The sequence below is a fragment of the Microtus oregoni genome, unplaced genomic scaffold, assembly GCF_018167655.1.
Source record: "Microtus oregoni isolate MIOR12 unplaced genomic scaffold, Mior012 000013F_ref0000133, whole genome shotgun sequence".
Taxonomy (NCBI): domain Eukaryota; kingdom Metazoa; phylum Chordata; class Mammalia; order Rodentia; family Cricetidae; genus Microtus; species Microtus oregoni.
This window is the reverse complement of record NW_024543072.1, coordinates 37,618,441-37,674,676: the sequence shown is the minus strand read 5'-3', so window position 1 is coordinate 37,674,676 and position 56,236 is coordinate 37,618,441. Positions and strand designations below refer to the sequence as shown.

Here is a 56,236-nt window from a genome sequence, read left to right as displayed (position 1 = left end):
ATAAAGGCTATTTTAATCTTTGTCTTGCAATTCAGCTATGTTGCACTTCTCAGGGCCAACCATGGTAGGGTTGCTCACCTGTACTGGAGACATTGTCCTGTTAGTAATATTCTGTTAAACTCATATATCAGTGTCTAACTCATCCAGCATTGGAGAAGCTTCTTTCTGCAGCAGATAGGGATAACAGAGACCTACAACCAGATATTACACAGAGAATGAGCGACCTTAGAACACTCAGGCCTAAATTGAATGTTTCCCTTAAGGTTCCCCTTGACCCTCATTCTTAGGGCTCCGGGAACCCTGTGGAAGAGGAGGATGGAAGAGTATAAGAGTCAGAGGATAGAGAACACCAAAAAAATCAAGATTCTCTAAAATTTAGAGTCTAAATCAACATGACCAAAGCTCATATGAACTTGCAGAGACTGAAGCAGGCACACTGGGTCTGTACCAGGTCCTTTGCAAATATATTATGGTTCCAAGTTTAGTGTTTTGTTTTGTTTTTGTTTTCCAAGACAGGGTTTTTCTATGTAACCCTGGCTGTCCTGGAACTCCTCTGTAGATCAGGCTGGCCTCGAACTCAGAGACCCATTTGCCTGTGCCTCCTTGAGTCCTGGAACTAAAAGCATGTGACACCACCACCTGGGTAGTTTAGAATTTATTGGATTCTGAGTGTGTGAATGAGTCTGTTTCTGTGCCTTCTCTTGGTACTGCTCTCCTTGAGTTTGCTCCTTTTGTCTGATTCCAATGTGTTTGTTTTTGTTTTATTATTATCATTAGAAGCCTGTTTGCTTCATGTGTTTGTGTGTGTGTGTGTGTTTTCCCCAGATGGTTGTGAGCCATGATATGGTTGCTGGGAGCTGAACCTGGGTCTACAAGAGCAACAAGAACTCTTAAACCACTGAGCCATCTCTACAGCTCCCTTGTGTGTTTTCTAATGAGAGAGGTACATAAAGAAAGTGGATTGGGACAAGAGGGGAGGTAGGGAGAAACTGGGAGGAATAGAGGGTAGGGAAACCATAATCAGAATTGATTATATAAAGGAAAAAGATGTTTTTAATAAAAAAATTTAAAAATTTTAATCTCTTTAAAAGCATCTTAGATTTGTGTTAACATTCTTCGTTCCTTCCTCCTCATCCTCCTCTTTTCTTCTTTTGGAGACAGGGTCTCATGGACTAATCTGGCTATGTAGTTTTAGGGAGGAGCCCAGCCCTGGAGTGCAAAGATTATAGGAGGTGTGAGCCAATGTACTTGGTTTATATGGAACTGGGCATCGAATTCTGGGTCTGGTACACACTAGACCAACACTGTCATGTGAGCTACATCCCCAGCCAGTTTTATCTTCTAGACATATTTCTTACATCATTTTGCTGTAGAGAATTTGCCATCAAAACCTTCTGAAAAATGAGGATAATAAATGGTCTTGAGCCACCAATATATTTTTGTTTTTAATTCAATTGTAGTACTGAATTAAATATATACTTGAAAAATCATCCAGTGTATATTAATGGCATCTTTCAATTAGTGCCTTTGCTTCAGCTCACAAGGCACAAACTTTCAGAATCATATCTAGGACCACAGCGGGAACATCACCCCTGAGCTCCATTACCAGGAAGAAATAATCATGCTTAACCTCATTTTTAGACCAGTTCTCAGTAAAAACTCATAGATCAAATACATTTTAATTAAGTCTTCTATTGTATAGGTTATAAGTGAGGTGAAGCCACCTAAGAAACTTGCCTGTGTTATGTCTCAATGTCATTTTACTTTATGAGCGTAAGATTTTGTGTCACATTTGAAGCTTTTTAAAAAATATTTTTTATGTATTTTATGTATGAATGTTCTGTCTGTATATATGCCTGCATTCCAGAAGAGGGTATCGGATCTCATTATAGATGGTTGTGAGCTAACATGAGGTTGTTGGGAATTGAACTCAGGACCTCTGGAAGAGTAGCCAATGCTCTTATTAAACAATGAACTTTTTTACTTTTATTGATATTTATTTATTTTAGATGGTCTCCTATGAATTTGAGATCCTGCCTTCACCTCCCAAGTGTTAGGGCTATAGAATACATCACCATGCCCTGTTTCTGTGGTGCTGGGGCTTGAACCCAGGGTTTTGTGCATGCTGGACAAGTACTCTACCAACTGAGCTAACTCACAGTCCTAGGAGCAGTGTTTGTTCAACATTTGTTTTGGATTTTTTGAGGAGTCACTATAGAACCTAGGCTGGCCTTGAATGCCAGGCATTTCCTCCTGTTTCAGCCTTCTCAGAACTGGGATTACAGGTGTAACTTGAGGACCTAGGTTCAAATCTCTACTACCCTTATTCAAAGCTGAATGTGACCCACAAATTTCGGACCTGGATTATATATCAAGGCCTGTCTCAAAAAATAACAAACAAAACCCCCCAAATAAACAAGACTCGTGTCTGTTGATGGTAGGGGATACTTGGTCACAGTTTGGTGCTCCCCCCAAATAGACAAGACTCGTGTCTGTTGATGGTAGGGGATACTTGGTCACAGTTTGCTGCCGCCTTCATTAGTGTTAAGGCACCAGCACTTTGCCGGTGAACAGCCAAACATGTAGTTTTACTAAGAAAATTGCTTTGGTTCATGGATACTTAGAAAGAATACTGGGGCCTGAAGCTGATACTCTGAGAGCCTGATGAACTGAGTTTGATTTCTGGAATCCATAGGAAGGAAAGAGAGGAATGATTCCTACAAATTGTCCTTTGGTGCTGGGGCATGCTCCACCTCACCCCTTACACACACACACACACACACACACACACACACACACACACAATGTAAAAAAGTTAAAAAAAAATTTCAAACACTTTATGGTAAATACCTTTATTTTAAAAAGTTATACATGCTAGAAAAAAGCATAAATGATACATGTAAACAATTGTTTACCAAATACTTATTTTTTCCTTGAAAAAGGTGCAAATGATGTTTAAATGTAAACACAAAAGTTGCCAAACATTTTGTTGTAGGGGAGAGGAAGAAGGTCAAGGTTATTCCTTTTGGTTGTGGATAAGTCTCATTCAAAGGTTTTCCTGCAAAATACACTGAAAAAAAAAAAGCAGTCTCTGACTACAATGGGGGAGGACTGTAGGCACTAAAATTTTCATTTATTTCCTTAAAAATGTTAACCTTTCATCAGAAAGTGCGACTTAAGAGACACAGTAACGGTGGCCTTATAGGATGAAAGACTGTGAGATATGATTAGCATGAAGACTCCTGATCGGATTGGATGCTTTGGCTGGCCTGACATCCCTTCACTTGTACTGCTCACATGAACTGGAGACAGCTTCCATTTAGAGCGTGTTACTGAAGGTCAGCTCAGATTCACCAGCCGGAACAGCCAGCGTAAACTGAAAAATAGAATTCACTGCTGAAGAGAGGTCACCTCTCCTTGGTGGCCCCTACTGACAATAAGAAGATAGGAAAGAAAGTTGCAGGGGGTAACATCTGTGAACAAAAACTCTTACAGAGTTGCACTTGATTTTACCGGAGTTCTCAAGACAACGGAGGAGACTCACACTGTTTTTAGAAGAGGCACTGAGCAGAGACCTAGGTACAAGTGGCAGAAACTATGAAAATGTTAAGGAAGGAAATGGAAATGGAGTAGAAAGCAAGTTCAGTTAGAGATGTAAATGTTACCTGGTGAATGAAAACGGTAGCTTGTCCTGCCTTTACGGATTCAATATTCCTTCTGAAGTGTCCTATCTAACGAGATGTTTTCTTGTTTTTTCTTTTATACTTAAATTTTATTTTGAATTACTCATGCTTGTGGGGTACTTGTGTGTTTGTGTGTGTACTGAATGCACAGGAGTGCAGATACCTGCAGAGGCAAGAAGAGAGTTCTGGAGCCCCTAGCTTAGTGGTTCTCAACCTGTGGGTCATGACTCCTGTATGTGTGTGTGTGTAGGGGGGGAGGTGGAATGACCTCCTGCATATCAGATATTTACATTATAATTTATAACAGTAGCAAAAATTACAATTATGAAGTAGCAAATGAAAATAATTTTATGCTTGGGGGTCAGCACAACATGAGGAACTAATTGTATTAAAGTATTGCAGCATTAGGGAGGTTGAGAACCACTGACCTAGCTGCCAGATGTGGGTGCTGCGAACTGAACTTGGGTCCTCTGCAAAAGCAAGCAGCACACAACTCTCGCCGGACCGTTTCCAGTCCCCTTTACATTTCAGAGTGCTCTAATATTTAGTGCAAGAATAGTAACTAGTGAGTATACTTTGCATATCTGTTTTTATCACTGGCAATCTTTGTAGATGGATAGTATCTAATTGGAGTAACCATAGCCCTTCTGCCCTTATCAGTATTTTCAAAAACGAAACCAAACCTAGAAAGCAAAGTAAATTTTGCAGCTTGGAATTTTTTTCTCCTTTTTGCCCCCTCTGGTACAAAAGATAAGTTAAAAAACAAAACAAAAAAAAAAACCCAAAACCCAAAACAACCCAACCAACAAAACAAAAACAAATCACCATCAAAACTCCATGATAAATTAAAGCCCAAAATAAACGCTCTCTGCGGAGAGCAGAAAGGTGTGCAAAGGTGGCGTCTGCAGGTGAGTTCTGTCATTAGATTTGTAGTTCTGTATGTTGAGGCACCGGCAAAGTGAACATTTGTTCTAATGTTTTCTCGAGCTGTACAAAGCTTCAAAGTCAAGGCTCTTCCAAATATAAAGGAGCGTATGCAAGACTTTTTCCTGTGTTCACCATATATGGGATTCACAGTGTGTCATTTTAATAACTCCTACGCCACCTCCTAGCCGACGATAATTCATCCCTCCATATAACCTGCAAAGATAGAAACAAAAGCATAGTTTCTAACCGGAAAAAGCACTGCGCCTTCTCAACGAAGACGTCACTCACAACATTTTCAGCTTTATGTAACTCTCCAAAGATCAGAAGCAAACTGATCACAGTCACGTAGCAGAATTAATGCAGACCAGAGCTGGAAAGCTCTCCGTGGAATGAGGCCGTCTGCTCACCTTTTGTACTAGAGCTTACACACAGACCGGCTTCTAACACACATAACCTTATGTTCCACGCTTTTGTGTCGAATTTTATGCCTGATATTTATTTTCCCAGACACATTTTCTCTTTGCCTAAAACTTTCTCAATTATTAATTAATGTTTTATTTTCTGAGATAGGCTCTTGCTAGGATCTCCTTAGACCTATGGCTGTGGAGGTGCTGGTATTATAGGTATGTATCACTGTACCAGCCTCAATTACTTTTATTTTTTATTTCATTTTATTTTTTAGCTGTTTTTACTCCAGTCTGGTTGCTTCAAACCCATGGCAATCCTCCTACCTCAGCTTCCAGAGGGTTGGGATTATAGGTATGAGCCACCTAGACAAGCTGCTCAGTTTCTCCCTTCCTTTTCCCTCCCTCCCTCCTTCCACTTCTTTTTGTGTATCTTTATATACTGTGCAAAGGTACACACATGTCTGGAGACCAGAGGTCACCTAAGATGTCATTCTTCAGAAGACGTCAGTCTGGTTTGTTTTTTGAGACCGGGTCTTTCAGTGGCCTGGCACCTAAATAGCAGGCATGGCTGACTGGTCAGGGAGCCCAGGGGTCCGCCTTGTCTCTGCCTCCCCTGATCTGCTATGTGTCTGGCTTTTTATGTGGGAACTGTGGATGAAATCGGGGCCGCATGCTTGCACAGTAAGCATTTTGCCAACGGTCCTTTCTTTCCACCCACCAGTTCTCTGTGTTTATTTCTTGTCTATGTAGCATCATAGCAGCATTTAGTTTATGTGATTTGTGAACAAGATCATCTTCAAAGCTGAAGACTTTCAGGGTAAAAAAAAACCTACCTCCTCATTCAGCAATGAGATAAAATTGATTTAGGATGTGTACTAGGTATGATAACACATATCTGTAATCACTGACCATGGAAGCATGAGGCAGGATGATTATCTGAGCTTAAGGCTAACCTTGGCCTACATAGTTCTAGGCCAACCTGGGCTATAGAGGGATATTTTCCATACCTCTAATCCTAGCTAGCACTCGGGAGGTTAAGGTAGGAGGACTGCTGTGAGTTTGAGGGCAGCCTGGGCTGCAGAGTGTACTTCAGGTTAGCTTGGGCTATAGTGAGACCCTGCTTCAAAAAGCCCAAAACAAAAACAAAATTAAAAAGTTTGGGCTGGGCATGGTAACATACACCTTTAAGCTCAGATCTCGGGAGGTAGAGGCAGGTGGATCTCTGAGTTTGAGGTCAGCCTGATCTATATAGGAAATTCCAGAACAGTAAGGCTACAGTAGAGACCCTGTCTCAAAATATGAAACAAAACAAACAAACAAAAAACTCAAACCAACAAACAAGTTTGACATACTTTTTGAAACTACGGAGATTTAGGTATCAACTTCTCTGTAGATTTTTTTTTATATTTATTTATTTATTATGTATACAATGTTCTGTCTGTGTGTATGCCTGCAGGCCAGGAGAGGGCACCAGACCTCATTGCAGATGGTTGTGAGCTACCATGTGGTTGCTGGGAATTGAACTCAGGACCTTTGGAAGAGCAGGTAATGCTCTTATCCGCCGAGCCATCTCTCCAGCCCCTCTGTAGATTATTTTTAAGAAGTTTATGAATATTATTCACCATACACCACTAACTCGAGTGATGGCTGCTGATAAAAGTCTATACATAAATCACAGCAGCTATGAGACAGGAATAAATGTAGCTATTTCTTAAACTGTGCCCTACTCTGAATTCCCACAGAGAACTGTATAAAGGAAAGAACATTCTGCAAACGGCAGGCTTTTCTTTGTGTAAACCTGCTCTTCTCTGTCCTCACCATTTCAGTGGGGCTTCCCAGGCTGCCCTTTACAGAAACATTCCTCCCTGCCATCTCAGCCCCCTTCTGAGCTTGCTAAATCACACAGCACCTCCACCTAGCAGGACACTACAATGCCAGAGCTAGGACTGCAAGGAAGCTGTCTCCTTCACTTTTGTTTCCTCTGGGATCAGAATATTCAGTAAATCTAATGAACTGGTCATGAAAAATGTAATGTCTGAGCAAAAAGTACCATGTTGTTATTAATCTGACCTCAGTAATGCGACTACTCAACAGAGAATCTCAAGGAAGTGCTCTCAGTCTCTGTACAGGAACTGGAGGGAGTGCTTGCTCAGCATCTGCCTCTGGATTTTGACAGGGAGAGCGCTAGAAGTTGAGGTCAGGCTCTCCTCCAGCTAGGCATGTACTCTACCCCTGTGCCCACCCCTGGGCCTGAGGAGTTAAAAGAAACGTAAAATCTATAAAATGAAGTTCAATATAGCTAAACTCTCAGAAATAAGGTATAGCTTCCTACCTAAAAGTGAAAATTAAAACAGGCTGGATTTCACAACAGAAGACTCTATAGCAATACACTTTTAAAAGCTAAAGAAAGAATAGGCTTTAAAATATTTTTTTTGAAAGTAACTACACTTTTCCCCCAGAAATAAGGCTTCTCAAAGACAAGAACCTGTACAGACAAACTGAGAACTGAAGGCTCAGGCTGAGTCTACTTATGTCACTAGCTTATTTAAGCACCATCTTTTATTTTCATGGTGTTCTGGTTTCGCCATTAGGATGTGATGAGAATAGAAATGATAGTGTTTTCCTCACCTCTACTTATATAAAATGAGATGATTATTAGAAGAATTTTGGAGTTTTTTATCAGACACTTCAGAACAGCAAGTTAAAATGCATCATTGTATCTGAGTTAACTCAGCTCCCTTCAGGAAACCACACGAGGACTTCAGGGCCCTGGCCATCCTGGTTTTGGTGGTCATGATCCTTCTCAAGCTCATGATTTGAAGTCAGTAATGAAAAGACTTGCAACATGAAAAGGTTACCTCCAAGTATTGGCATCTGGGTCGAAAACTTCAATGGTCTTCAAGTATGTAGTGCCATCAAAACCTCCCACTGCCATGAGCTGTCCGTTGACCACTGCCAGACCAACCTGTAAGGGCAGAGCACAGTGGCATTGGGACAACCACTGGGGAATTCTAACTCTCTCAAACCTCTTATGGTTTCATTTTATAGTTTACATGAATTCAGAAAGAAAAAGTAGCAGTAATCTATGACATTATGGGAACCGTTAAATTCTGTATCAAATTACTATATGTACACAAGAATCAGAGCATATATTTGTAAAATTTAGAAAGCCATTCACTACATGTGAGCGAGAACCTCCAAACTATGACTGAGCCTGCTTTGCTCACTCGAATCCACTTTCTAACAACATGTCACCCCTGCCCAGTGACAGGTTTAAGTCCATAGTGTTACTGCCAGAAATCTGTTAGAGGCACCATGTTTGGCCTCAGCCCCCACATTTCCCTGTCCTAATGGACTCTATGCTCTGGTCATTCTACTGTTAGGCTCTGAGCTAGCGTACAGGTGTTCACGCATGTGAATTAAGCCCATGTCCTTCTGTCACATACACTACGACCACAGCACATCTTTACTGCAGGTACTGCAAACACCTCAGCTTCCTTCACCAGACTAAGAGCTCTATAAGGAGAATTTTGTAGACATTTCTGCCTTCCAAATGAATGGAAATACAATCAACATGAAGCAGTGAGAATAACAGGAATATAACTAAAAGTCTGTTAAAGTTCCAGTAATAAATAGAGGGGTAGACAATATAGAGAAGATACCTTCTGGAGAAGTAGCTGATAGAAGATAAATAATAAAAAATAACTACATAATTAAATATATGAATGGATAGAAAATATCTAGCTACTGGAGTTAGAAGCAATCAAAAGAAATATAAACTGTTTTGGTTTGGGGTTCCCCACCTCACTTTGTCTAAAAGCATCTTGACAGCTGAGACAATTGAAAATAAAGCACGTGGAGACCAGCACTTCACCTCCAGGGTGCCCTAGTGTAGCTCACAGAGCATTCCATCTGAACACCCCTTCTGTGCTTGTTTACAAAGCTCTCGGCAGCTGGCACTTACTCCACTCCTGCGGGACGTCATGGCCACCACGGGAGACCACTGGTTAGTTCTGGGGTTGTATCTCTCAGCACTGCTAAGCTCTGTAGTGTCGTCTCTCCCTCCTACAGCATAGATCATGTCCTGGTACACTGCACAACCTAGGTGTTTCCTTCGGGTCCCCATAGGGGCTATGGTGTGCCATCTGTTTTCCTGAGGATTGTAGCGCTCCACTGCAGGGAAAGAAAAGACCAGTAAGTGACCACTCATCTGCTCTCTTCATAGCCACCAAACAAGATGGCATCTCTTTTCAGTATAGAATCTGATGGGAACCAGTTTCTTGCAGTCAACTTCCGAGGAAAGGATATTTGTTACGTTCTAGTTTTGGCTACATAACTAATTGTGTGTGCTTGTTCTCTTTCAGTGGGGAACTAGATTATGATTTCTAAGGTCAGTTTAGCATTAGGATCTTACTGTAATAACTGACAGCTTCTGCACTTGTACTCCTCACATTACTCGTCTAATTACTCATGGAGTCTCGCTCTGCGGTGCAGGCCTAGAACTCACTACATAGCTCAAGCTGGCCTCGAACTCATGATCCCCCTGTTCCTGCCTCCCAAGTGCTCTCCCATGCCAGTGTCTTTTAAGCCTCTGAAGAGGCATAACAATGAATCTCATGGGTGTGCCACTGACACATCCTTAGATGAAAATACCCACTATGTCTAGACAGAAAAGGCAAAGAAGCTTGTAGTTCTAAGGTTTTATTTATTCTTATATTAAAAGAATTATTTTTTATTAAGGGTAGGTTGTGATTATGGGAAGAAGGGAAGTCATTATTTAGAAAGTAGATTTTTTTCAGTTGTAGCCTACATCTTATTTATTTATCCACTTATTTAATGTGAGTGTTTTGCCTTCATGTATGTATGCACACCCTGTGCATACCTGGTGTCCTCAACAGATCCCCTGGAACTGGTGTTACTGGTCATCAGCCACCATGTGGGAACTGGGAACTGAACCCAGGTCCTCTGCAAGAACAAGTGCTATTAACCATTAACCCCTGATCTATCTCTGCAGCCTCAGATTTTTTTAAAAAAATTCAGTATAAGTTTTTAGCAGCTTATAAAATATATAGAGAAAGAAAACTTTGGGAAACATACTAGAAGCCATGAATTGCATTTCTCTAGAGAGAAAAACATAACATTTTCTTAAATATCAAATACATTTATGAATATATGAGCAGAACAAATTAGACTTAGTGGGTTATTAAAAAAAGAAAAGAGATAAAAGGGAGGGAATGGGGAGGAGGGAGTAGATCTGGGAGAAGTAGGAAGGTGAACATAATAAAAATATGCTGTATGAAATTCTCAAAGAATTAATAAAGATGTTATAGTGAAAATTACAAAGTAACTTGAGCTTTTTATATTTTGTATAAAGGATGTCTTAGGGTTTCTATTGTTGCAAGGAAACACCATGACCAAAGAACAAGCTGGGGAGGAAAGGATTTATTGGTTTACACTTCCAGATCATAGTCCATCACTGGAGGAAGTCAGAATAGGAACTCAAGCAGGACTGAATTCTGGAGGCAGAAGCTGATGCAGAGGCCATGGAGGAGAGATGCTTACAGGCTTGTTTCCCCTGGCTTATTTATTCAGCCTACTTTCGTATAGAACCTAGGATCACTAGCCCAGGGATGGCACCCCCACCATGGGCTGGACCCTTCCCCAATGATCACTAATTGAGAAAATGCCTTACAGCTGGATCTCATGGAGGCATTTCCTTATCTGAGACTCCTTCCTCTCTGATGGCTCTAGGTCATGTCAAGTTTGCACAGAAAGCCTGCCAGTGCAGAGGGATTCTCCCCAGAAAAACATGCTGCTTTGGGGACTTAGGCTGCCTTACGGGGAACTAACCTGTGTTGAGTGGAGACGTTCCATCAGAGCCACCTACAGCATATAAGAACCCTCCCAACACAGCCACAGCAACCCCTAGTCTTCTAGTACTCATAGAAGCCACCCGAGTCCACTTGTTCTCCTTTGGATCATACCTGCAGGGAGGAAAAACATTCCTGTTGGCCCAAGTAGTTTCCACAGGCCTGAAATCACAAGAGATATAACGGATACAGAGATTTATCTTAGATTTAAAAAAATGTATGGGCGCACACACCTCCTATTCAGTTTTTTTAAAAGCCGTATTTTGTTATTTGTGACAATAGGAAGAACATGGGGGACATTTTGTTAAGTAAAATAAATCAGACACATGAAGAAAAAATACCATATCTCGAAGATAGAATCTAAATTAGTCTCATTTGTAGAAGCAAAGAGTAGAACGGACTTCTCTCGCAACGAGGGGTTGGCAGGATCAGAGAGATGCTGGTCAAAGAGTAAGTTCAAGAAATCTAAAGTACAATAGGTGAGTAGTTACTGTTGAAACTGTTGAGTGTAGATTTTAACTGTTTTCGCCAAAACCCCCAAAGTATGTAAGGAAATAAATCAGTTAATTAGTTTGACTTAGCCATTCTACATGGTTTAAATATTTGAACATATCATGTTTACCACAAATATATTTTTAATCAATTAAAGAACAGATGGTGGGGGGGGGGCACAAAATGGTAGAAGGAGAGAACCAATCTCTCAAAGTCATCTGATCTACACACACACACACAAACACACACACACACACACACACACACACACACACACACACACGTTGTCTCTCTCTTTCATAGTAGGCCATTTAGGGATATATAAAAAAGCAAAAGAACTTTGTATATTCATTAAAAAATGAAAATTATTTTGATTAAAAATAAATCACCTCTCAACAATATTGAGGCAAGAGACACCATCCTGTCCGCCCACGGCATACAGAAAACCTCCAAGTACTGCCACACCAACGCTTGTCCTGCAGGTGCTTGTAGGGGCCACATCACTGCTCCACTGGTTTGTTTTGGGGTCATATCTGCAAAGAACACATTGAGAGCTTGTATTACACGTTAGAGTTTGGCTGTGTTTATGGTATTTTGTGTGGAATAATCTTTTTGTATACTGTGAAGATGTGTCCAAGGTGCTTTCTGATTGGTTTAATAAAGAGTTGAATGGCCAGGAGCTAAGCAGTAAGAGGTTAGGTGTGACTGCTGGACACACACAGAGAGAAGAAGAGACAAATCTAGGCATGAGAGAGACACCAAAGGACACAGAAAAGAAACAGGAGGTGTAAGACAGAAGAGGTAAAAAGCTACAAGGGAAAACACAGATGAATAAAAATGGGTTAATTTAAGTTATAAGAGCTAATGGAACAAGCCTAAGCCATAGGCCAAGCTTTCATAATTAATAATAAGTCTCCATGTCAGTTTTTGTGAGCTGATGGCCCAAATAAAAATTCATTTCAGTATTTGGAGCATATAAGCATATACTTCTATTTAAGGGCTGTTCTTTCCTTCAAACAGGCTGACTAATAATCAAGCATATGAAAACCGAACTGAGCAGTACTGGGGATTGAACTGGGGGCTCACATGCTAGCAACTGTGCTGCTATAGACCTATACCCCAACCTAATTAACTTTTTAAATTTTATTTTAACATTTATTTTGAATATATTTTTCTTTAAAATATCAGGATGCTACAGAATTCCTTTTCAATTCTCTTTCCATTTGGATTTGGCATACATCCCTTAAGCCTCTGTAATAAAATATATTATCTACTTGTGCATTTATTTAAATGCAGGAATGTTTATTTACATAATATCACACACTATGAAATTTTCTCCTTTGATGTATTTTTGAAATCTTTTTGTTAATATAAGTATAGATTTTCCTTTGAACTATTTTGTTATATTGTAATGTGAGATGCACTGTTTAACCCAATTTTTTTTAAAAATGACTTATTTTTATTATATGTGTGTATGTGTATCTGTGTGTATGTGCCCATGAGTGTAGTACCCACAGAAGTCCAAAGAGGGTGGTGGAGCTCCTGAAGCTGGAGCAAGAGATGGTTGTGAACTGCCCAACTGGGTGCATGAAACTGGATTCAGTTCCTCTGTAAAGGTAACAGTGTTCTTAACCACTGAGCCATCTTTCAAGTCCCTTACTCCTATTCTCATTGCTATATTCTTAGGTTGTTTCTGACACTCTGATAATTAAAATCAGGAACTACAAGGCTGAGCACATAGCTCAATAGTAGAGTGCTTATCTAGCACGTACAAGACTCTTAACCACTAAAAAAACCCAAAAACCAAAAACAAAAGAATACCAAGCTGCTCCTTGTGTAGCTATATCCATTTTTACTTTTTAAGTTTTCATTACTTTTTCTTTCTTTCTCGATTTTTTTTTTTCCTATTTTGCCGGATTTTTTTGCTCTTTAAAAGCATGGTTTGCTTTCTCTCTCTTTTTCTCTCTTTGACACAGGGTATCACTACGTATCTCAGACTGGCCTTGAACTTGTGATTTCTCCTGCTTTGGCTCCCAAGCACTGGGATTACATGTGTGTGCCACCTGTTGCTTTCATTTTTCTTACTTTCAAAAGCATGTAGCACCGGGCGGTGGTTGGTACACGCCTTTAATCCCAGCACTGGGGAGGCAGGGGCAGGAGGATCTCTTTGAGTTCGAGGGCAGACTCCAGGACAGCAGGCTCCAAAGCTACAGATAAACTCTCTTGAGAAGCCAAAAAAAAAACCCACCACCACCAACAACAAAAATCCCATGTAGCATATCATTCATATGTTTGTCTCTGTGTACTACCTTAGTTACATTTTATACATTTGGGATATATTAATTTAATTGTTAAGCTATAAATATTTAGTCATTTGCACTTTGATTTATTTAGCCCACTGATTCATGTCTAAGTGTCATTCTACCTGTCATACCCCCCCCCCAATTTGTAGAGCCAACCCTCTGGTTTTGTTTTTATTTTATTTTATTTTTTTTGGATTTTTCAAGACAGGGTTTCTCCGTAGCTTTTGGTTCCTGTCCTGGAACTAGCTCTTGTAGTCCAGGCTGGCCTCGAACTCACAGACATCCGCCTGCCTCTGCCTTCCGAGTGCTGGGATTAAAGGCGTGCGCCACCACCGCCTGGCTATCTGGTTTTGTTTTTTAGCTATGTCATATCTAGAACCAATATCCAGAACTGGTTACACTAGGTTTTATGGATATGCTATGGAACTATGATAAAATCATTGTAGGTCAACACTGCTTATTGAAAGAGAGTGTGTGGCAATAAGAAACTTAAAAAACTATCACTCACTGTAGAGTTCCAATATGCCAGGTACCTCAACAATTGACTAGTACAACATGTACAAGCATACTTAAAATATTCATGAAAGAGCAGAGAAATGAGTAGCTCATCTGTAGTCAAAGAAGGTTTTATGCAGGAAGAAATATTTCAAATCTTATAAGCCTTAAAGTGCCAAAGATATTTCAGAGCAGAAGAACAATATGCATATATGCAGGTATTGAAGAAGGCAAGACAATGGCATGTCCAAAGAGTTGTAGCAATTTGTTGTATCTGCAGTTGCAAGCTTAGAAAATGGTGTACATGGGGAAGAGACCAGAAAGATTGGTAGAGATCAGATCACAAAGGTCTTGTGTGTCATTCTAAGGAGTCTACACTGTTAATTGGTCTCACAGATGTAAGACTAAAATAGTAAGTCACATCTGTTTCTTAATTAACATCTCAAACTAAATCATAGGGACTTTTTTCAAATTATCCTTACCTTTCAACACTATTGAGATAGGAGGATCCATCATGGCCGCCTACCGCATACAACAGGTCATCAAGAACACTGACTCCAACTCCACATCGCCTTTTACTCATGGAAGCTACCATTCGCCACTCATTGGTCTGTGGGTCGTACCGTTCAACACTGGAAATGGCGTCTCCACTACACCAACCACCAACTAGGGAGGGATAGAAATTGTTAAGAGAATACCTGTTCTAAGGTAGACTGCTAGCCTCTCTGTGATCTAAAGCTCTGACTCTCCAAGCACATGGCAGAAGCAGGTCAAGTTATAGTCACCAAAAGTCACCAACAGTTACTGGGCTGTAACCTTGATCTTGGATTTCAGTCTCCAGAACTGCAAGAAAATCCATTTCTTTGATCTGAATTACTATTTTGTTATGGCAGCCTGGGTAGACTAGTAGAGTGAGTATGATTTAAAATAACTGCCAAGCCAAGTTGCATTATTGTTTTCTAAATGACCATGGGGGTGGGGCTGTGGTAATGGCAGATATACTAAATTTTGCTTTCAAATCATCCCCATTTCAACATAAAATAAGAGTGATTCTGAAACATAAAAAAATAAGATTATTTTATGCTCAAAACACTTTGGGAACTACTAGTTTTAAAGGATGTCAAATAAATTCCTGAGCTACATTAAGAGCAGAATAATATTAACTACCTTCTAGATAAACCAAAAGTTCACTTTCTTTATTCCAAATCTCACCGTGATATAATTTTACTTTACTGTTGTTTCACTCAAATTAGAAGAGTCATAGTACTAAACCACAGCAAGTCTTGTATAGAGTAATTTGCTTAAATGTGAACTGTGTAATGGGGCATATATAAGGAATTTCAGTATCAGAGAAAACATCCTAAACTCTAAAATGGCCCTAGGCTGGAAATGTGAGGGCTCATAATCTTTGAGATCAACCAATCATTAAATATCTGGCACAACTAAATAGTGGAAAGCTTAAAACCAGCTTTATATTGGACTGATGATTTCATATCAAATTAATGATACCTGGTAAGTGGTATTCTTCAATATCAAAAGGGAAAAAAGGAACCGTTCAGGAACAAAACTTCAATCTTGCCGATTGACTTAGAGAAGTTCGAGATCATGGTGGTTTTGTGTGTACTGTGATCCCCATGTCAACCATGGATGACATAATTAGATATTAGAGACTTAACTGTGGATCTCCAAAAGTCATATGTTGAAGTCAAAGTTCCACTGTGACTGGAGACTGCCTTTAAGGAGGTAATTAAAGTGAAATGGAGCCATAAAGGTGGACCTTTATAGTAGGACCAATGAGAGGAAAAGACCTCAGAGACTGTCTCATCCGTCACTCACACAGAGAAAAGGCCCGTGTGAGGCCAAGGGCACAGAGGAAGGTACTCTGCATGTGGAGGAGGGAGGTCTCAGCAACACTGCTGGTAACTTGGCTTTGGGCTTCAACCTACAAAACTATGAAAAGACAGATTTCTTTCTTTTTTTTTTCCTTTCAAGTTTTTTTTTATTTTATTTTTTTTAAATTTATTTATTTATTAAAGATTTCTGTCTCTTCCCAGCCACCGCCTCCCATTTCCCTCCCACTCCCCTAATTAAGTCCCCCCCCCTCAGCCCGAAAAGCAATCAGGGTTCCCTGTCCTGTGGGAAGTCCAAGGAACCCCCCACCTCCATCCAGGTCTAGTAAGGTGAGCATCCAAACTGCCTAGGCTCCCACAAAGCCAGTACGTGCAGTAGGATCAGAAACCCAGTGCCATTGTTCTTGAGTTCTCAGTAGTCCTCATTGTCCGTTATGTTCAGAGAGTCCGGTTTTATCCCAGGCTTTTCCAGACCCAGGCCAGCTGGTCTTGGTGAGTTCCCAGTAGAACATCCCCATTGTCTCAGTGTGTGGGTGCACCCCTCATGGTCCTGAGTTCCTTGCTCGTGCTCTCTCTCCTTCTGCTCCTGATTTGGACCTTGAGAATTCAGTCCTGTGCTCCAATGTGGGTCTCTGTCTCTGTCTCCTTTCATCGCTTGCTGAAGGTTAATATTCAGGAGGATGCCTATATGTTTTTCTTTGGGTTCTCCTTATTTAGCTTCTCTAGGATCACTAATTATAGGCTCAATGTCCTTGGTTTATGGCTAGAAACCAAATATGAGTGAGTACATCCCATGTTCCTCTTTTTGTGTCTGGCTTACCTCACTCAGGATAGTGTTTTCTATTTCCATCCATTTGTATGCAAAATTCAAGAAGTCCTTGTTTCTTACTGCTGAGTAATACTCTAATATGTATATATTCCATACTTTCTTCATCCATTCTTCCATTGAAGGGCATCTAGGTTGTTTCCAGGTTCTGGCTATGACAAACAATGCTGCTATGAACATAGTAGAGCATATACTTTTGTTGTATGATAAGGCCTCTCTTGGGTATATTCCCAAGAGTGGTATTGCGGGGTCCAGGGGTAAGTTGATCCCGAATTTCCTGAGAAACCACCACACTGCTTTCCAAAGTGGTTGCACAAGTTTGCATTCCCACCAGCAATGGATGAGTGTACCCCTTTCTCCACAACCTCTCCAACAAAGGCTATCATTGGTGTTTTTGATTTTTGCCATTCTGACAGGTGTAAGGTGGTATCTTAAAGTTGTCTTGATTTGCATTTCCCTGATCGCTAAGGAAGTTGAGCATGACCTTAAGTGTCTTTTGGCCATTTGAAGTTCTTCTGTTGAGAATTCTCTGTTCAGCTCAATGCCCCATTTTATAATTGGGTTGGTTAGCCTTTTACAGTCTAGTTTCTTGAGTTCTTTATATATTTTGGAGATCAGACCTTTGTCAGTTGCGGGGTTGGTGAAGATCTTCTCCCAGTCAGTGGGTTGCCTTTGTGTCTTAGCGACAGTGTCCTTTGCTTTATAGAAGCTTCTCAGTCTCAGGAGGTCCCATTTATTCAATGAGGTCCTTAATGTCTGTGCTGCTGGGGTTGTATGTAAGAAGTGGTCTCCTGTACCCATGTGTTGTAGAGTACTTCCCACTTTCTCTTCTATCAGGTTTAGTGTGTTCAGACTGATATTGAGGTCTTTAATCCATTTGGACTTGAGTTTTGTGCATGGTGATTGATATGGATCTATTTTCATTCTTCTACAGGTTGACATCCAGTTTTGCCAGCACAATTTGTTGAAGATGCTCTCTTTTGTCCATTGTATACTTTTAGCTCCTTTATCAAAAATCAGGTGTTCATAGGTTTGTGGGTTAATGTCAGAGTCTTCTATTCGATTCCATTGGTCGACTTCTCTGTTTTTATGCCAATACCAAGCTGTTTTCAATACTGTAGCTCTGTAGTAGAGTTTGAAGTCAGGGATGGTAATGCCTCCAGACGCTCCTTTGTTGTATAAGATTGTTTTGGCTATCCTGGGTTTTTTGTTTTTCCATATAAAGTTGATTATTGTCTTCTCCAGATCTGTGAAGAATTTTGATGGGATTTTGATGGGGATTGCATTGAATCTATAGATTGCTTTTGGTAGAATTGCCATTTTTACTATGTTGATCCTCCCAATCCAGGAGCAAGGAAGATCTTTCCATTTTCTGGTGTCCTCTTCAATGAGAAAGGGTTTCTTTATGTAGCCCTGCCTATCCTGGAACTCACTCTGTAGAACAGATTGGTCTCTAACTCAGAGATTCATCTGCCTCTGTATCCCAAGTGCTGGGATTAAAGACATGTACCACCAAACCCTGTTGAAAAGACAGATTTTGAAGAATAGCCTTGTTGACTTACTTTGTGTATCTTATGATCGCAGGTATCACAACTATGTAAATGATTATTCAAACATACCTGAGAATATTTGTTTAATCACGGTATATTGAAAGTTAAGCCTGAGCAGGGCGGTGGTGGCGCACGCCTTTAATCCCAGCACTCGGGAGGCAGAGGCAGGCGGATCTCTGTGAGCTTGAGACCAGCCTGGTCTACAAGAGCTAGTTCCAGGACAGGCTCCAAAACCACAGAGAAACCCTGTCTCGAAAAACCAAAAAAAAAAAAAAAAAAAAAAAGTTAAGCCTGTACTGGACATGGTGGTATATAGACAGAAGATGATGTGGGAGGGTCTACACCATATAGAAAGTTCTAGGATGGCTTGGGCAACACAGTGAGATTTAACTTAAAGAAAACAGAAAACTAAACAAACAAACAAATAAAGATTGACACCTGCAAAGAGCACTTCTCCACATCGGATAGGTTTCCGTGGCCTTGTCCTTGGTCCTTGCATTAGTGGTCGTTCTTGAGGCAATAGGAGGTAGTTTTTAGCCTCATCTACCAAGTCTCTGTAGAAAAAAAACTTTGCATTTATTTCAAATGACTAAAAAATGTTGCAAGTTAAGTCCCTATATGATGTAAGAAAACATGCTAGTAAAAGGGAACAAGCACAAGTTAAACCAAACCCTGTTGCCTGTCAATACTAAAATTGGCACAGACATGAACCACGATGCAAGTCACAGTAGGATTTCTGAGTTGATGGGCATTTCTAGCGTAACTTCATACTTGAGGCTAATTCTAAGCTAAAGCTCAACAATCAAAGGACAGAGAACATCTTACCCCTTCCCCTAAAAAACCAACACAATCACCAGCTTGCTTAGAGATTCTACAAGGTGTCTGGAAAGGACATCAGTGAGAGCAGTAGGTATCTAAGAGTGGTTTCATACAATTAGTCCACAGACATAAACAAAACATTTCCCAACATTCCTTTAAGAGCACAGCCTAGAGATTAACATAGTACAATATCCTGTATATGACTATTTTAGGAGATTCAGTTCCTGATTTATGTAAATTCTACCACACTGTTATACTTCAACTCCAAATGTACCCTGAACTACTGTGTTTTAATTTCTCATTATTTACACTACAACGAGTAATTCATACATGATTGGTGCTATGCATAACCCAAAAATGTACTTTTTCCTCTTAATCTATTTATCCTAGTAACAAAATAAACAGAAAACAAAACAAAAATTAAAAGGAAGTCAAACCAAAGATTAGGAGTTTTTTCTGGTTCCCCAAAATTGAAAGATTGACTGAGTCAGCTTTTACTAAAGACAAAGGTTCTAAAAAGACTGCAGCACAGATAACACTTAGCATCCAACAAAGAATTAACTGCAACAATACGGCGACCTCCTAGTTTCTGCTTTAAGCTCTTAATATATGCACTCATATAATTTTTTAACTTATTTATTTGTTTATTTATTTATTTATGTATTATGTATACAATATTCTGTCTGTGTGTATGCTTGAAGGCCAGAAGAGGGCACCAGACCTTATTACAGATGGTTGTGAACCACCATGTGGTTGCTGGGAATTGAACTCAGGACCTTTGGAAGAGCAGGTAACGCTCTTAACCGCTGAGCCATCTCTCCAACCCCTGCACTCATATAATTAATAGGCATGTGGAACAGGTACTTATCCTCTCGCTCTTTACAGATGAAGAAGCTGTAGCACAAAGTAAGCACTGCCCAGTGTCAAGGCTAGGGTGTCAACTTCAAAAGTACTTTACTTCCCATATCAGGATCAATATAATCTGTTTTATGCTTAATTGGGGGAGGGATATCTCTGTATTATTTTTTTATATTTCATCCTGTGTTAGTTTACATATTTCCCTTCTGCTATTCATATAATTAGGGGAACTGACCACTAGTGATCTATGCTGTTCTATTTTTACAAATGTAAAAGTTTTTACTTAACTTTTATTTATGCGTATGGGATGCAAGTGTCACAACATGGATGTGCAGAAGTCAGTTCTGTTCTTCTACCATGTGTGTTTTGGATTAAACACAAGTTGCCAGGCATGGTGGCAAGCTACTGCATCCACTGAGCCATCTCATCAGTATTCCCCACCCCAAACATGTACTTTTTCAAACTGAAAACACAAACATCTAATCTCAAATGTTGCATTTCTCACTAATGGCAAGCCCAAGATCACAGAGGAAATGCAATGGATTATATGCCCTACCTACGTTCTAGGATCTGGATAATTCCAAATTTCTTTTTCTATTACAGAGATAGCTCAGTAAATCAATAAGGTCTTCATTCTCAAGCCTATCTGGAAATGATTTCATTGAGCTATATCAATGACCTTCCCAAAACTATGTAAGGAGGGGCAGGACTTTAACTGTCTATAATCTTCGAGTGAATCTATCCTATTTCTGTTAGACATTATGTAATCAATGAGAAAGTACTCACAGACAGACTCACAGCATTATTTATTTATTTCATGGAAAAACAATAAAAGAGAATTGACTTTTCAAAGTCAAACTTGCATCAAAACTTAGAAATCTACTTCTTTTTGCCACTTCTCCAATAAACACCACACATTAAAAAACAAAACAAAAGGGGCTAGAGAAATGACTGAGCAGTTAAGAGCACTGGCTGCTCTTCCAGGGGACCCAGTTCAGTGCCCAGCACCCACATGGCAGCTCACAACTGTCTGTAACTCCATTTCCGGGGGACCCAACTCCCTCACACAGATGTACATGCAAGGAAAACACCAACGCACATAAAATAAAAAAATCAATCAATAAATAAATATTAAAACAATAACAACAAAAACTCCTAAGGTAACAGAATTCTCAAAGCTCAGTCCTCTCTTCCATCTCCCCTTGACCCTAGTCCAGAAGAAAAACTTGTTAAATACTGACTACCCTAGTTTTGGCATAAGAAATACAATATTCAGAAGCAATACCAGTAAGGAGAAAAACAAAAATTAGAAATGTTCAGTTGTTGAATTTTCTTATCCACTCATACCTGCATTCTTCATCACTTTTAATGAGAGGATCAGAGCCGACGGTGCCCACCAGGAACTTGGGACTAAGCAAAGGCAGGCGAACATGCTGCAGCACCTACAGCATAATAAACATAATTAAGGCATAGCTCCCATCACAATTTGTTAGGAGTATTGACTCATGTTTACTGACTGTGCATCCAGAAGTTTTGGGATCTAATAATCAGTTTAGAAGGGTGTAAGAGATAAAGAGTAAATCTAAAATTTATTCTATCGATTCAGTAATGTAGACTAGCTACAAAACCATATACATACAAGTATCACTTTTAGAATGCTTTCATCAATAACTTCTAAACTCTTAGACTATACTTTACAGGTTACAGAGATGTCTCAGCAGTTAAAAAGTACTTGCTGCTCTTGCAGAGGATCTGGTCATATGCCCAGTATTCACGTGTTGGATGTAACTCCAGTTCCAAGGAATCCAAAGCCCTATTCTGACCTTTGTGGGCACCAGACACACACATAGTGTACTTACATACATGTAAGCAAAACACTCATACATATAAAATAATAGAATAAATAATAAAATATTAAAAAAATACACATTCCCCTTATCTTTAATTTTTTTCCTGCATTTTCAGTTATTGGTTGTCAGACAACAATAAATGAGAAATTCCAGAAATAAAAATTTGTAAGTTAAGTAATATTTATTACAGTACTACTATAAATATTGTTTATAATTAGTTACTGCTAGTCTTTACTGGATCTAATTTATAAGAAAAAAACTTTATCATAGAATATATATATTTATACTGAAAAAACCCACAGTATATATAGGGTTTGACGTTTTAGGCATCTTTTAAATATCTTGGAATGCATCTCTTCTGAGTAAGGCGGACTACAGTCATGACAAGAATGAATCTTATACATGTGACCGCTGAGCCCACTTACTTTTCAAAGTGTGGTAGGACTTCCAACCTAAGGGAGCAGATACATTCCTGCTTTCTTTTGTAATTTTATATAATTTCTGAATTGTGTAACAGTTGAAACAGAATGAATCCCAAACAGACAGGAAGCAAAGGAGCAGTAAGTTCCCAACAATAAGCAGGCAAATGCTTCTGAAGATTTACTGCCTCGATCATGTGGAGACAAGGACTGTTTTGTCTCTGCACATTACTTGTGTCTAGTATAAAGTAGCCTCTCGGAAAAGCATTTTGACTCTTACCTGGGGTAACTGAGGACGCCTTTCCTGAATACTGTATTTGACCCAGGCCATCACTGCATTGAACACTTGTTCTTCACTCCGAACATTGAGCTCATCACTAGATATTATATCAATAAGTTGGTTGGCTGGAAGTAACATAAATTCTTCACTCTCCATTACCTGCTCAGATTTAGGTAGGAAAAAAGAAACCTATAAGCACAATTTTTACCTTTATTTGTTTTGTTGTTGTTCTTATAGGGAAAAATTATATTCTACAATGTTTAAAATGAGGAGGGCTGGAGACATGGCTCAGAGGTTAAGAGCACTGGCTGCTCTTCCAAAGGTCCTGAGTTCAATTCCCAGCAACCACATGGTGGCTCACAGCCATCTGTAATGAGATCTGGTGCCCTCTTCTGATCTGTAGGCATAATTGTATACATAATAAATACATAAATCTTTAAGACAAAAAGGAGGAAAAGAAAAGTTTCAAAAGAGAATAAAGGAGAACAAGAAATACACAATGTTACCAAAGTTAATCTTGTTTAGTTAGTTTAAAAGTTTTCCCCTTTAAAAAATTAATGAATAAGATAAAAATTTATATTCAAAATAAGCTACACAATCATACTAAATTAAAACTTCATAGTTGGCTGGGCCGTGGTGGCGCACGCCTTTAATCCCAGCACTTGGGAGGCAGAGGCAGGCGGATCTCTGTGAGTTCGAGACCAGCCTGGTCTACAAGAGCTAGTTCCAGGACAGGCTCCAAAACCACAGAGAAACCCTGTCTCGAAAAACCAAAAAAAAAAAAAAAAAAAAAACTTCATAGTGATAGGAGGTATATAAATTCCAGGAAAAGCTTTAAGAGGAAGATCAGCTGCTAAAAGGACAGAAACATCATGGACTCAGTTTACAAGAATATAAAGTTACCACTGAATACATAAATATAATGAAGAATTGGACCGAGGGAAACTTCTGAGGACCAAATCACTATGAGATAATATTCTAGTGAGAAATTACACACATCCATGCTTACTTTTACCCAAGTCTTAGAGAATTATCAGAATGGAAATGGTGTGGCAATAAGGACATTGCTTGGTGCAGGCCAGCCATGAATTTGAAGATCTATTTATTGTGATGTAGCAGACAGGGTGAAATGGGGGAAGGGGAACACTGTTGCTACCCTCTAAGTGGTTTCTCTAGTACACTATACATGACGTCTTATACTGCTGCAAGTTCAGACTCTGTGTTGCCTTTAATGAGCACACTGGATTATTTTTGGGACAGGGCTATTTTCTTGTTCATCAAAAGGTTAGAATATTTAGCAGGACATGATGGGGCTTAATAATACTCTAAACATTTGATCAAGAATGTTTCTTTCAAGCCGGGCGGTGGTGGTGCACGCCTTTAATCCCAGCACTTGGGAGGCAGAGGCAGGCGGATCTCTGTGAGTTCGAGACCAGCCTGGTCTACAGAGCTAGTTCCAGGACAGGCTCCAAAACCACAGAGAAACCCTGTCTTGAAAAACCAAAAAAAAAAAAAAAAAAAGAATGTTTCTTTCAAAAAACATTAGAGAAAATACAAATCACAAGTTATTTATTAACTTTTATGGCACGAGGATTAAAATTATCTGACTTTCTAGGGGTCAGGATATTCAACAGTTAACCTTGACACTTCACCTGAGTAACTAGTTAGCCAGATGAAACAGTAATGAACATGGCTGCATCTCACTTCCTGTGAAGGGCTGCCAGATTTAGGGGAACCCCCCATAAACCAGGACCTATCTACATCACAAGCAATGTGCTGCTTTTCTGGAATTTATATTTAACTGGAGCCCATTTTACTGGGCAACTCTAATTTGGGTGCTGTAGGTTCTTCAATGTCCAGAAACAACATTTAGGCCTACTTCTAATAAGAGTTCCGGCCTCTGTGGTCTGCAAACTTCAGCTGCGGCTACCTTTAACTGTCGACTTATGTATTTCCCAGTTTATTTAAGTTCAAGTTTGGTATTGTGCATCTTTAAAAATGCCTTAACATTGTTTTAAAATTTCATCAGAAGATAACTTTTTTCTATTATATGGATTAAAAAACAAATATTAGCAGGCTGGGGAATGTAGCCCAGTGGTAAAAGTCTTACTTAGCGTGTGCAAGGGCCTGGGTTCTCTCCCCAGCACTATAAACCACCACGAGGTCTGCACTGAGATTTTCTCTTGCCATAGTCAGAAGGGCTGTAATAAATAAAACAAGCTAAATCAAATGCTGAAAAAATGAGGGTAGGAAAGACCTCTTATGCATGGTTACTAAGAACATATATTAATTTCGCTGCTATGGAAAGTGGTACGTAAATTCTCAGAAACTGAAGGAGAACGATCCTGGCGTGACTTAGATAGACAATCAAAGGAGTCACTGTGAGCATGGAGTATACCTGCACAGCCATCTTCAATGCAGCACTGCTCACAACAGCCAAGTCAGGGAGTCCGTCTGGGGTCCATAATAGACAAGGGAAGAAAATGTGGTATACACAGTGGAAAGGCTTTCCTTACAGAGTACAAAGTTAGCTGCCCACAGTGGCTCTGTCAGTAATCTTAGCACTTGGGAGGCTGAAGGGGAAGCATTCCTGTCAATTCAAGGCCAACTTGGGCTCCTTAACACTACTAATCTGACTGTTTTCTAGTATCAAAATGCTTATACTTACTTAAGGCCAATGACCTTAATATTAATTTTCAGATGTTTCCTGGAAATATAATATACATATAAGTAGGAAGTATATGTAATATATGTTAAGCTTTCTTTTGAAAAAACTTATTCATTTTATTACTTTTGTGTGTATGAGTGTTTTGCCTGCATGTATGTGTGTTACCACGTGCATGCCTGGTGCCCATGGAGGTCAGAGGATGTCAGATCCCTGGGACTGCAGTTATAGACAGTTGTGAGGCACCATGTGGGTGATGGGAATTGTACCCAGGTCTTCTGCTAGAGCAACAAGTGCTCTTGAGTGCTGAGCCAATGCTCCAACTCCATGAAAGTCCTCTTAAAAGAAACTCTGCACTGCTGACCTTATGCTTCTGGTTTTCTTTTCTCCTTTTCTATCACCCAATGCCAGTCACTCCATTGCTAACCACCCATCAGTACTGGGAAGGCTGCAAGGCGCTCCTCTATCTCCACAGGGGGTCTCATTGGCATTATTTAATCACATTTATGGATCTGTTTTAAAAACAAAAAAGCTTCACATATTTAGAAGCTAAATCTAATTTTTTCCTTTATGGCTTCTAGGTTATATCTCACTTAAAAGAGACTTGAACCAAGATTTAATCTCAGGCTAACCCTTCAAGGAATATAGATCCATAGAAAGAGTTGCCTGTTCAGTACCAAATACAGAACCTCAATCCACCTCTTCAAACTCTCTGCTTTCTAGTACACATAGTATAAGTTCCTGAGAATGCCGGGTTTAAAAGTCGGTGTAAGGAGTTATCTTTATAGATACTGCCAAATTTCCTTTCGAGAGGTCGTGTCAATGCATATTTATACCAGCAATGAACCTATGTTCCACAGCCTCACCAAGAAGATATATTACATTTAAGGATAATTGCAACCCAAAAGATGGTGCTTTGACTAGATATACTAGGTGTGTCTACAAATGCTAGCACGTAAGGGGCTGAGGATGGCTGATGCTGAGTTCAAGGCCTGGGCTGAAAAGCAAGACAGCATCTCAAAAAACAAAGCTGGAGGGAAAAGGCACTTTGGTGAGTTGTAATTTGTCTTTTCGTTTTTTTTCGAATAAACAAGTGGACTTTCAGGTATTTAAGGACAGTCTAAATTTCTCTCGCTGTGTATTGTCTATTTTTCTGCTAGCTCGCTGGTATGAATTACTGGTGCTCTCAATGCATTAAGTAGACTAGCCTTTTGATAGTAAATAAAGGTTGCAAATATTTCCCTCAATTTGTATTTGGCCTTTGTTTTAGTATCACAAAAAATTCTATATGTGATAAAATTGATGGTTTTGAATTTTAGCCTTTCTAGTTTATCACTTAGAAATGCTTCTTCATTTCCAGATCAAATAGGGATTGTTTCATATTATTGCCATGCTGAATAAATAATAAAAGTGAATTTAATGAAAATTCTTTTGGTACCATCTAAATTTCTTTTTTTTTTTAATTTACCAAATAGTTGGTGTATAACTTATCCTGTTGAATAAACTGTCTAATCAGGAGGAAAATGTTATAGGAAATCACTTCTCTGATGCACAGGTCCTCTCATGCATAAATAAACCAGGTTTTGGCTTATTAATAAACCCTTTATGAAGATAATTAGAAAGAAACAACTTTTGCTGGTAGAATACAATATTGGCCTTTAAAAATCACTAATAGGCGCCGGGCAGTGGTGGCACACGCCTTTAATCCCAGCACTTGGGAGGTGGAGGCAGGCAGATCTCTGTGAGTTTGAGGCCAAGCTGGTCTACAGAACAAGTTCCAGGGGCTGGAGAGATGGCTCAGTGGTTACGAGCATTGCCTGCTCTTCCAAAGGTCCTGAGTTCAATTCCCAGCAACCACATGGTGGCTCACAGCCATCTGTAAAGAGATCTGGCGCCCTCTTCTGGCCTGCAGGCATACAGACAGAACATTGTATACATAATAAATAAATATTAAAAAAAAAAAAAAAGAACAAGTTCCAGGACAACCAAGGCTGTTACACAAAGAAACCCTGTCTAGAAAAAAAAAAATCACTAATAGGCTTAGAATTTATAGCAACCTATTTATTTGACACTGTAAGCAAGAACCAGAATACAAGACAGGAGTTAGTTTAGGAGAACATAAATCTTAATTTATGTTCATAAGAGAGCATAAATTATGCTCTCTTAAATTAAAAAGTATTTATTGTTGTTGTTGTTATTATTATTGTGTGTATGTGTGCTATGGCACAAGTGTGGAGGTCAGAAGACAACATTCTCTTCTTCCACGATAGGTTCTGGCGATACAATACAGATTTACCAAACTGAACAATCTCACTGGCTCCCTGTGGTGGTTTGAAGGAAAATGGCCTTGACGGAGGAAGGGTGTCACTGTGAGGGCAGGCTTTGAGGTCTCTTTTGCTCAAGCTTCCCTCAGCATAACTCTGAGTCGATTTCCTGTTACCTGCAAGCTGTAGCATTCTCAGCTGTAGCATTATGTCTGCCTGCACGCTGCCCTGTATACTGCCCTGCACGCTGCCCTGCATACTGCCCTGCACACTGCCCTGCATACTGCCCTGCACGCTGCCCTGCATACTGCCCTGCACGCTGCCCCCTGCACGCTGCCCTGCACGCTGCCCTGCATACTGCCCTGCACGCTGCCCCCTGCACGCTGCCCTGCATACTGCCCTGCACGCTGCCATGCTCCCCATCATGATAACAATGGACTGAACGTCTGAACTGTAAGCCTCTACCCCAATCAAATGTTTTACTTTATAAGAGTTGCCATGGTCATGGTGCCTCTTCAAAGCAATAAAACCCAAAATAAATCACCCCCTATTGCTCTTTTAACAAACAGATTATGAATACATTCAAATCACTTAGTACAACGTGTGTGTGTGTGTGTGTGTGTGTGTGCATATGTATGTGGTGCACTTTGTCCACACATATTTGTGTAGAGACCAAAGGTCAATGTTGGGTCTCTTCCTTTATCATTCTTATTATTCTTATATTATTATTTTTTATTTGAGACAGGTGGGGCTTCTCATTGAACCTGGAACTGTTTCAGGAAGACTGATTGGTCAGCAAGCCCCAGGATCTTTCTGTTTCTGTGCCTCCAAAGCTGATTACAGGTGCCTACTGACATGCCAGGCTCTATATTGGTTGTCAGGAGCTCAACTCAGGTCTCTGTGCTTGAATGACAAGAACTTTATCCAATGAGCTATCTCCATAGCCCACAACTCACCTCTTGAAAGTTATGTTGTGTGAACTTGTCTGCAATCCTTAGTAACTCACGGCAAGAATGCGTGTCAGCAAAAGCCCGAATGCCCAGGCAATTAGAAGGGTCTAATTGTCTCTTTAAGAATTCACAGCAGGCTTCCTGTATTTCTGCCAGCTGGAGGAGGCAAGCAGCAGGCAAGAGGGTCTGAACATTGCCTTCTTCCACAGTTATCTGGGAGGTATATGCGAAGTCAATCAGTAGTTCCATAGCCCTCTCATCTATGTCTCGGATCACTACTTCTGTCTGGCGGCTTTCGGCCAATTCCCCTGTAAACATTGCTCGGAAGTAGGGACTGCAGGCCGACAAGATGACTCGATGGGCATATATCTTCTTAGCGCCCACAACTAGCACCACATCACATAGCTCTCGGTGCTTTCTCAGAAGGTTGATCACTTCCAAGGTTTGCCGAGGGTGCTTGTCTGAGATATAGGGCATGCGAGCAGGTTGGGGAACCCCTTCTGGCAGCTTGTTGGGGTCTCCAAGGGTGCAGCGGCTTGTTACATCCATTCCAGTCTCTCCTGGTCGAATGTTGGTACACCTACAGGAATGAGGGAATGGAGAGAGAGGGAATTATTATTAGTTCTCTTCTTGCTCTAAGGTACTGATAGGTGGTAAGAAAACTTGAAATTACCTAAAGAAAGAACTCTAGAATTCATACATTTCTCCCCAGGTTATTAATTCCATTCCAGACTACTCTTATTATATAATTTTATGAAAAAGATATTTTTTCCAGAGGTATCACACTATCTTTGTCCACATTACTTACATTAATAAAATTGATGAAAAGCTGACAGGGGAGAAGAACCAGTCAAAACTAAGACTGTCTGCCAAGCGGTGGTGGCGCACGCCTTTAATCCCAGCACTCGGGAGGCAGAGGCAGGCGGATCTCTGTGAGTTCGAGACCAGCCTGGTCTACAAGAGCTAGTTCCAGGACAGGCTCCAAAACCACAGAGAAACCCTGTCTCGAAAAACCAAAAAAAAAAAAAAAAAAAAAAAAAAACAAACTAAGACTGTCTGAGAGAGCCCTAAGCAAATCTGTCATTTTGCATATGAATTAAGAACTAAAATATCTGTAGCCTGTTTTCTGCTTCCCTCTGCTTTGGGATCTGTGGACACAAAGGACTCTGTGCTGGGAACCTACTGGTGCTTGGTGGGCTGATAGACAGGGAGGAATTTTTCCCTATAGCATGCTGGGAATTCTGTCTCCATGTCCTGTTAGAGGAATACCTTATGCGGATGAGATGCTGCCCGAGTTTCGAGCTGTGTCTAGCCAGCCATCTGTGAGCAGAGTCCTGCCTGTCTTGGAGTTCATTTACCCTCTGACCTCTTGTGGCACCAGAACACAATTTCTTCCATGGGCACCTTCATTGAAAGTTCACTCATAGGAACCCATGGTTTTCGATATCAGAGCTTATTTCCTAATATCATGCTCTGTTTGAAGAAAGTATAGATTTAATTTACAGTGAATGATAGAAGTTCATATGGGGAAACAACCCAAGGACCACTAGCAATGGAAAAACTCAACATCAAACCAGGATGTTATCGCGAACATTGTTCCTTTGTTGTATCTAAATTTTCTTCTTCAGTCCTAAGTGGAGGAAGGCAGCTATAAATTTGGATGGCTATGGCTCCCTTAACAACCTTGTACCAACTACATGAGGGTGACATTAGCTCTTTTAATTTGGAGAGATGCCTATTTTTTCTTTCCCTTTTCTTTTTCTTTTTTCTTTGGTTTTGTTTTGTTTTTCGAGACAGGATTTCTGTGTAACAGCCCTAGCTGTCCTGAAACTCATTCTGTAGACCAGGCTGGCCTCAAACTCACAGTGATCCACTTGCCTTTGCCTCCTGAGTTCTGGGATTAAAGACCTGCGCCAACCCCACTCAGCAGTTTTTTCAGTTTTTTAATGTGCTTTCTTTTTTTCAAGACAAGCTTTCTCTTTACAGCTCTGGCTGTCCTGTAGACCAGGCTGGCCTCGAAAGAGATCTGCCTGGTGCTACTACCTCCTTAAGTGTTAGGATTAAAGGCATGCACCATTGCCAGCTTGCTCTAAAATGAGTTTGCTCTTCTTTTTTTTTTTTTTTTTTAATTTATTTATTTATTATGTATACAATATTATTCTGTCTGTGTGTATGTCTGGAGGCCAGAAGAAGGCACCAGACCTCATTACAGATGGTTGTGAGCCACCATGTGGTTGCTGGGAATTGAACTCAGGACCTTTGGAAGAGCAGGCAATGCTCTTAACCATTGAGCCATCTCTCCAGCCCGAGTTTGCTCTTCTGTATTCACTTTACTAACTCTGTATGTTTAAAAAGGAGTTTTCTCAAACTTATATAATTGTAACAGGTGATTTTAAAAAATAAAGGTTTGAATATAAAAAAATAAAAATTTAAAAATTCGTGAAAAGCATTTAAAATTTGTTTCTGGAAAAAAAACCCACCCCTCCCAACAAGACAAATCAGACATATAAAACTGTTTAAAGACTTTGATTATGTTTATTTTCTTTAAAGATTTTTATCTTTCACCATGTGGAGTCTGAAAACCAAAGCAAAACATCAGACTTGCCTTTACACACTGAGCCATTTTGCTGGGCCCAAATTTCAATTATTTTTTAAAAAGTTAATTAATTATTATTTTTTTTTTTTGAGACAGAATCTCTGTACATACACCCGGCTGGCCTCTAACTCAGAGATTCATTGGGCTCTATCTCTGAGTACTGTGTTTAAAGGTGTGAGTTACTTGCCTGGCCCTAAAATTTTTTTCTTAAACTTAGTTTGATTCAAATCTTGATATTTGTTACTTTCCTAAAGTAGTTGGCATTGACTTCTCTTTTTCATTATATTCACTTTATATTTCTAGTTACAATTTTTAGCACAAAGTCTGTAACACAGAGTTTATGTTACATAAAAAGTCAGGAAGAAAAGAAGACAGCCATAACCCCCCAAATTAATACAGCATATTTAATACTCTATTTCTTTGACTTAGCTTTCAAGGGATGAGCTATTACTACAAATGACATGTAATTCATCTTAGGAAGTCTTATCAGTCAGGCATGACGATGCATGCCTGTAATCCCAGTACTTAAGGCTGAGCTAAGCCGATCAAGGGCAGTTTTGGCTACATAGCAAATTCTTGTCTCAAAAACAGTGCTATTTAATCTAATAAATATGTGTCGAAAATATACTGTCAATTATAATGGTTCTAAAGAACTTTTTGAAAAGTCAGCACATACCCGCCCACATACACACTCCAAATCACAAAATCAAGAGCACAGTTATATAAAGAACAGCATGTCAGCCTGACGCTGGGCAACTGCGGAAAGCCACACATAGTCAGAGGGTGCCGCGATCTCTAGTGAGAGGAAAGCTTAAAATCCAACTGTGACTAATAGTGAAAAATTACGTAAGTGCGAGGTTTTCACCAGTAAGAGAAGCTCTGAGTAACTTTAGTATTGTGCCTACATTTCTAAAGTTAGGGAATCAGTATGTCCTATGAACAGGGCAGTTGGTAAAGAACTACTGCAGATTGCCCATCAAAAATGAAAGAATTATTTACAGGCAGAAATGAACAGTGTGAAGCAATAAAGCTCCTTTCCCTGCCTAAATCTGGATTTTCTCTCATCAAGTCTAATACTCAAGTACTAACACTATTCTGCTATAAATCTTGTATTTATCCAAACTTTTTAGCTATGATTAATCATTTTAATTATTTCGTTCTGTTCTGATGTGTTGAAACTGGGTTTTTATATCCTAGACTGGTCTGGAACTCACTCTATAGCTCAGATTGGCCTTGAACTCATGATAATCCTCCAGCTCCAACCTCCCAAGTACAGGCAAAACAGACACCATACCTGGCTTCTAGTTTCTTTAACTCTCAGCTGGTATCCACTGCACAAAGACAGGTAGGATGATACTCAGAAAGCTTCCCATCTCCTGCTTGTTACACACTTGCAGTTTTACATTAGAAATATTACTGTAATAAAAACATCTAAATTTCTCTTAAATAAGTTGGTTATATTTGTCTCAATTAAAAATTTCTAGCTGGGTGTGGGAATGCCATTAATCCTGACACTCATGAGGCAGAGACAGACAGATCTCTGTGAATTCTTGAGCAGATGGAGGCAGGATTGCTTTGGGTAGATTTCAGAGCGAGACCCTGTCTCACAACACAAACAAAGACTGGCAAGATGGCTCAGCAGGTTAATGAGTTTGCTGCCAAGCCTGAGGAGCTCAGTTCAGTACCAGGCACCTACAGTGGAGAAGGAGAGAACCAACTCCTGCAAGTTGTCTTTTACTTGTGTCCTAGGGCAAGCACATTCGTACATATACAGATAGAAAAATTAAAAGTACTATGCTTAATATTTAAATTTATACTGATTTAAGAATTCTGCAAGTCCTTGACCAATTTGACAGTGTCAGGTATGGGCTCCATCTCATGGAGTGGACCTTATAGCCAATTAAAAAGTAGTTGGTTACTCCCAGAACATTTGTGCTACTATGGTACCAGTATATCTCGAAGGCAGGCCATTGTTGTAGGTCACAGAGTTTGTAGCTGATAATACTGATGAGTACTCTTTTTCTCTGGCAGCATAAAAAATACCTTCCAGCACCATGCATTCTAGTCGGTAGGGATGAAATTTCTAGTTGGGCACCAGCTAGAAAGGCATGGTCAATGACATAAGTAATGTATCTCCAGCAATACGGCCTGACCAGGTTATAGAGAGAAACCAGTATCTTGACAGCAGCCCGTGATGTTTGAGTGGTGGTGGTGGGATCATGGGACCCAACAACTCAACAAGATGTAATCCATTCCTGGTACTGGAGGTTTTACTTGGTGGCATAAGTTGGGCATTGTCTCTCCCGTTATATAGTGATTCCATTTAAATTCCTTTTGTATATGTATATATTTTTAGGAAGCTTCTACAGTAGTAAGCTTCCATACGGCTTTTCAAAAGGCTTTTTACTATTGGTTGTTCCTCCTCATATCCCTACTTTACCCTGATTTCCCATCCTCCTCCCCATTTGCTCTTTTTATCCTACTTTCCCTTTTATTTCTTTATAACACTATTGGACTAGACAGATCACCGGCCCTAGGGAAAAACTTATTACTATTATTCTGCTAAAGGCACATAGCAATAAAATGACTCCTAATGGCATACTGCTATGCCCATAGCTCAGCCTTCATCAGAGAAGCTGCTTTCTGTAGTACACAATAATTAACACAAAGACCCACAACTAGACAGAGAGTGAGAGACTTTGGAGCTCTTAGCCCTAAATGGGTCTTTTTTCAAACCCCTCCTTAAAGACTCAGGGATCTATTGGAAGATGAAGCAGAAGGATTTTGAGAGCCAGAGGTGGTAGATGACTTTAAGCAGCATCTCCAGACACAACAGGATGGATGCACAGATGAACTCATAGACTATGACAGTACACACCAGTCCCACACAGGTTCAAACTAGAAAAAAATCCCAGCATGAGAAGGGGAAGTGGGTAAAGTCCTACCTCTAACCAAGAAGTTATTTGAGACTGATTTCTGCTATGAATGGGAAAATCAGTTTTCTCCAACGATGTGTCACTGGGTGTACCAACCACAATCCAGGAGTAGTTGGCCAACACATGACAGACTCCATGTTTGTGTGTTTGTGTGTTTTTTGTTTTTGTCTTACTGTTTTGATTTTTGTTTTTTATTTTTTTCAGAGAGGAAGAAAATGAACATGAAGATGGGGTAATAGGGAGGTGGGGAGGATCTGGAAGGAGTTGGGGGATGGGAAAGAACATGATTCAAATACACTGTATAAAATTTTTTGTTTGTTGTTATTGTTTTGAGAGAGGGTTTCTTTTTTTTTTTTTTTCCTGGCTGTCCTGGAACTTGTTCTGTAAACCAGGCTCTCCTCAAACTCAAGAGATTTTCCTGCTTCAGCCTCCCAAGTGCTGGGATTAAAGATGTGTACCACCACTGCCTGGCAGAAAATGATTTTAAATCAAAAATATTCATTAAAAATTCTGTTCTTAACAGAAACAAAGTAGAAAACTTTAGACTTTAAAGATACAGAACCTAAAGTGATTGCTTTAAAAACCGAATCTTACTAGGTTCAATGAAGACATACTCCGAACAGAATTTCAGCTAAACCCATCCATCCACTTGTGGCAGGAGAAGCCAGGATTGGAGATCCAGTGGTAACCTCCTCCCAACCTCAGCTAATTTTTTTAACTGACAAATGTCCTTTATGATTAAGTGATCAATGCAGATTTAATATTCAACTCTTTTTCAAACCTATCAATCATTCAGGCCTCCTACTTGCATTACTTATTTGTATGCAAAGGTTTTGTTCATAAATGAAGGGGATGAGGGATAACCCTCCCTTTGACTAAAGTATCAAGTAGTCTACCTTAGTGACAATCACGTGATGCGATGCATTTACTCTTTTGCAGGCAGTAACAGCTGGAAACAAAGAGCTGGGCTCTTCTTTCCATTTCTGATCAAAGCATGCTGGAAAAGACTTTATGGTAATATTTGTGATAGACTACAAAAGTATAAAGTAAACCAGATCTCAGTTGGGTAAAATAAATTCTGTCATACTAACATTTTTTTTCTCACTAGCAGTGAAGAAAACTCATACATATTTAATGAACAGAAGCTGGAATCACATTTCTTCCTGGTTTTGGTCCATTATCCTCTCCTGTAGGTTTAGTGTAAATGAGCAGTCACCAACATTGAGGGACTGTTTTTCACTCTGTAGAGGATACGGAGGTTGCCAGTGTCACCACTCTATGTCTGAAGTACCATTCTGCTTGTATTCACCTCCACTTGGTGGCCACGGAAGGAAAGGATCCAGTTTCATCACGTGAGTCCTCAAGAGTGATACAGTGAGGTGGTTCTTAGGCGCTGCATCTTTGAGATCTAAAGTTTTCTACTTCTGTTAACGGTCCTATCTTTGAGAATCATCACCAAAGAGACCAGAGAGACTACATCCAGCAATGGGAGCAGATGCAGAGTCCCACAGCCAAACATTAGGCAGAGCTCAGGGAGTCCTGCAGGGGACGGGGAAGAAGGATCAGAAGAACCATAGAGGTCAGAGATGCTATAAGAACATCCACAGAATCAGTTGACTGGGAATCATAGAGGCTTGCAGAGATCAGGGAGCCTGTAGGGGTCTGACCTAGGTCCTCTGCATATATAATATGGCTGAGTAGCTTGGTGTTCTTGTGGAATTCTTAACAATGGGAGTTCGGGGCTATCACTGATTCTTTTGCCTACGTGTGTGACCCATTTTCTCCTACTAGGTTGTCTTGTCCAGCCTGGATGTGATGGTAGTGCCTGGTCTTACTGTGGCTTGCTTTGCTGTGCTTGGTTGATGTCCCTGGGAGGCCTGCTCTTTTTTATGGGGAGATGGGGTAGGGGTGGGGAAAGGAGGATGGGGGGCATGGAGGTGGATCTGGAAGAAAGGGGAGGTGCAGAGAGATACTGGGGAGAGGGGAAGGAGGCGAAACTGCAGTCGGATGAAATGTATGAGAGAAGAATAAAAACATTCTGTCCGTGCCATCAGGGCTAGCTCTCCCTCATGCACAGCACCTGGGCCTGTAGTAAATAGGGGTGGCGGGGCTGCGTTCCCAGCACCCCGGTTGCCTGGCTAGCTTATGCCCGAAATAACAACACACAAACTGTATTCATTTAGTCACTGCTTGGCCCATTTCTATCTAGCCTCTTCTAGGCTAATTCTCACATACTAATTTAGCCCATTTCTAATTATCTGTGTAGCGCCCCTAGGTGCGTTTACCGGGAAGATTCTAGCCTATGTCCATCCTGGGTCGGAGTTTCATCGCGTGCGTCTGCTTGGGAGCTGGGAGACGTCTCTCTGAGGCGTCTGCTCCCGAGAGGAGAGCTGTGGAGTCTGAGCTCACTTCCTCTTCCTCCCAGCGTTCTGTTCTGTTTACTCCTCCCACCTATCTTCTAACCAATGAGGGCCAAGCAGTTTCTTTTTATTTAACCAATGACCTTCCTCCATCATGGGCCAGTTCTCCAGCACTGCCCAGGCAAGGGGTGGAGCCAGCTCTCCCATTCTCAGGCCCTCAGGGCCAGTTCTCCTGTGCTCTGCCCAAACTGACCAGACCACCAGGGTGAGCTCTACTAAGCTGCCTAGGCGAGTGTAGAATCCGCTCTCAAGAATGTAGAAGCCAGTGAGGGGTGGGGCCAGCTCAACCAATCTCGGGCCTTCAGGACTCCTAGTGTGGGGAGGGACCAGCTCTCCTGTGCTCACACCCTGGGAGCCAGCTCACCTGAGCCACCTGCCACTGTCTGTCCTGAGAGCACACCCTGGAGCCAGCAGTTAGTGAGGGGTGGGCCCAGCTCTCCTGTGCCTATGCCATGAAGAGTGGGGACCAGTTCTCCTGCAGCTGGTGAGTGGTGGGGGCAGTTACTCACGGCACTCAGACATCAACATGGCGTCACGGACATGCACTTGGCTTTTGGTAGTAACACAGATCATGGACATCAACACAGATCACAGCTGCAGTAGGACCTCAGACCCAGACATAGACCCCCTGGGTCCAGGTGGCAGCCTAGGCCACAGAGAATTTGTGACAATCTGGGGGCCACATCATCAACATGGACTCTGGCCACAGACCCAGACATGACCCTTGGTGGCAGCACAGGCCTGGACATCATCATGGTCCCAGGAGGCAGCACAGGATACTCTGATCAGTTTGCCCACCCCACACTGTGTCAACACGCCTCCCCTCTCTCACCCCTTATCTGTACAGCCTCAGGGGGGGGCCCAGGAAACAAACATCCCAGTGGTCCACGGTTGCAAATCGTCACCATGGACCCAGACATGGCCCTTGGCAGTAGCTGGGGCCTTGACATCACCATGGCCTCAGGTGGCAGCACAGTCTACTCAGATCAGTAAGGCCTCCAGTGGCAACATTGCCCCAGGACATCACCACGGTTGGGGGGAGTGCACAGACTCCTCATCCTGGCTTGTTCCCAGCTCCACCTCTCTCCACAGTGCACACACTGCTTCCCTTCTTTCTCTCCCGTCTTCCCACTGAGCACTCTCTCTTCCCAGCTCTCCACTATGGATCTGTTCATCGATAGTGGCACCCGCTGCCTCACAGGCCAGGACAGGTGGTTGGTGTCCCTGCACCACTCTCAGAAGTTTCTAGACCAACATTAGATTAGATTACTTTGGGCCCAGGAATACTAAGCATAACAAGTATTATTTAAAAGCACCACATATGTCAGATCAGTTAGAAGCAGCCAGGCGTTACTATGATTATAAAAGAAGAAAAATGTGTAAGTTCACAGGCGTCTTTACTTTATACATAGTCTTCTGAGAGTTTAATTTTACATCAGTTGTTTGGAGGTCTGGATTTTTCTAAAACAAGAGTGTTATAAATAAGATTAGATTTAGTTGTAAAATGGAGAGTGCCTCACAAACAGCTAAAAAATGAAACAACAGGCAAACGGGCAAGAAAATAGTTACATGCATTCTATTAGTCAGGAATGTGGGTACAAAGAGAAGGGAGAGGACGCCTCTCTTAAAGAGTTATTCTAAAACTTGTTGCTATTGGTTTTGGTTTTCAAGTAGATATGTCAGGGTGGGGTGACAGCTGGAGCTCTGGGACTGCATGTGTATATAAATAGTCACTGCCGAGGCCTGTAAGCTGGGTATTTCCTGTATATTAAGTATGTCTCATGCAAGCGTAGCTCCAGTTCCAGGGCATCTGACATGCTCACGTGCTCTTCTGCATGTGAGCTCCTATATGAGGATACTACACACACAGTGCACAGACGTATATTCTGGGAAAATACCCACACACATAAAATAAAAATAAATAAATCTTTTTTTTAAAAAAAGGACATGTTTTATAGGCCACAAAAATTATTTTTCTTTAAGATCTGAAACAAACAACAACAAACCCAGAACCCCATAACCTAAGTGGAGTGGGAGAGCATCTATAAGTCACTTCAATATGATGCCCACTGCACTAGAGAACAGGTTCTGCCTCTGTGTGTATCTACAGTTTTTGCATGTTGATAGTCTCTGTTGGACTCTAGCGTCCAAACACCGAGAAGGAGTCGCCCCAAGAGACCACCTCACACACCACAGCCAATGCAAAAGCACGAGGATTTTATTAATTTTGTCATTACAGGGTCCCTCAGCATTCGGGAAGCCGAGAGACCTCGAATAGCGGGTACAGTCTACTTTTAAAGGGGCCACAGAAGCAAGGCGGGTTGTTCTTTGACTATTCTGATTGGCTTATTCGAAAGAGCTAGTACCAATAATTGACTGGAGAGCTGTTGTCAGATCAGATGAGGTAAGAGGTCATTTTGACCCCGTTTCCCAGGGGACTGAACCAAAACATACGTATATGGGTAATTGTTCAGGAACTGAGTACGTGCGAGTGTAGCTGTTAGGTCCTTGGTTCCCAAGGGAGGAGGGGAAGCACTATGGCACAGAGGCTGAGAGGATTCAGAATTGTCAAAAATGGCTTCAGGACTGTCTTAAAGTTTTACATCTCCAAGTTTCCAAATGTGAAAAGCGTCCTTCCTTGTTCACTATATTTGTTATCCCACTCAAAGCAGGTAGATTTGGATCTAGATAAAGAAGCTACTGTGATTACCTATGACTGTCTTAAAGCCCTGGCCCTCACAGCAGGTCTCCTGAAGCTTTGGGACAAACCACAGTTTTCTATTGGAGTTGATTTGTGTGAGTGCTACAAGGAGGGCAGTTTGTAGGACCAGTCTGCAATAAAATAGAGGTTTATTATTATTATTATTAGTTATGCAGATTTCTGTACTACTCTAATTCTTTAAAATTAGAACTCCACCAAGTACAGATTATTTTGATTCAGTCATCATGAAAACCTCCACTAGTAAAACATGGGAGACTCAAATAACTTGGAGAAAGAGGCCTACAAAATGAATTTCAGATGTAGCATAACAAAACTAAATTTAAGCCGGGTGGTGGTGGCACACGCCTTTAATCCCAGCACTCGGGAGGCAGAGGCAGGCGGATCTCTGTGAGTTCGAGACCAGCCTGGTCTACAAGAGCTAGTTCCAGGACAGGAAGCAAAAAGCTACAGAGAAACCCTGTCTCGAAAATAAAAACAACAACAACAACAACAACAAAAAAAACAACAACTAAATTTAAGCCCCCCTTTCCCAGATAAAAGTAAGTGAAATGATGTAAGAAGATTTTTTTTTCCTTTGCTTTTAGAGACAGACTTCTTTCTCTATAGTTTTGGAGCCTGTCCTGGAACTCGCTGTAGACCAGACTGGCCTTGAATTCCCAGAGATCCACCTGCCTCTGCCTCCTGAGTGCTAGTATTAAAGGCGTGCATCACCACTGTGTGGTGATATAAGAAGATTTATTTATTTTTTTATTTATTGTTAGTGTATCTCTGTGAGTGTGTGTGTACAAAACATTTGTGCTTGGACATCAAGGGACAACTTTCTGAAGCTGGTTCTCCCCTTCCACTATGGGTTCTGAGCAATGAACCCAGATCATCAGGCTTGAGTGTCAAACATGGACCTGCTAGGTTATCTTGCCAGCCTCCAAATTTCAATATTATCTCTTAGTTTCTAAAATACATTTAAGGTTTATTATCTTTAAAAAAGGTTATTTCCGTTAATATATGAGAAGCAATTTATAGTTTCTGATCCAGATATGGAAGCACGAACCACGTAGATAAACAATAGTTAATATAACTGGCAAATAATTAGAATTAGGAAATTTGGATTTTCATAACCATTATATTGTGAAAACACAGAGAAAAAGAACCTATGTCTATCTGTTATATAATATACAAAGCTTTTTACTCAGAACTGAAGAAAATTCATATGTGCACCAAGAAGCAACTGGAAAACGTGGTTACTCAAGAGTGGACATGCAGTAATCCCAGCACTTAGAAGGTTGAGGTAGCGAACTGTGAGTTAGAGGCCAACTCAGTGACACTATAGATCTTATTTCAAAAATAAATAACCAAGACCAGCAAACGAAAAACTGCAAACCAAAACCACTCAACACTAATCAACAAAACAAACATAACCCAAACAAAAAAGAAAAGGGGAAGGAAGGAATAAATCAGATAAAAAATATGGCCCAGACAAAAGCATTTTTACTTGATAAACTAATGTTTTATTATTTATTTTGGGGGGAGATGACGGGAATAAGGTAAATGCTCCACCACGAGTTACAACCAGGTCAGACAAAGTGACTTTTGGAGTGATGGATATATGCAGCATTGTGTGACGGTGACACAGACATGAGGGATAAACTCCCCAATCTCCTGAGAGACACGCTTCAGGTCCATCTATTTGGGAGGGACTGTCTAGATTAGGTTAACAGAGGTGGGCAGGTCCCCTCAAATGTGGGCAATGGCAGTCCACGGGCTGGGGTCCTGGACTGCATAAAAAAAAGAAAGTGAGCTGAGCACAACGTTTGTCACTCTTTTCCTGACTGAATGCAGCGTAACCAGCTTTCTCATGCTCTTCCCAGAACTTCCCTGCCGTGATAAGATGTACCCTCAAATATGAGCCAAATAAGCTTCATTAAATTGCTTTGGTAGATATTTTGTCATACCAACAAGAAAATAACTAACACAACAGGTGTTTGTAAATTCAAACTCATCAAAATGTATACATTAAATATGGGCAATGTTTGTTGTATATTATTTATCAAAAGCTTAAAAATATAGTTTGCAGCCAGGTAGTGGTGGCATACACCTTTAATCTCAGCACTAGGGAGGTGGAGACAGGAGCGATATGGCTGGGCGGAGAGAGGAATATAAAGGGGAAGAGACAGGAACTCAAAGGAGTATGGAGTCTGAGGATTCGTGGAGACAGGACCTTGCCCTTTGGTAGAAGTAAAAGGTCTCTCTAGTGGTTGGCTGCTTTGCTTTTCTGATCTTCAGCTTAAATCCCAATAACTGTCTCTGGGTGTTTATTATTCATGCTACAAGCAACACTGTTTGTGCCTGACAATTTAAAAATGGATACTTAAAGCTGAGTGGTTAAAGGATAATCTTACCACCTATATAAACAATCAATATATATTGTGAATATGGGTGTTTGGCTTACATGCATGTCTGTGCACCATGTCTGTGCCTAGCAGAGGCCAGAAGAAAGAGTCATAGTCCCGGGAACTTGAGGAAAAAAAGTTCTGAGCTGCTATGTGGTTACTGAGAATCAAACCCAGGACCTAAGGAAAAGCAGCCAGTGCTCTTAACTAATGAGATATCTCTAATAGTACCTAACTGCCTTGTATGTAGCAGATGATGGAAGAAAAAATGACATGGTTAACATTCGTACAGATCAAGCTTCTGAAAGAAAAACAAAATCATCATTAAGGAAGGAAGACTAATTAGAAAATTCCCATAGCACTGATATTAAATGTTGAAACCAAAGTGTTACTGCTCCGACTTAAATTATGAATTAAATGAGATAGTATTGTTGAATTCTTATTTAAATATGTCTTTTTTTCAGCTAGATAAAATGTGAATAAACTAATTTTTGCATAACTACTTTGTTCTTTTAAAAGTATAACATTAAGTGAGGTGTGGTGTAATCCCAGAACTTGGGGAGGGAGGCTAAGGGTAGAGCCTGAGGTACATACCAAGGCCCTATCAACAAAAGACAGCAATCCCCCAAGTTTATTTTAGCATTATACATACATATATCAACACATAAACTTTGTGTTCTGATTACTGTATTAATATATATTCTTTTTCCTTATTATTATTATTATCATGCCAATCCCAGTTCCCCCTCCCCCACCTCCTCCCGCTCCCTCCACCGTCCCTCCCTCAGAGAGGATAAGGCCTCCCCCAAGTCAACTAAGTCTGTCCCATCACCTCACTGAGACAGGACCAAGGTCTCCCCATCCCCTGCTCACTTTTTCTATAGTCTCATTAATGGTCTACTTTTCAAATTTAGAAAGTAATTCTATTTCTGTCTTGTTTTTCAAGACAGGGCTTTACTAAGTAGCTCAGGCTGGCCTCCACCTTACTATGATCCTCTTACTTTAGCTCCCTACTACTGAGCTCTAAGGCATGTACCACACCATTCCTGAGTGAAAGAAGGGAGTCATTCTCCAAAGCACTTAATTCTCCTTAATTCTCTCCTCTGGATAAACAATTTGGAGGAACTGATCTACTGTAATAGCTCCCATCACCCACATACAAACGGCTAAAGGATTCCTATTTCCTACTTGGGTAATACTGAATCTGGATTCATGTGAATGTCACACTATCACCAAAACTGATTCCTTGGTTCTCTCCCTTAAACTTCCCCAGATTAATAGAGAAAATTTCCATTCTGAATTTCAGCTGCTCAATCCAAAGCTCCTGGAGTCCCTTTCTAAACACCCTCAAACACAATCATCAGCAAATCCTGCTATCCTACCTTCAAACAGGATCCAACTGTCTCCCTACATCCTTACTAGCCTGGCTTTCATGTTAATTTGGCTATTCCCATGCTTTTCTCACCTAGACTATTACAACAAACTTAAGAATTATAGTCTTAATTCTCTTTTTGCCAGCTTATACTTCCTTCACTAAACTACAACCAGAGTTCCTTCAGGAAAGTAAATCGCATCTTTAGAGCCACCCCTGTGCTCAAAATCCTTTGAAAATGTCCACAGAAGGGCATCAAAGCAGAGCTAAGGTTGCAGGCTCTTGGGAATCTCTCCTCTCTAAGTCTTCGAACCCGTCTCCTCGTGTCCCCTTGCTCCCTGGTCTCCAGCTACACTTTCTTGCTGGTTTGGGGACAAAGTCAAGGCTTCTTTTGCTTTAGACCTTTATTCTTTCTTCCTGAAAGTTCTTCCCCCGCAGATTTGTAGAGCTCACTCCTTCACTCATTCCATGCATCTGCTAGATTACCAATTTGTCAGAGCATCTCTCTGAAATAACTCATGTCTAGTACTCAGAATCATTCACCTTGTTTAACGTTTCTTCATAAATACATAAAATATTGGCCCTCTCCTACAATTAAAATGAAAGTGCTTTGAGGACAAATGCTGTTGTCTTCCAATGCTGCTATACCCCAACACTTGGCTCCAGAGCCCATTAAGGAGCTGTTAATGAATTAACTTTTCTTCTTGTCAAAATAAAGCATGTCCTCCAAATCTTCTCATCTAGTTCTCATGCAAGAATGCCAGGTTTGTAACTAGGCAAACAGTGGTCAAACCTAGGCTGGGAAATTTACCTAACCTGTCTTGTCTTAGTAAGGGTTTCTATTGTTGTGATGAAACATGACCAAAGAGCATAGTAGGGAAGAAAGGGCTTATTTGGCTTACACATCCACATCACCGGCCACCAATAAAGGAAACCAGGACAGGAAATCAAATAGGGCAGGAGGCTGGGGGCAGGAACTGATGCAGAGGCCATGGAGCAGTGCTGCTTACTTGCTTGCTCCCCATGGCTTGCTCAGCCTGTTTTCTTATAGAACCCAGACCCACCAGCCCAAGGGTGGCCCCACCCTCAATAGGCTGTGTCCTTCCACATCGACCACTAATTAAGAAAATGCTCTGCAGACTTGCCTACAGCCTGATCTTTTGGAGGCATTTTCTCAGTTGAGGTTCCCTTCTCTCAGATAACACTAGCTTGTGTCAAGTTGACATAAAAGTAGCCAGTACATGTCTCATCTCTATGTCCATCATGAATATGTGGGGAATAACTATACTTACTTCATAAAGACTGACAATGTTGAAATTTCTCTAAATTAGGTCCTCTGACTCCAAGTGCAGATCTTTATTGTTACAAACTGCCTTGAACAACCGGATCAAGTATTTAAAATGGAAATGATTTTGGAAATCTGCTCTATGTGCCTATTATTCTTAGGAGAAAAAGCAAACATGTAGTCGCATGGCTGTATTATGCTGTTCTTCAAAATAAGAGGGCATAAGAACAGGGGTCACTGGTAGGTTGAGATTTTAGTTTTAAATATTTTGGGAAGCTGTATTTAACTCTAGAAGTGTGTAGGTCTAGAAATTATATTTAGTTCTATATATTTAGATATGTTTCTCCTGTTTCTGCTATTTATCTTTGTAAATGTATTTAAGAATCTAGCCTCCTTTCCTAGTCTCATCTTCACCAGAGAGCTTATGAAAGAATTATTTTATGTTTTCTTAGGTACCTGTAATGAGAAATTAAAAGAGACCTAGAAATATATGTTTATACCTTGCTCATTTATATGCCCATGGTTTCTTTGCCTGGTAGAACAAAGGCACTGAAAAAGTAAGTGGCTCATTGGAGAGTAATAATGTATAAGATTATAACACAGAAGAAAAGTTTCTTATGCAGAAGGAAGAGTTTCCCTTGGAGATTAATTTGCAGATCATTTGGTGGCAGTCAGGAAGAGAGGTGACAGATCATGGGAAGAATGGATAAGGATGTGGGATATTTGCTGTGTAGAATGATGAAGCAATGAGTAAGGACTCACAGAACTGCTGGGTAACATCGTCAGCCAAGTGACATTCTATCATGAACACAGTAGCGTGGATTCTCTGTGGTTGGTTTTGTTTGACAATACTCACTACTGTGGATCAGAGAATACAAATTCCTGAATTAATCTAGAGTTGAGAAAAACAGTCAAATATTCCTAAAACCTATTACTATACTAACAGCAGTCTCCATTAAGAAATCATTTTCGGTAAATGGCTAATTTTGTAAACAATTGCAATAACAATATTAGAAGCAACATCTTTCCACTCTAAAGCATTTATAACCAAAGATCTGTGGAGTGGACTGTTTCCTTAGACCTGTACATCTCTCCTTTTATACCTTTGCCAACAGTGTAAAAAAAAAGTGTGTTTTTACCCCTACTACTTAATTTTTTTTAAAATTTGGAAGTTAACAGCATGTACTTTAAGATTTGTTTGAGCTAACTCTCATTTATAGCTATAAATACACTTGAAAACAAATAATATCTCATTGTGCTGGTTCTGCATACCAGAAGGACACCCACTAAATACTAGATCTCAATCTAATTCCAGACCAAAAAGCCTGGCTGCCTGTTTTAAAAAGATTTGTTTTTATTATGTTTAATTATGCATTCTTGTGCATGTGTGGGTGTGTGTGCAAACAAGTGCCGGTGCTGCAGAGGTCACAGGCCTCAGAGTCCCTTGGAGTTGGAGTGACAGGTGATTGTGAGTTGCCTGATACGGGTGCTGGGAACCAAGCTTGAAGGGCCCTCTACAAGCACAGTATGTGCTTGTAACTGCTGAGCCATCTCTCCAGCCCCTGCCTGTTTTTAAAATTAGAAAAAAGTTGTAGATGTTTTAACTCTAAGACATCTCTTCATCGTTTACCGGATAAAAGTCTAAGTTCCACCCCAGTGATCAAGGAAAAAAAAAAAGGGAAAGACAAGTGGCCATGTAAGTAAACTGCTTCCTTGTAAGGCAGGAAGTAGAAGACAGTTCTAGAGTACACTCAAACCTTGTCCCAACACTTCATTAGAAGAAAGCCAGGTAACAGCGCAATCTCCAAAGGAAACGAAGCACAGTACTCAGTTTTCTTGAGTCCCAGAAAGGAAGAGGAGGTGCTTGTGAGCAAGGCATCGTACAGCACATGCATGCCACCCTGGGGAACAGTCAAATCACACAGATCTATCTGCTACTACTTTTAAGAATGCATTTCAGACTAGCTGGGATGAACAGGAAACTGCAGCTAAAGCTTCACTTGTTTTAGAATGTTTACTTGTCTTCTTTTTAGGGCAATCATTCCTGGTCCGCAGGGTTCTCTGCTCGGTGTCATCCCTTCTATTCCCTCATTCATACCATAGTTTGAAGAACCTTCTGCATATTGATTGACTCATGACTTATGAAATTCCAGCATAAATCTTTTTTCTATCCATTCATAAGCCAAGCACTGCTAGTTGGTTCCTTAGACACAAAACTCCTAAAACAAATGAGAACCTGCTGGAGGTTTAGGAAACTTGCTCGGTTTTTTTTTGTTTGTTTGTTTTGGTTTTTTGTTTTGTATTGTATCCCATCAGGGCAGCACTCAATTTTTCAAGCTGAAACCTTTGGAGTTGTTGGCGTCTCCTCAACATAAATCTACCCCAGGTAATCTTTCAGTTAAACTACCAGAACTCTTTCATGTTAATTTCTCTACTATTATTTTCTCCTCTTTCTTGCTTATCTACTACCTGCCTAGAATTCAGCCCAAACAAATCTGATCTGTATGTCAGTGTACATTGGTTCCTAAAGTAACAAAATGACAAAGGCCAAACTATTTCATGGTTATGGTCTTGATTTCCACAATTTTTGTTTGCCCTTCTTCATTCACAAATGACATAATTAAATTTAAGATACACTTACCATGCATATAACTCCCACACTTAAGTCTTACTGTCTCCCTCCCCACAAGCTTTTCCTTCTACATTTCTTCTTCATTACAGTGTCCTTAATTACCCCTGCTTACTTCCATGCCCACACTTTGCACCCCCACCCGAGCCAAGGGCCTCACACATGCAAGGCAAGTGCTGTGCCACTATGCTGAGCTGTGTCTCCAGTTCTAACAGCCCTTTTTAAAATTTTAAAAATTTACCTTTGTGTGTGCATGTGTGTGAGTGTGTGTGGTGTCACAGGGCATGTGTGGAGGTCAGAGGACAACTTTTGGGAGTAGGTTTTCACCTTCCACCTTGAGGAAGGGTTTCTCGTTTCTGCCTTCTCAGTTTTCAGAGGATGCTCCTGTCTGCCTCCCATCTCACAGTAGGCGTGCTGGAATTACAGGTGCGTGTCATGGTACCTAGCTTTTCGTATGAGTCCTTAGACTAAACTCAGGTTGTCAGGTTGTACAAAGTAAGCACTTCTACCCACTGACCCATCTTGCCTGTCCTAACCCCTTCTTTAGAGTTCTTGGACAGCCAGATGGTTCAGTGGATAAAAGTTCTTGCTGCTTAAGTGCAAACACTTGAGTGTGATGCTGGGAACCATGTAAAATAGGAAGGAAGACATATTATGCTTACACATTTGAGCAAAAATCACCTACATGGATGTTCACTATAGAACTTGCTTAAGTGTGGTGTGTAGAAATGTCATAACACTATGTAACTATAAAAAAGAATAAGAGAGGTTTATGTGTATTGGTTACTTAAAAAAAAAAAGAAACAGGGTCTTGCTGTATAGCCTAGGTTAGCCTCAAACTCACAATCTTCTTGCCTCAGCTCCTGAGAGTAGGGATTACAGGACTATGCCATCACACTGGCTCACAAGATAATTTGTCAAGTGGTAAAGAAACAGAGCAATGTGCACGATATGTTGACATTATAGTTTTGTTTTTCTAAATCTTTCCTTTCAGAACTATTCAGAATCCAACTTCAGCTCTAGCCAGTGCTGGACAGCAACCTCTTAGAGTCTGATCTGAACGTCAATGCACATTGACTCTTAAAGGGATAAAATGATAAAGGACAAACTATTTCATGGTTACGGTCTGATTTCCACAATTCTTGTTTTGTTTGTCCAGCTGCAGCTAAAGAGAGAGGAAGCCCAGAGCTGCTGTTGTTGTATTGTTGTGTTTCTTCTTCCTCTTTCTCCTCCCCCTCCTCTTCTTGTTTTCTTTTTTTGGTGGTTGTTTGATTTTTGAGGTAGCAACTCGTATAGTCCAGACTCCAAATCTGCTATATAGCCGAGTCACTTTACAGTAATATGACACTCAACTTTGCATATTCAGTGCTTGGGATCAAACAGGGCTTTAAGCGTAATAAGCAAGAATTCTACCAACTGAGCCAGTATCCTAGCCTGAAGATTTTTTTAAGAGAATATATTCTATGCTTGTACAGGAATTACAAGGCTTTAAGAATAATGCAGAAAAAACAAACAAATGCCTTTGGGAGAAGAATAGTGGGACCTGGGATCTGTCTTGGAAGACATTCTCTTTTTTTTTTTTTTGTCATTTTTATTGTTTTTTTTTTTGTCATTTTTATTGTTTTAAGACAAAATCTTTTATAGCCTACACTGGCCTCAAACTTGTTATGCAGCTGAGGATGACCTTGAATTTCTGATCCTTCTGCCTTCACTTAACACATGCTGAGATCACAGGCATGCACCACTATGCCCAATTTTGAATATGCAATTTTATCTTTTAAATGTAATGCCATATACACACAAATACACAGAGTTAAATAAATGAAACTTATGCTAATAAAATTCCAGTCGATTTTATAAAACTGTATAGTTATGAATTATAATACCTTAAGTATTTATTTATATTTATCATTTCTTTGTGCTGGGAACCTTTGAATTCTAATCTTTTTATAAGACATACGATAAATTCTTATAAACCTTAACCTATTGTGCTGAAAAACATTAAAACTTACTTTTCTTATCTGGGAACCTATTATTCAGCCTCCTTAAACCCCCCATCCTCTTGCTTTTCCTAGCAATATTCTATTTTCTACTTATCTCAAATCAGTTTACTTTAGTATTCTACTCCTGAGAACATGCAGCTTTATTTTCACACCTGGCTTCTTTCATTTAACATAATGTTAACAAACTTCTATGAAGGTTGTTGTTAATGATAGGGTGTCATTTTTGGGGGTGCTAAATAATAGTGCGTGGGTGTGGTGTAGACTTACTATTATACTTTCTCTATTCAGTGGACACTTCAGGTGAAGTATCTATTCATGTCTGTGTGCTGCAATAAACATGGCAGGGCAGGAATCTCTCTGATACAGTGATGCCATTTCCTTTGGATATGGATATCCAGTAACGGGACAGCTAGCCAAGTGACAGTTCTAGTGTTACTTTTTGTTCTGTTTTTAGAATTTTTATAGTGTTTTTTATAATGGGTAAAAAAAACATATTAGGAGATAGATTAATTACTTTGATTTGATCATTACACATTATATGTGTGTGTATTAAATTATCACACCTTACTGCATAAATACATACAATTAAAGAGAATGTTAAAACTACAAAAGACCTGCCCCTACCTAGGGAAAAGCTGGAAGCTGCTCACTCAGACAGTTATGCATTGATCATGAGGGGTCATGGCTGCTATGACGTCATGCATTAGGTGCGATGGGTGAACGTACAATCTGTAAAGAAGATGAGCATGCGTCCAGATAATCACAATAAAAAGAGTTACTTCTATTCAGTTTCTTTAGCAGCAGCTGAGTACAGGCCTAGCACTGCCTTACAGGTTTTAGTAGAAGGGAAAGATAGGGATGTGCGACCAAAGCTTAATGTAGGCAGCATTAAGTGAAGGTAAGAAGAGTGGGCAGGCTGGCCTATGTAGGCAGCATTAAGTGAAGGTAAGAAGAGTGGGCAGGCTGGCCTCTGGCCAAGCGAGGAAATAAAGAGCTGTAAGTCAATAACTGGCGGCATTAGAATTATACAATATCATTTTGAAGAACAGTATATACGATGTAATAAAAATAAGACAAGCAAAAAGGCTCCTCAGACTGAGTGATTAAGTGAATATTTTATAAAGAAATTACTAGTAAACTAAAAATATTGCCGTAACCTGACTTTCCTTTATAAAATCGCCACACTGAGGAGATATAGGCACAAAGCCTCACCCCTAACCTAGAAACTATTTGCAACTGAGAGTTACTGAGAGAGGAAAAGTCAGTTTTCCCTGAGTCTATCAACCACACTCCAAAGTATGCTGGCCAACACCAAACATACAGCATTTTTCTGTTATTGTTGTTGTTGTGTGTGTATGTTTTAAGACAGAGAAAGAACATGAAGTTGCATGGATAGGGAGTGGGGAGGTTCTGTGAGGAGTTGGAGGAGGGGAAGGAATATGATCAAACTATATCATATGAAAAAAAATTAAATAAATTTAATTAAAAATATTAAGTTCATATTTTACCAATTACTTAAGATAAAACATTTACGGCAACTGAGGATGAGGCAAAATCAGTGGCTTTTGTAATCATGCTAGAAAATGAAATGGTGAAGCACTTATTATTGTGTAGTTGGCTTCTCCCAGTACATGTCTTACATGATTCGTATTGTATGGTAAGATGTAAGGAGGGTAATGGAATGTGTCACCTCTATGATGTCTTTTCATTTGGACGTCTTAAAGCATCTCTGAACATTTACTAATTCTAAATATCACGGCAGATACACCAATGAAGTTAACAGGGCATTAACAGTTAAAAGCCATAAAAAAAAAGCTGATAAATCAACAGCAATCTGGAAAAGGACATATATTCCTACTCCTCTTACTTGAACTTGATCCTGAGATCTAGCTGCCTCTGCCTGCAAAGTGCTGAGTTTTACAGGTCTGCACAGTCATGACCAGCCCTTTTTCTAGTTCTAAGCCCTGTCCTTATCCTGTAATTTCTCTTTTCTTAAAAAGTCTGTGATATCTTTGATGTTAAGCAATATGACAAAATAGGGTTTGATAACAATAATATGAGTTTAAACAATGAATAAATAGAACTGACTTGTTTCAATAAAGATTCTAGTATAATTTGTTAGGATGGACTGAGAAAAGGTATTAGTAAATTCTAGAGGCAAGAGAACCTGTAATTGCACAATGTTTCCTCACACTTCTATTTTCCTACATCTATTTTAGTCCTCAATCTTCCCTTTCATGTAGCTTCTTAATAAACATAATAGAGGGGCTGGAGAGATGGCTCCAGAGGTTTAGAGCACTGCCTGATCTTCCAAAGGTCCTGAGTTCAATTCCCAGCACCCACATGGTGGCTCACAACCATCTATAATGAGAGCTGGTACCCTCTTATGGCCTGCAATTATACATGCAGTCAGAACACTGTATACACAATAAATAAATAATTTTTTAAAAAAAAAACAAAAAAAGCCGGGCGATGGTGGTGCACGCCTTTAATCCCAGCACTTGGGAGGCAGAGGCAGGCAGATCTCTGTGAGTTCGAGAACAGCCTGAGCTAGTTCCAGGACAGGCTCCAAAGCCACAGAGAAACCCTGTCTCGAAAAAACCAAAAATAAATAAATAAATAAATAAACATAATAGACTACTGAACACCAGTATGATAACCAAACCATAACTAGGAATGCAGTACAGTATCTTAAAAATATTACTTTTATTTGGCAACATAATCTTCTACATTATACAGGGAATTTAATTTATAATAAACACACAAAGCATCACAGTACACTTATCGTTATGTGTAACAAAAATTACTGTGCAAAAAAGCAGATTTAAGTATTCAGAACCAAAAAATTCAAACTCTCTTTAGAAACCTAACTCCAACATTTCATTAACAAGTTGCAGAGTGTGTTGGTACACACTTTTAGAGAAACAGAGGCAGGTGGATCTCTGTGAGTTTGAGACCAGTCTAGTTTACAAAGTACATTCCAGGACATCCAGGACTACACAGTAAATTCTTGTTTAAAACAACAACAAAAACCAAGCAACAACAACAAAAACCAAAACAAACAAAAGAAGCTGCGAATTTCTGACATTATTAGTTTTATTTGAAACAAGAGTGATTAATTCCAAGCAGGATTTAGTAAGGATTGTGAATAAAATAATTTTAAATGATGCACCGTTAATAGCCACTAAACTTCAAGTAGTGAAATCAATGTTTTTTTTTTTTCTTCTTAAATGGCTTACCTGCGCATTGGCTTTCCTTCCATGCACCATGAAAAGTATTCTTCACCGTATTCTAAAGCCGTACCTTAAGCAAGAGAAAAGCAGTAACTTACTAAAAACTTTCTGATTTCTCCAGCAACTTTCATAATCATTCCACTCATTTCGTCTATAATCAAGAATCTTGCATCCCGATATAATGTTTGTCCAGACGCACAATCATAACGGAAAGCAGTGTCTTTAAGATGACCATCATTAATTGAGGATGCTAAGTCGATTGATTATATGGAGGGTGAGGCAAAGTGTGAAAGTGGAAATGATAGCTAGTCGGTTTTGTCTCTGTTCGAAAAGCGCTTGGAGTCTCTCTCCTCTCTCTCTCTCTCTCTCTCTCTCTCTCTCTCTCTCTCTCTCTAACTTTGCCTTCAAGTGTATTTCCAAAGCAAACACTAGATACCCAGAGCAGTAGTAATTTAATGAGTGGGATAGGAACACTGGATCTGAAGGCTAACTTGTTCTGAAGTGACAGGGGGCAGGCCGAGGCATTTGCTTTTAAAAACAATTCAGTTTCCAACCAGCCCGGACAGCTTGAACAAGGGCAGGGAAAGTACAGCGCCAGACTAACGCTCTCCCAAGCAATCGTCTTACTTCCCGAAATACCGTCCACCACCAGGATCTCGCTGGCTTCCAAAGGTAAAATGGGAGGCATTAGTGCTCACTCCCTCAGAATCCCAAGTGAAGCTGTCCAGGATGCGGAGCCCTAGCGTCCCCAGACAGCACAGCACAGGTTTCCCCTGGCGGCAAGACACCGGCAAGTAGCGCAGTCTGGCGCCCCGCAAGGCCCGACCCAGGCGCCTCAATAGTCTCTTTTCGGCACAGACTGACAGGCGACCTACAAAGAGCTGCCCTAACCCCACTGGGCAGTTCGGCAAGTTGAGATCACAGATCTGCGGAGCGAGACCTGGAGCCCTGCTCTCCATCCCCTGCTCTAAGGCTCTGACTTACTGGCTTTGACACTTTTTTCTCTGCGGCACCTTTCGCTGCCTCCTCCGCCCTCTCTGTCTCCACCTCTGGCGCCGCTAGCGCACGGAGGATGCGGCTCCCGCAGCAATTTCCTTTCTCCGCACCCGCCCCTATCCAGAAGCCGGAAGTGGTCCTGTCCCTAAATCCTTCCCGCCAAACTGCCCATGTTCGGGCAAGTGGTTCCGTTCTGGGTCCGGAAGTAGCTGCGCCGCTCGCTATGTGTTTCCCAGTACTGGAACCGTTAGCATGTGTCCGGATAATTTATTGATGTATTTAAAAACATCTTTCTTCTTCACCATCCCCTGACATGTTTCATAGCAAAAGCAATATAAAGATGGAAATAGTTGCCGGAAACTAGGAATTTTGATTTGCTTGTAGCTGCGGCGTTCCCCCACCTCCGCCTTTTTTTTTGGGGGGGGGGGGGGGGACGACAAATGTTGTCCATGATTGTGGATTGAATTACCACATGCACACAAGGAGTTGACTAGTTTCTGTCAGTCCCCTACTATGTGCAAGTCTGAGGACGCTACCACAGGTACTTTACCCTCTAGTTTTTCCTCAGCACAGTTTCAAGATATTGGAGTTTAATCCAAGATTCTGATGGCGTCCTTTTTCCTTAATTTAGATGCTTCTTTGGTGAACTCACTTTAATCCTAAGAGGAAAAACGCTTTTTGTATTTTGTTCCAAAATTTTCCTCAATAATTGGTCGTCTTGTTTTTACAATATATTTAGAAAGCAACCAACGAAATAGTTAGAAAGTGAGGGTTACAATTTTAAGTATATCAGTAAAAGACTGTTGCTGATTTGTTGAAAACTATAGTAGACGTAACTAAATTTTTTTAACTGATCTTTACATGAAATCTACAGACGCTGCAGTTGTTTTTGAGAGGAAATATACCTTTTATTAATAAACTTGTAGTTGGAGATGATTGGTCTTCAATACTGAAGGATTTATGACCATCATTCTTATTTTGCTGATGGCACCAAAGCATTAGATAACTTGCAAGGGCACCTGCAAAGCACCCTTTTGGAATACACAGCATGTCAGGGTTACAGCCTGGACTTACGTTGTTTGTTTTGCCAATCTGGTGGCTATCAAATGGATTGGATGTACATTTCTCTGATCAATTGAAACGTCATTTTATATGCGCAGCTGGCAGTAAGGTTTCTTTTGTGTGAATTGCCTAAAAGGCATCTTCAAAGTGACCCTTAGAGTCTCCCAAAATATGAATTATAATTTTATAGCTATAAATTTCGATAACGAGGTATAAAAACCACTAGGCAATGCTAGTAACTAAAGATGGAATTTTAGTCTATGGCCAGGGAAAAAAGCAATAGTTTCTATTCTTGAAAATTTATGATTCATTCTTCAACCCACTGTAATCTGGCTTATGCTTCTACTTCTCTCTTCAAAGGGGAGCAGTTCGGTGTGAATCAGCTCTTCCTGTTTATGTTAAGACCTATCAAACTATACATAGAAATAAGCATAATCAAAACCTGGTATTTCCAATTATTATAGAACTCCTACAATCCCACTAGGTCTTCATCTTTGGGGATCATGAATTTCTAGTTGAAAATATACTTAAAAATTGGTTTTACAGTATGTGAGACAGTGGTAACAATTAATACTTTAGAGACCAATGAGCTTAACTTTTAGACTTTCAATTAGAAATAATATCTTGTTTGTCATGTATGAACTACATAGATCCCAAGGTTTAGGTGTAAACAAGACCCATGGGATTCTTGTTTTGTCAAGTACTCATTCTTGAGGAAATAGACACTGTAAAGATAAATAAAAAAGAAAGGTGAAGTGGGTACTTCTTGGCAGGCCCTGCCAAGGTATGCAACTAAGCAAACATGGCATGTGCAATAGAGTTAATGCAAGACGTTTATTGGGGGAGGGAGAGAGTGAAAGGCCATATTGGAGTGGTGACGTGAAAGAGGAGGCAGGCAAGCAGTCAGACAGACAGACAGAGAGGCAGAGAATAGGGAAGGGGAGCAAGAGACATGAAAGGCAAGAGAGGAAAGAAGAAGCAAGAGAGAAAAAGAGGAGGCAAAGAGAGGAAAAGGGAGGCAAAGAGATAAGAAAGAGGCAATGCCCTTTGTGTTGTCCATTCGCCTTTGGTCACTAATGAATGTGGTGTCAAAAAAGGCATAAATTAATGCCTTGTAGCCTTTTTTTACCCTGGAGTTTGGTATCTTGGGTGTAGGAGCTGCATGAGTAACAGAAAATCTATTGTAACTTGTGTATATGGGTGAATGTACTGCCCAACCCTGGGAATGTGGTTTCTTTTAACTGGTTCTTACTCATTTGGCAGGTGGGTGTCTGAAGCTGACCAGCACCTCCAGAACGACACGTGGGAGCTAACAGGTGGCTTAGGGGTGTCCTTAATGATTTGGGAATTTGGTCTTTAGAAACATGGATGACTTAAATTTTCTATGAGGTGTGTCAGGACACTGCATAGATGAATGTACACTTTGTAACAAGGCTATGAATAAATATTTAATAAGCTGCTTTGGAAAAAAGAGACAAGAGAAACAAGAGACAATAGAGGAAAGACGAGGCAAAGAGAGAGCTGTACCTGGCGGGCACTTTTAAGGGTTGTACATGTCACACAGCTGATGATGGAAAGGCACCTGGCAACAGGTGATGATGACGTAACTACGGCAGCAGAGGCAGGCTGCTGCTGTGGCAGGAACAGACAGACATTATAAAATTAAACCACAAATTACATGATTGTTTAGGTACAATAGTGGTATAACTGAAAATTACATACAGGATGCTAACAAAATAACTAATAGGGAACCCAAATCTGGTCTCAGTGATAGGGGAAGTATGGTTAGCAGCACTTAAGATACCCTTCAACATTGTTTGACCCTGTAATTGATACCTTAGTCATATCCTTTTCTGCTATTGTGATGTATTAAAATATATTAAGAGGGTGGGCTGTGTTTTTCCAGCATGAGATGTAATGTTGTTTGGTCACTCCAACCAAAGATGAATGACCTCAGCAAACTTTTCTTTATAAAGTCCTTGGGCATAGATATTTTGTCATAACAACACAGAGAGCCCTATGATGGGGAAACAGAAGACCTGGGTCCTGGTGCTGATCTCATGATCTCAAGCAAACCCTTTATCATA

At 40.4% G+C, this 56,236-nt stretch overlaps 1 protein-coding gene and 1 non-coding gene across 2 annotated transcripts; one reads left to right on the top strand and one right to left on the bottom strand.

Annotated features, from left to right (window-relative positions):
* Positions 1-4,045: 4,045 nt before the first annotated feature.
* On the bottom strand, positions 4,046-53,198 carry Klhl20 (kelch like family member 20). Its single transcript, XM_041662631.1, has 12 exons — positions 53,076-53,198; positions 52,098-52,161; positions 28,515-29,088; positions 22,630-22,788; positions 21,428-21,522; positions 18,842-18,957; positions 14,660-14,843; positions 11,769-11,912; positions 10,868-11,001; positions 8,982-9,190; positions 7,876-7,982; positions 4,046-4,823 (listed from the first exon to the last, which is right to left on the bottom strand). Exons 2-12 carry the CDS (start codon positions 52,118-52,120, stop codon positions 4,739-4,741), a joined length of 1,830 nt encoding a protein of 609 aa, XP_041518565.1. The 5' UTR covers positions 52,121-52,161; positions 53,076-53,198; the 3' UTR covers positions 4,046-4,738.
* A 1,993-nt stretch (positions 53,199-55,191) lies between these two features.
* Positions 55,192-55,324, top strand: LOC121455488. The gene has a single exon (XR_005975511.1). It is a non-coding gene; the product is annotated as a small nucleolar RNA SNORA13 (small nucleolar RNA).
* Positions 55,325-56,236: the final 912 nt, after the last annotated feature.

Excerpts from the sequence above, each read along its gene's own strand:
- Klhl20 (XM_041662631.1), bottom strand. The coding sequence starts at position 52,120 with ATGGAAGGAAAGCCAATGCGCAG. Across the intron at positions 9,191-10,867 it reads AACGTCTCCACTCAACACAG|TGGAGCGCTACAATCCTCAG; the intron begins GTTAGTTCCCCG and ends CTTTCCCTGCAG. Across the intron at positions 7,983-8,981 it reads TGACGTCCCGCAGGAGTGGA|GTTGGTCTGGCAGTGGTCAA; the intron begins GTAAGTGCCAGC and ends CTGCCCTTACAG.